The 69,402-nt window shown below is 43.9% G+C and overlaps 2 protein-coding genes across 3 annotated transcripts in view; one reads left to right on the top strand and one right to left on the bottom strand.

The window, feature by feature from the left end:
- The window catches only part of pkd1a (polycystic kidney disease 1a), a 105,681-nt gene extending 103,147 nt beyond the window's left edge, over nt 1-2,534 (bottom strand). Inside the window, exon 1 of the mRNA XM_064323416.1 lies at nt 2,030-2,534. Coding sequence (XP_064179486.1) covers nt 2,030-2,292 — 263 coding nt within the window. The 5' untranslated portion in view covers nt 2,293-2,534. The remainder of the gene's footprint in view (nt 1-2,029) is intronic.
- A 14,755-nt stretch (nt 2,535-17,289) lies between these two features.
- Nucleotides 17,290-33,028, top strand: LOC135248705 (somatostatin receptor type 5). 2 transcript variants are annotated; one of them, XM_064323566.1, is made up of 3 exons: nt 17,290-17,761; nt 26,447-27,603; nt 29,980-33,028. In XM_064323566.1, the coding sequence occupies exons 2-3, from the start codon at nt 26,509-26,511 to the stop codon at nt 30,061-30,063; spliced, it is 1,179 nt and encodes a 392-aa protein (XP_064179636.1). In that variant the 5' UTR covers nt 17,290-17,761; nt 26,447-26,508; the 3' UTR covers nt 30,064-33,028. The 2 variants fall into 2 exon arrangements, with proteins under 2 accessions (XP_064179636.1, XP_064179637.1); XM_064323567.1 differs by lacking the exon at nt 17,290-17,761 and adding an exon at nt 17,789-18,026.
- Nucleotides 33,029-69,402: the final 36,374 nt, after the last annotated feature.

The raw sequence follows: 69,402 nt of genomic DNA, 5'->3' as shown, positions 1-69,402 counted from the left end.
AAACTCGAGTGCACCAATCAAGGTTGCCACAGCTGTCAGAGTAAAGAAAAAACACGAGATAAACTCATTCAATCATTTATCTCCCCAGCTAACCTTTCCGTTCTGCGATGCTGGTTTATCATTTAAAAGTCTACTCTTTAACACAGCTAATGGCTGTAAGCCAAGTGCTTTATCTACCTTTTCCATTACACAAAAGGTACAGGACAGGATAAAATGTGAGGAATTTTCTATATATATCCTTTAAAAAAAAATGACCACAAACTCTGGATTACATTTAATGCACTCCTTGTCTTTGTTATCCTCCACGCATACTTACAGTCGGGGTAACTAGAATATTTTCAGAAAAGTGACGTCAAATATACTGGCTGCCAAGAGTTTACTTAAAATAGCCATTCAAATTTAAGCATTTGCTCTTTTTTGTAAATTATATATGTTGCCTTGGGTTTCTGTATGGTGTATGGTGAGAGTTGGATCGTGCACGCTGAATATATGAAACATTATGTTTTTTAAGCATGTGTATTTTCAGAAGCACGAGCGAGCCTGATCTAGCTGAAAAGCCTTTCATTAACCAGCTCGTGCTATAGAAACGAATAGCCATAATTACGTTCCATTACAAAGAGGCCTGCGCGCTCGCTCTCAAAGGCCAATTTAAACGAAAACGAGCCGTCATTGACCAGAAGCAAGATTTTTATATGTAAGATGCAAAATATTATTAAAGTATAGTTCCCATAACATTTTGGCATGCATAAAATAACATTAAGAGGCTTAAAATGTTCGAAATAATACAAACAAATAAAAAAATCTATAGAAGTTATTGCTGTTGTGGTAGTAGCAGAAGCCGTGGTGTTTTGAATATTATTCCAATGAGTATTCTGTTTCGGTCTACTAAAAAGCTATAACAAGCTAATAACACGCCATAATATGCAAATATCCATAAGTCACATGTTTCTTTAAACCTCTTAAACTTCTTCAGTGATAGACATGTTTTTAATGGCAGGCCATTTCAGAGTGTCAAATCAATAACATCTGAGCAGAATAACGCTAGTCGGACTGCGCAGGACAGAATGTTCTTTTTTTTCTTATACAACCCTATTGAGGGAGGGTAAAGAAAGAGCGCTTTGGTCAGACTGAAAAAAATACATAATCTTCACATGATGCTGCTGCAGCAAGTCAACTGCAAGGCATTGGCGGATATGAATTGTTAAAGACTAAACCTTTACGATACGCACAGAGGTGGTTAATTGATTGGTTAATTTATCTTTAGTGGTATAATGGGCAAGCGCTATAGTCTGAACAACTGTTTTGATACTGCGTGCCCATTCACTCGTGGATTGTTTTAATTTCATGTGTACTCAGCAGGCTACTGAAACTGTTTAATTACACGTTGCGTACCTGGAGCTAATATTTTCCGCTTGTTCTGAGGTAGTTCGTGTATGTAAATGCATGTCAAACATAGACAAATTAATAGGAAATAAACAGTCTTAGTTTTTAAATTATCACCAGTGATGTAGCTTTAAAATAAATAAAAAAATCTCAAAAAATTTCAAAAATACTTATTTTCAAATACTACTACTACTACTAATAATAATTATTATTATTTATTATTATTGTTGTTATTATTATTATTATTAGTAGTAGTAGTAGTAGTAGTATTAGCTATTTGTATGTTTCATGTGAACATTTAATTCACTCATTGCATGTAAGACAACAAAAAAAAAATAATTTGAAAAAACTGGCGTCTTTCTTTTAGACACAATGACACTCGTTATTCTAGGTCTGAACTTGCGAAGTAACGGCGCACGCCTCCCTGCTTAGATCATCTTTGCCATTTTGTTGAAGAGTAACGGTGGAGACTCTATTAAGTCTAGCAACGTACACAAACAGTCCTATCCAGAATTCAAAGCCTCTACAGATTTCCATACTTTCACGGTGTTAACGGCTGCCTGCATGACCAGGATAGCAATGGAAGTAAAAAACGAACAGATGCGTGCCACTTTTTCCCGTTCTCCAATGCATCATGAATACTTACAAAATGTTTGTGTCAGACGGGAGATCCACCGCCGCGGGTCCCCAGTCCAGTCCAATGTTCGAACAATTAACAACACAAGAATCCTGGGGTCCCACAAGCGAACAAGTACAGTTGGTGGGACACGGACTGCAGCCTCTGTCGCTCCCCAAGACGCCCGATGCTTCGAGGAAGCAGAGTAACAGCAGACTGGAGAAAAGTCCAAACTCTGAGAAATAGACGCCATGTTTTCGCTTGGATACAGTCTGTCCATTTCTATAAGGCATAGCTCACTCACATCGCATCGCCCTTGATGTTATAATTTTTCTCGGACTAGGGGGAAAAGCCGCGTCTATTACGGTTTGCATAAAAAAGCAAATATAAGTTCTTTCCCCCCGATTCGCAACAGTTCCCCCGTTTTCTGATGTCGAACGGAACTAGCTCAACTTCTAGGGGAGAAAAAAAGTTCCCAACTCCTGTGCTTAAAGTTTCCGAAGAACTTCCTTTATTCCCCCCCTTTCGCGTGCTGCAATGCCGTTTGCCAACACTAGGGCATAGAGAGCAATTGACTGTTCTATTCTGACATTCACCGAGTTCAGAATCCTGCACTTTTGATGATGTCCAGTTAACGGCGTATTGCAAAGCGCGTGCATAGCCGTAATTTACTTACACCATGATGGAGGACATCAACAATGACTTTCTCTGATACAAAAGTTATCACTGGCAATCGGTATTTTTTTCAGATCATTCAACATGACATTTTTATTATCGAGAGTTTCCATTTAGGAAATAAACCTTTTAAAAAATCGTGGATTAGCCTAAAGAAATGACACATTTATCAATGGTTTTCGGATTAAGTGAGAATAGCATCAATTCAATTGATTAATTAAACCATTTAAGAATAGATTAGGTAGAGCTAGCGTCAATGGCAACTGACTTCACCCTTCACCCTGAGTAGAATTCCCCTCTTCCACATCTTCTCCTATCTATCCTACCCTATATGCATACCCCCTTCCCAATTAAAAAAAAAAAAAAAAAAATGAAACCACTCTACCTGCCATTCAACGTGTTAATTATAGTGACAAGGGATTACCTATATGGCCCAGCCATTGCACTCTCATTAATTGCTGCGTGTAGGTTATATACGATTATAGGCCTTTTCTTTGGGCACTGATCGTAAATCGCTCTGGATGAGAACGTTAGCAAAAAAAAAAAAAAAAACTTAAATGTAAATGCGTGGTTTTGAAAACCCAAGATTAATAAAAATTGTCTGTTCTTCGGTATAACCATTTAGAAATGACAAATTATCATATCCGTTACACAACGAGGTTATGTAGCCTAAACATTTCCCATGGCGGAAACATTTCCCAATCAGGAATGCTGAGGGTAGCCTAACTACTGTCCCTCGAATGTGCTGTACACTGACCCATAACTACACGGCCATTACAGCTCGCCTTGCCTTTGTCTGTCAGATCTAACAAGTCTATAAATGTGATGATCACGAATCTTCACTTGTAGTGATTTAAAACAGAATTTGCAGTGAAGTTGCAAAATTATCGTACCGGTCCCACTGCAACACATGACGAACGTATTTCATTCGCTGGTGTGAATCCAATTGCACTTTATAAATTCCCGAAACAATGACAAATCTGCCCACGAAAATTGCAAAACAGCAGTAGAAGTTTTCCAAGGAAATGAAAACATGACTTTGCAGACCGATATGGCGTATTAAAAACACATTTTTCAAATTCATATTCAAGGTGACAAGTCCAGGGTGTCGGCGTTAACAACCTACTTGCAGTGTAAGCGTTTCTATCCAATATAGGAAGAAGATAGAACATGACATGTGATTATTCTGTATTTATAATTATATTGAGTAGCATTGGCCTCTAAATCAACTCAATATAGACTACGAATTCAATCAGGTTGACAGATAGAGAGTTTGAGTTTCAGTATGGTGGCACAAAAAACGCCTTTCGCGTGACTGGGTGCTGCAGGAAGTTTTCATATATTTTATAACCATAAGCGAATTCGATTTATATATTTTTATTGCAATAGAGTATGTTGCACCTGCCATTCTATTGCCCACATATACCGTATTTTAAGTTCACGTTCATTGATACCTAAATGAGAGCTTTTGCCTTAAAAGCTAAGCACGGAGAATGTCACAGACCTTGCGGAATTTGCAGTACAGTGCACTCGACGTTAGGGGACGCTCAGTATTGCATGTCGCCGGACGGGTGAAATGACGCGGGAACCGTTTGGTTTTGAAACGGTGTCAGTGACGACATGTACGTTAAATGAAACGGCAGTAGACACTGAGTATTAACACACATGTAGATATTCTGAGGCTCTTCCTACAGGAAAGAGTTGTTTTTTAATTCAGAGTTGATAGAGTTCTAGAGGGGTGGTGTAGCCTACTCTAAAAGCGATTCTGACATCAGAGCTGATTTCACCCTGAATGTTTTACTTTCCATACTATTCCTGTTGCAGGTTCACATAGCCAGCTTTCCGGCTTCACTTTACATCATAAAATTAAATTTTTTATTTATTTAAATTTTTATGAGGCATGTGTAGGGGGAGGGGGATCAGCTCTACCTGTGCCCCCCTTCGGCCCACCCTTCCACAGGTGGAGCCTCCTTCACTTTACACCATGAAATAAAAATTTTAATTTATTTCTATTTTTATGAGGCATGTTCTGGGGATGGGTGATTAGCTCTACCTCTGTCTTGTGTCCCGCAGTCCAAGTCAGGATTCCAGTGTTCTTTTCGGGTTCTGTTTCCTGATCTCCAGCTGGGCCACGCGAGTGGGGTGCCCCCGCGCTGCTTGTGTTGGTCCCCCTCCACCCCGCAGAGTAACGGGCCTGCCAGTCCTGGCACACCAGCAGGAATCCTCTCCTTCCGCAGCTCTCCTTTAGTTTTTCGGGGAGGGCCTGGAGAAACAGCCCGTGCCTGTGGTACCTGGGGCCTGCACAGCCTGACCACAGAGCTCAGCTTTTCCTCAATGAAAAAATAACGCCCCCCCTCCCTTATCTTTTCCATCTACGCAGTACAATTTTCAGTGTTCATTTAACTCTAACCAAGTTAACTCTTTATACAAGTCCAAGAGGGACCAAATATACTCAGTCAGAGCTGATTTAACACTATTTAACTTAAAATTTACTTTGTACACAGTGACATCTTTGCAGTTAATTCTACATGTTAGCTTGTTAATTCTGCATTGTTTATATTGGCCCAAAACAGATGAGATGTACCATTAGAGGAAAATAAAGTAAATCACAGGTGACAAACACAGCCTGTCTGACTCTCTCTCTTTCTCTCTCTCTCTCTCTTTCTTTCTCTTTCTCTCCCTCTCCCCCTTCCATTTTCATTACTAGTGCAGATTTCAAAGGTAGGTGTTGCTGTTTAACAAAATTAAAAACCTGCAGATAGAGAGAGAGAGAGAAACAGAGAGAAAGACAGAGGGAGAGAATGAGAGATAGAGAGCCGGTGAGAGAGAAAGAGGGAGAGAACAAGAGAGAGCGAATGAGAGAGATGAAGGCGATGGTTGGGAAACTGCGCGGCGGCCATCAGCACAGCCCGTACCGGCGCTCTGTTCAGACGCAGGCTCCTCAGTCCCAGGAAGGGGGCGCAGGCTCCACAGGTGCAGTCTGCTTCCCGAATCACACCCCACACACCTCAAGCTGCCCTCAGGCGCTCGCAGCGCCTCTCTGGCGAGAGCGCTGCTCGTGTCACGGCGGTAAACAAAAAAATACAAAATGTGAAATGATGACGTGGGCAGGTGAGGTGCCTCAAACGGCCCTTCTGTGATGCGGAGGTGTACGACTGAAGCACTACACCTGAATGTGGCGGGGAGAGGAGAGAACAGTTTGTGCAGCACTCAGAACAGCAGGAAGGCCTAACCGAATTAGCGAGGCTGTCCCGGACCGCTCCACACAGCCCAAGCCTTCCGCAGACTTCCGGGAGTCTTGCTTTTGTAGCTACACCCCAGTTCCCACGCCCCCGCGAACCCAAGTCAAATGTGCCGGAAATGGTTTGCGAACACACGACGCATCAAAAAGCTACCAGGGGTCGCTTTAAAAAGGGGTCCCTAAGTCTCCCAGAATTTTGGTAGTCTGGCTACCGCTGTTGTTCAGGGTGCCAGATATGCGTCTACAGAGCTCTGCGTGGAAGGCGCACAGCATCAGGCAACCAATCAGGGACGTGGATTCGCACCCTAGCAAACCGTGTATGGCCGAACACTCCGACCCATCGTCTGTGTTGTCCTGAAGCGCATTGCAACGAGCCGCGGCTCGCAAAACCCCTCAAAACTGCTGCGTTCTGCGCGCGTCTGTGAATAAAGGGGTACGCTTGGTGCGTTCTGCGTGCGTCTGTGAATAAAGGGGTACGCTTGGTGGTTTCTGTGGTAAGGCCCTCCTCTGCACAATACTCTGTCCCCGCCTGCAGATTCAGATTCGCTTCAAATAGCGATTCTAGTGTGTCTGTGTGGGCGGGTGTGAGAAATAAAGCTTTGCTCCAGTTCTCAGAGACGTTTAAAAATACTTCCCTGAACCACAATAAAAAAATAAAAATCCCTGAACCACAGATATTTTGGAACAAGGTCCAAAATAGTTGTGGTTTCATATCATTATTACTTATGAATTACTAGTCCATCTATCTATTTTTTCATTAAAAAGACAAAAAGGATTTTGAAGTTTATTATTATTATTATTATTACTAGTAGTAGTAGTAGTAATACAAGTAGCAATAGTAGTAATAGCAGCAGTAGTAGCAGTAATAGCAGCAGCAGTAGTAGTAGTTGCAGTCGTCATAGCAGTCACAGCAGTGGTCTCAGTAGTATTATTAACATAACCTTCATTTTTATCTCTTTACATCTACAAGTGCACGTACGCATTAGATGTCACTGAGAACAACAGCATTTTCTGTGTGAGAGTCGCTGCACGTTCACAGTCACTGCTCTTCCAGCCTATCAGCATAAACAAATATTCTAATAATGCCGAAGCCAATGCATTCCTGGAGTCCAAAACGCATTTACTGGCCATTAGACAGGGTCTTCCAGGCTTCGCCCCGGCGGGGAAACTGTGCACTCCCATCACATATTGGGTGAAAGGCAGGACATGTCACCAATATTATATTATAACACTAAATATTAACATATTTAGTGTTATAAATTATTTCTCTCGTTCGCATTAAAATAAAGCGCAGCAAAATTTAATAGCTTTAACATTTACCTTATATTAGCCCAAATGAAATCAAACGGTGTATTCACTGTCAGAGTTAATTTAAAACACCGAAAGGTGCATTTTTATACCTCTGTATGCAGGACTTCACAGAGCTGGGTGCTAAGCATAGACGTGGAGCTTATGATTAATTCCCAGAGTCAGAGATTTTGGGAACTAAATCTTAGCCCTCCATTCCTCCAAGTGGGCATCACACAACCACTGTGCGACTGAAAACCAACCCTGAATGAATCCTTTTAAAAGACGGTATTTTAAAATGGTTTCTTCCCCCCCAAAATTCTAAATCAGTGTTATAAAACTCTGTTGCTTTCAGCTACCAGTAGTAACTGCCACCTCAGGGTTCAGCTGAGAACATTCTAATCGCGTATGTCGTGATCTCACACCTTGAAGAGTCAGACAAAGGGTACTGAAGGAACAGAGATGTTTCTTTGTGTAGCTTCACGTCGAGGTGATGGCGTGACGGTGGACCGTCTCTCGCTACTCCCGCGAGCTCTTTCATTTCGCTTTCAGCTGAGCCTGTTCGGCTGTCACGAGCGCAGGTGAGAGACTCAAGGTCCTTTCAGCCGCTTGTCTAGTCGTGCTCTTCCTTCCTGACCTCAAAAATAAAAAAAATTACTGTCAAAGCGATTATCTCATTAAATGAAAGGGGGGGTGGGGGGAGAGATGTTATTCTCTAAATAAAGCAACAATGCTCTTATCGATTGAGAGAGACTGTAATCGGGCTGAGGTGAATCACAGCTTATTCATTCTTCTCATGCGGTGGGGTTAAAACTGTGAAAATGTGTTTTTTTATGAATAACATCTATCTGCGTGTGTGTGTTTGTCTGCGTGTGCACGTGTGTATGCGTGAGTGTGCTTGTGTATGTGTGTGCGTGTGTGCATTTGTGTGTGTGTGTGTGTGTATGTGTGTATGTATGCTGGGGACAGGGGTACAGGACAAAATTTTGGACCCTCTGCAAATGCGGTCTCTTATAGCCCCGCTTTACATTACATTACAGGCATTTAGCAGACGCTCTTATCCAGAGCGACTTACACAACTTTTACATAGCATTTTACATTGTATCCATTTATACAGCTGGATATATACTGAAGCAATTCCGGTTAAGTACCTTGCTCAAGCGTACAACGGCAGTGACCTTACCCGGGAATCGAACCTGCGACCTTTCGGTTACAAGTCTAGTTCCTTACCCACTGTGCTACACTCCGTCCGCTTTAAATTGTAGACCAAATCAAACTTATTAGTCCAGGCCTTTAAAGCACCCTACCCCCACCCCCACCTTGGGGCCCTGGGTAGTCAGTTCCTCTGTCCTCTCCACTGCGGCACCTCTGGCTCAAGGGGTGGGGGGGGGGGTGAGGGATGATGTCACCATCCAAGGATTCATGCTGGTCCTTCTGTGCCCCCACTCTTACGTCTGTGTTTTTTTTCAACAATTAATTTTCCAAATGAAAAACCTACCGTCACACGCCTGTGCTCTGTGCTCCTTCAGCATGACTCAAGCTCACTCTTACTGATGGGGGCGGTTATTTTCCATTTGTTCCATCCTTTATTTTATTTTATTTTATTTTATTTTATTTTTTTTGCGGCTCAATGGCAAGGCCCTCTAACAATGACATCAGTGCCGCGCAGTAAAACGTTCAGCGATGTTTCAACTCCGGCAGGGCTCGTACGAACCCGCGATGAATAAAACGTACCCCCATCGGAGAAGCAAAATACACGACGCCGCGTTTCATTTAACGCTTGCCGTTACGCGGCAGAGGCGCGCGGCCGTGCTAATAATCCCGATAGCGCCGCGGAGGCTGAAGCAGCGGCGTCCTGCGCATCATCCTGTGAGGTCACAGAGGGCCCCTCCGCGCGCGGGATTCACATGCAGCGTGCCGCACCGAGCTGAGGACACAGGGAGGGAGCAGACGCAGGCTGAGAAGAGCGTCTGCGGAGAGCAGGCACATCCTCCAGGTCCCTCGCGGCCATGACAACCGTCTCCGGGGCCCCATGCTGCCGATCAGTAAGCCCACAGGGGGGTGTGCGAAGGCAGAAGTGCAGGCACCTGTTATTCCTCAGCTGCCGATGGACAGGAGTGCCAGGAGACAGACTGACTCGGTCATGCCACCCACTCCCAGCACACTTTCAGCTCTGAGCCGTACCGCAGACTACCTTAAATAATTGAGATGGAGCAGATTATATTCAGAGCAACACACACAATTTTTCCTCAAGGGTACAGCAGCATTGCCTCGCCTGGGAATCAAACCTGCAACCTTTAGGGCACGAGCCCAGTTCCCCAACCCCTGGACTTTGTTTTCTGGTTTTTTTTGTTTTGTTTGGTAAGTAAATGAAGAAGCCAGAGAACAACTTTTCCCAGTGAAGACAAAACAATTTCTTCAACAAAATAAATAGCGTTATATTGTTATAATAACCATGTAATCATAACTTTGTTGAACTCTCACCAAGTGCAAAAACGGAGAAGAGCTTTGAGACAACGAAGAATGTTTTCTCTGCGCTCATCCACCCCATTGGAGCCCCACTTGAGCTGAACCATGCCAGGACGCCCGGGGCAAGTCAGATTGGTTTGGGACACCTCTGCCCCTACCTGGCGTGCTCCGCCCCGTGCACTGATCTGGGTGTAAAACAGGCCCCAGGAGAAGCGGGGCAATGCACCTGCATCTTCAGGGGTCACCTGTGCAAGGTGCAATCTTGACTTGTTCTGGACCGGAGCGGTGAGCATCACAGGCGGCGGAAGCAGCCGGAAGGACAACACAACGCAGTCACCGGGCCACGGGACGACCTCGCGACCTCGTGACCCCGCCAGCACGCGTAGCCCGGAGGCACGGCACAGACCGAGGGCCAGTCCAGGGTCGACCAATATGTGCAGTACTGACCGAAAGAAAGCATTGTGTGTGTGTGTGTGTACTGTGTGTATGCGCACGTAAATAAATAAATAATAACTGGGGATGATAGAATAAATAAATATGATAAATATCAATAATATCAATTGAAATGAAGGACTGAGCTGCTTTGAGATGGTATACACAGGTTATGATTCCAAGTATGATTGGAGAGGAAGGTAATATATATATATATTTGTGTGTATGTGTGTGTGTGTGTGTGTGTGTGTGTGTGTGTGTGAGTGTACGCCTACATAAGTGTCTGGATCACAGAGGGAGCTCCATAAAAGGTATCTAGAGAAATTATAGGTACAGTCATAAGATCACGCACCATCGTACAAAGCATCTTATTACGATCAGTAGATTATGGGGAAATACTGTACACTATGCAGTTTCTCTCTTCCTGGAGGAGTAGGGGGAGGCCTCCTGGTGGTGGGGCAGGATATTACAGGCCTGTTCCAAACAAAGGGAAGCGTGTAATGTGGAAGGTTTGCTCAGGATTGTTTTTAAGGGAAGAAACGTTTCGAGAGAATCTGCCTAGCAGCTCTCCTTGTACCACAGTCCACTCCTACGAGCATTTTGGGCATGCATGGGTACTCTCTTTGTGTTCCTTGTTTATATGCAAACCCTTATTCACACAACCATCCACGCAACAGGTTTCAAAGTTAATGGTTTCATCCTTACATCAGTGCGGAATTCTCCCGGGCCTGATCTGCACCGTCTGATCCCTGAGCCACAGGTTCACTGTCCGTGACCCGCCCACACCGCAGCTGTTTAACAGCCTGTCAGTCAACGGGCGGAAGAAGCTCAGCAGGGACGGAATGTGACTCGCAGGTCAGGGGGGGAGTTTGTGAAAGCGGGGTCAAAGCAACTGGCGCCCCCCCCTCACCCCCGATTCTCCTGTTAAACCATGTGAAAAAGCTGATCACGCAAATATATCATTATAAACAAATGCATCCATTACGGTTCCTCAACCCCATGAGTATTTTTGTAAAATTGGCTTTAATCTGATTAATCGCGTGCAATTACAGAACTGCAGCCTCATGCCCACACTGCTGGCTTTCCCATATTCTTTAAATTACTCCCTCTTAAAAACACACAAGCACAAATCAACGCCAACGCCCTGGTGCTTTTCCTACTTCTCTCCCCGTGGATTGCTAAAGAAAAATAATGAAGATATCGGCAGACCACGATGCGCATTCATTAAACAAAATAAATAAAATGAGCATATTTGCGTGTTCGAAAAGCGTGAAGTACACAGCCTCACCTGAACTGATAAATGAGACGGGCGTGCCTGTTTCTCTGCTCTAAGGCTTGCCGTGATATCACAGCAGCATATCAGCAAGCCACATATTATTATTATTATTTTTTTTTTAAATGTTAACCAACGAAAACGCTCAACTTTTTTTTCTCAGCGCAGAGACAGCCGGGAGGACTCCAGGGATTGCGCCGCAGATTTAGGGGATCATAAGGAGGCCAAACGTCAACAGCCAATTTTGTGGGATTTGGAGCAGGACATCAGGGTTAATTCTCTTACTGGCTTGAAAAGGACCACGGGGAACTTTAATGGCCATCGTGAATCAGGGCCCTCGTTAAAGGGCTCATCTGATGGACAGTTCCTACAGCACGGTGCCGCCATCACTGAGAAGCAGTGTTGGGTTTCTATTCTAATCCAGAGGAAAGAGCACCCCCTACTGGCCACTCAATACCTGCTCCAGCATCACATTAAACCTTTTGAAAGGCTCCCACTCCCAAGTTCTCACTCAACCCACACCTGCTTAGCTTCTGTCTGACATGAGAAAGGTAGAGGGAGGTGTGGCAACTGGAGTGAGGTGAGGTTAAGACCAAAGAATCATTGCATCACATTACAGGCACTTAGCAGACGCACTTTTCCAGAGCGACTTACATTGTATCCATTTATACAGCTGGATACATGCTGGAGCAATGCAGGTTAAGTACCTTGCTCAAGTGTACAACAGCAGTGTCCTACCGGGGAATTGAACCCGAGACCTTTAGGTTACAAGACCAACTCCTTAGCCATTACACTACACTGCCGCCCGCACGCCCCTTACAGGGGAAAGACTGAATTGCCAGATCTCAGGAGGACACAGACTGAAGATTTTACAGCGCAAAACACATTTGTAAAAATTCATTTCCAGACGCGCCATCGGGAGGTGACGGGTCCTAACCTACGGGAGAGGTTCTTTGTTCGAACCACAAGCGCCACGTAACGTTCGTATGATTACTCGCTGCTCTTGGAATCTGCCACAGACTCAGCTTCATAGCTGATTAAACTATGTGAAGGTCAGGCTTGGGCAGCACACATTCTGTGTACTACAGGAGGAGACTTTAAATCAGACAGAGAAATGTTGAGGGCAAAATTAGGCCTGGAACTTTTAACGCTCATGGAGTTGGTCATGATTGGGCTGGATGGACATGAATTCTGTCAGAGATCATTTAGCACTGAGAACCCCACTGCATGCAAACGACAGACAGAGTGGTTTCCACAACACATCACAACAGTCACATAAAAGCGCGCGCAGATACACAATTAGAAATGTAAGCGTTTGTGTTGCTCAAGTGTACAACAGCAGTGTCCTACCGGGGAATTGAACCCGAGACCTTTAGGTTACAAGACCAACTCCTTAGCCATTACACTACACTGCCGCCCGCACGCCCCTTACAGGGGAAAGGTTGAATTGCCAGATCTCAGGAGGACACAGACTGAAGGTTTTACAGCGCAAAACACATTCGTAAAATTCATTTCCAGACGCGCCATCGGGAGGTGACGGGTCCTAACCTACAGGAGAGGTTCTTTGTTCGAACCACAAGCATCACGTAACGTTCGTATAGTTACTCGCTGCTCTTGGAATCTGCCACAGACTCAGCTTCGTGGCTGATTCAACTATGCGAACGTCAGGCTTGGGCAGCACACATTCTGTGTACTACAGGAGGAGACTTTAAATCAGACAGAGAAACGTTGAGGGCAAAATTAGGCCTGGAACTTTTAACGCTCATGGAGTTGGTCATGATTGGGCTGGATGGACATGAATTCTGTCAGAGATCATTTAGCACTGAGAACCCCACTGCATGCAAACGACAGACAGAGTGGTTTCCACAACACATCACAACAGTCACATAAAAGCGCGCGCAGATACACAATTAGAAATGTAAGCGTTTGTGAATATTTCAACCGCTGAAAAAGAGATTTTAATCTTTTCAATTGCAATTCCTTGCAGCCAATGTAAACAAGTAAATTAACATATTTAATTAAAGTTGGCTGGCCCAAGGTCGACTAATTGTTCAACAAATGAGCTGAACAGTTGGGCAAGAATTAGATGAAAAACAATGAGGCACTACTGATTAAAAATATCTTTCCCTCTAGAGACCACATGAAGCTGTGAACCAGTTGCCAAGTAAAAGATCAGGGACTGCAGAGGATGCGTTTTTATTTTTTAAATCATCCTTAAGCTTTAAATGTAATGCGTCTGTGTCCGAGCTCGATGGCCAAGGCATTGCAGGGAATGCCAACAAACAACAACAACAAAAAAAAAGATCTCCAAGAAAACATTTCAAAAGTTTCACTAATCAGTCACAAGTCTTCCTCCTGCTTTGAGTTTACACACTAATGACAGCTTTTAATTAAGGCTTAATGAAAATTAATCAAGTGCATGACATCCCCCCCCCCCCCCCCCCCCCCCCCCACAATCTACAGCAGCCAGGCTAGCCCTGTCATTCACAAATAAAATTGTTGTGAGAAATACGCAAAACAAGGTAAAAAAAAAAAAGAATATTCTTTTTTTCTGTTTCATATCGCTGTGTTGCCAAGCAGAAATGATATTTCGGGAAAGGTGGCACACCGAGAGAACCACGTCGAAAATGACAACGAGCGCCCGTTCTGGTTGGCTCCGCAGTTTGACGGCATGGTGACGTCGCTCGCCGCTCTTCCTCGGTCTGATTAGGAACCTGCTCTGTTTCGAGGGGTCACTCGCTCTTCCGAGGGTATCGGGAGAACACGGGGGCGCTGGCGTGCTCTCTCTTCTCTCGCACGCTTTCCACCATCTGCTCAACACAAAGGGCGCCGGGCACAGAACCGTACCCCTCTCTGGCAGCGCTGGTCACCCTGTTCCACCGCAGACTGGCCTTTTCCTTTATTTATTTTATTTATTTATTTATTTAAAAAAATAAATAACCTTTTCGGTTATGTGTTCAAATTCCCTCCCATTGATCCCTGCTAGATGGCAGACAGGTCTCTACGCTTGACATCTAGCAGGCCCAAATTATTGTTGCGCAATATGCCCACTATGCCCATATACCACCAGAGGCAATGGAGAGGGAGCATGACTTACACTGGACAGCTGCAGTTGGGAGAAGATTAGGCGGTAGCTGGGGCTGCTCCTGTGCTGGTTCTTATGTTCCATTGCTGGAAGTTGTAAGGGGGAAAAAAAGTACATGGGTGTCACAAAATCAAGCTCAGGTAGCAGATGCTCTTATGCAGAGTGACTTTATTGCGAAAGACAGCTCAGGTGTTATCACCTGACTTATCGAGCAATAGGTAGCTGGTAAGGCTAAAGGTGGGAGTGTGGCATTTGTGCATGGCATTTGCAGTCTAAAGCAGGGCACCACTCATTACATTACATTACATTACAGGCATTTAGCAGACGCTCTTATCCAGAGCAACTTACACAACTTTTTACATAGCACTTTACATTGTATCCATTTATACAGCTGGATATATACTGAAGCAATGCAGGTTAAGTACCTTGCTCAAGAGTACGACGGCAGTGTCCTTACCCGGGAATCGAACCTGCGACCTTTCGGTTACAAGCCCAGTTCCTTACCCACTGTGCCACACTCCGTCCCAGTTAGAACATTCACATTACTCATCTGCTCCCCCCTCTTTCCTAATCCGCAAAGTCCCTGTTCTCCCTACCACTAATTTGTCTCCACCTCTTTCTCTCTTTATGGGTGCATTCACACAGATACAATAGGTCTTCACTCAAAAAGAGTGAACAGCTTTAACCTTCCAATCACGGTCAGACATCTTGGTGCATTGATCTGAAGGGTACCTCATTGTGAAGGAAACACAAGTCAGATGCTGATAATAAAATAAAATAAAATAAAATAAAATAAAATAAAATAAAATAAAATAAAATAAAATAAAATAAAATAAAATAAAATAAAATAAAATAAAATAAAATAAAATAAAATGTCTTGAGAACTCAGTACACAGTGACCCGCTTTCACAGACCTATAACGTTGCGGCTGCTGTTCTCACAGCAGCGATAAGCTGCAATGAGCACCTGTCCCGCGAGCTGGAAAAAGCGCGCATCGAACTCGCGCCATTAGGAGGCAGATTTCCAGAGAGAAGGCTCGCAACAGTGCAGCGGCCGGTGGTTCCACGCATTAACTAAGTGATCGATGTAAGCCACTGCCGCGATAACTGCCTCCGGGCAGAACGTATTCCTGAGGAAACTCTTAGGAACTCGATTAGATCGGAACTTTCAGTATTCATATGACGACATGGTAATAACTCAAAATATTTTCGAAATATGAAAGGTAAATACGTCACCCCACTGTGTGCTGCATCGTGACTTGGACGCGTTTGTGTGCCGCACCTTCCGACTGTTTATTTTGTTGAATATCAATGTCATGTTTAAATAGGGACAGTGCCCGTTTAATAGCTATTTTAGCAATGGAACGAAGCGGCAGTGTAACATCCCATGGAAGTTCGCTTGCAATTCCAGTGTTTCGCAGATTTAGTTCTCCGCTGAGACGCTGCCGTTGTGCTCTTCACCTTTAACCCGAACTACGTCAATAATTAAAATAATCTGTATAACTGGATGAAATAAGAATGCATAGCATAAAAGTGTATGCATTTCACAAAGCATAAATCACTTTCAACGAGACTATACCGAAATGTAACTAAAGATGTAGCCCATTTCTAAAAGGCACAGTCAAACATGCTCATTGAATATCTGGCGTTCACTAAACACTAAAGGTGAGAGCTAAGCTACAGAATTATATATTTGTTAACATTTGATGAGTTATGAAGTAATGGAAAAATATTCTGCGCAGTTAATCAAATTGAATGTGACATAATTGGATGTCCTTTGAAATGATAAAGTAGCCAAGCGAGGGCTAGGGCCTATTACCCAAATCGTTCACATACTTCATGATGTTCGTGATATTTTCGGAGAGGACATTTGGAGCTCCATAGCAGCAAAACATTTGAGGTGGATATTTGTAGTCCTTTAACCACCAGAGGGCGATAGAGAATATTATTCATGTTCCAGACTTCAGAGGATCCGCGCGGGTGCGCATTTGTGTTACAAAATTGATTTAAAGGATTCGTATTCCTTTTAGGAGATGATTTGTGCCGCTTTTTGGAATAAATAGTCAAATAGTCGTTTGTGGTTATAGCGATTCCAGGGATTAGCAAGAGGCGTGTTCAAGATTTAAAAAAATAATAATTTAAATAGAATACTAGAAAGTGTACCATTTGAATAATCGTTAAAACAGGCCACTCTATTACTCTTAATTTAAACTAAGAAAGAACACCAATAAAGAACCATAAACGAAAAGCCTAAAAGGAAAGACTGAAGACTGAGATTTAGATGTCTTGTTTACCTGAAACAGGTGCGCGTGTGCAGAGCGCGTTCTTGTTAATCTGTAGATCGTAGCCTTGTGCTTAATGGCCGCCGCAAAGTCAAGACTGGGCAGAGTGCGTCTGTTTCCCAAGACTAGCAGATAATTAAATATAATTTGTGACTCAGTTTACAATCGCAGGCTGGTCTGTACAGCCAGTGGCTGCAGTTTGAAAGGTCACTGTCCTCTATTATCGTCATCATATTGTGCATGCCACATTGGGTCGACACTAGAGGTCAAATTTAGGGAGAACTGTCCGAAATAAAACTCCTTCATTGTGACCCTACATAATAGAAGTGTGGAGGCATATTCGTGAGTGAACCACCTGTGCTTACGTGAGAAAATCTATATCTCATTCGTTTCATAAGCAATCACAATCCCATAAGTTTGAATAGGCTTTGTATAAGCGTTTGTCATCTGTATACTTGGTATTCGCGACGACAAAAAATTAAACCCTGCTCGGCAACATCGTGACGTCACATTCAATTCTATGTGTTAAATAGCTACAAGTACAACTGCCATCCCCCAGTCCAAACCGGGTAGCCAATCGCCTTGGAATGCCGAAAGAACGCACAGACGGAAACTTAACAGCGTTAGACTTATTATCAGTGCCTGGTGGTTAAAACAGAAAGAAAAAAAAAGCAAGAAAATCAGATTTGCTGAGTGCGTTGTCACGTTATAAACAATGTCGTGACAATATCAGGAAATCAGCGGCAAGAATTTAACACTCAACTGCGGACGGCGAATTTGTGAATGATTCTTGGAAATTTGTGTCGGGAGTCGGGTCGGTGGGAATGATGCTCTGGGCGGATTGGTTGGCTCACACAGTTCTTTCTCTCCCCGAAACGGCATTTTATCGCACCCCGGAGCTCTGAACACCTGGGCAGGGCGGCACAGAACCTTGAAGGAAAGTTGTGAGGGTGGCGTTGCGGCACTGCACCAGCGACAACATGCGGAGTAACATGGACAGAAATTGACGGCAAAACGAGGTTCGTTTCTCCCTGTTATGCCATAACATTTACGCAACTTATAACACGTTGACAACTATTAAAACCATAAGGCTCAACTGAACTTTTTTTTTGGCAATCTTTCCAATGAAGTATTGCTTAAGTTGTTCGGATCATATTCAGAAAAAAAAGAACTTATCTGCACATCTTCGTCGACTTCCTAGCCCATTTAATTTTATTTGCTGAAGGTTTTTTTTTTTAGTGCGTACTCGAAAGAAATCTCAATTTCTTTTTCCAGGGAAAAAAGGTAAGACAATAACACGTCATTTTAAAGACGATTCTAGATTTGAATTATACATTTCATTCGGGATCAATTGTTACTTTATGCACTCAGTACAGCAGGACAGCTGCTCTTAGTTAAAACATCTTGAATTCCAATGCTTTCTGTAGCTGAGTGTTATTGCTTCCGCGCGTACATAGCATGGCATCTTCGTAAATACAGAAAATTTAAAACAGCAATAATTGTACGTTTACCATTAGCGTGATTTGTACGCGTGATAGTCACGCCACACGTCGTTGAGAATTTAACGATGTATATAGGCTACATGTTAATTTTAAATAAGGAACACGCGTGTCAGGATGTGAAGCGGGTAAATACGACCGTTAGCGCTTCATTTAAAGAAGAGACCCTGAACCCGTTGATGTGGAACCCGAACTGTATCCGAGTTGCGCGTGACCGGGAAGGAACAAGTCCCGCTTCCATGCGCCGTGGTAAACGTCGTAGGGGACAGGTAATTTACTAAATTCAAGTTAAATACATATTACACGATTATCTTTTAATCACTTTAACGAAACATGTATAGCCTATATATGCGGTTAATTAAAGTGGTTAAACGATAATCGTGTAATATGTATTTACTTGTATACTTGTCTGTTGCCTAAATATTCCTGCATATGGCTTTTGATGTTGCAGTTACAGCAAAGAACAAATGTTTGTTCATTTACGACGTAGCCCGCTTTCACAAGATGCATTATATTTGTTTCAGAAGATTTGTCTGGAGGTACGTAAGTAGCTACATAACTGCTTTCTAAAAGGAAACATACTGTATAAACCAAACCTGTATAAAAAACGCACATACATCATCAGACGTGCATCTTGTGTTGTGCACGTTTCATGTTCCGAAAGTCAACGAAACCCTAAAGCGCACGAGAGAGAGAGAGAGACAGACAGAGCGATGCAGTTCTGTCTCGCTGACAATTAAAGTTGCCAGTCACAACTGGTTCGCTGGAGAAACGGAGAAAGCGTGCCACGCACCTTTTTCATTCCACTTAGCCGTCATGTTAAGGGAATTGAGTTAATTTAAATGACTAAAGCATAAGCGCTGCGCTATTCAAGAGAAGTAGAGGCGAGCGTCTGTGTTCTGAGAAGGCAAAAGCGGAGGCTTCTTGATCGCAAGTTGAGCATATTCGAGCAGCCTATATACGAGTATACGAGTTCCCTGTATTTCCACGCTAGATTCGTAGGTACGGTTTTTATAAAGTTGTACACGTTTATTACCTTTGCTTTTTTTCTTTGAACAGAATTGGTTATCAGACATGGCAAACCAGAAGGCTAGTGGCACTGGACCTAAAAATAAATAAATTAATAAATAAAAACTTTGGTAGGCCTATTAGTACTTTGCTTATTTTATTGCCTAAGTTAAACATGTATTTTTTTCTGACAAGAATATATTTAAAAACTGAAACTGAAACAACTGAAACTGCATAGATGTTACACACGATTCAAAGCGTAGATAATACCAAATAACTGCAGTAGACAATATGTTTTTGAATTTCAGATTCGATTGCAAACAAACAAATGAATTAACAATAGACACAGTGAGGAAAGCAACAACATTAGCAACAGACCTAAAGCATTTTCATCAAATATAATTCCTATCTGTAATTTGTATTACATGAATGTATGAATTAAAAAATCCCTGAATTGTCAGTATGTGCCATCTTTGCACATGATATAGTGGTCATCAATCTGGACTACCTGGGCAGAGTACAGATGAGATTATGTATGTGGCCCGAGGCAAGAACCTCCCTGGCACTATCTGAAAAGTGTTACAGTTCCCTAAGGTTTGCTGGCTTTCTCTACTGAACGAAATAATTTTTGCTACGTAGCAAGCTGTCTTACTCAACCGTGTGCTTTCCCCACCTTGCCCTGCCACGTACAGCCTGAACGTGCCGATTGTTACGGACTCTCACCATAACCAAAACGCCGACTCAGGGCCATTCCCCTGTGACTGGCCTTATATCTCTGTTACTGACCCACCGCAGCATCTTCCCTCTACTCTTCTGTCCTAATCCTGCCAAGCCTTCGTGCAGCCATTGACACCACAGACTGTGCCCTACCTCCCATCCACCATGATCTCACCTGCATCTCAGGCACTGCTCATGAGTGGACTGAATCCTGCAGCTCCAGATGACCCTTTGGTGTTTCCTGGGATGGCGGCTTTCCCTGTGCTAATTACCTTCCTACGGGTGTCCCTAGGGGGAGGGCGGTAATGGCCAAAATGTCATATCACGATCTTTTTTTAGGATTTTAAGGTACATCATGAGTCATGATATGAATCATTGTTTTTTTTCATGCTGCTTTTCTAAAACTATTTTGCAAGTTTCTGAACTGCGCAACCAAACTGGTGACTACACAATACTCCATTTGCACCATTTTAGGAAAATATAGACCTAAAAGTACTTTTCAAAAATTAAATAAATACTACACGCGATCACTGTTGGACTTGACAAGTACAAACCAGTTCCATACTACTCAACTGGAACTTTTTTTCAGAAGAAAAATTCTTCACCTGTCTGTGCGTTCACACGTGCAAGCATTTAATCAGAATAAAACCTGACAAAATCTGACACGTGCAGAACCCCAAACTGACTTGGTCTGGCGTTGGAGTACACAATGCAAATTTCTATAAATATCTCCAAATACGCTTTGTATGGTATGTACAGTATTCACATTGATAAAGTTCTTATGATTGTAGTTTTGGACAGTTTATGGGTTTTACGTGGATAACATTCTCCATCCCCCTCCTCTTATCATTCATATGCAATCACTTGGCTCTGTCTCCTCCTCCAATGGTTTCTTATGTCATTTTGATATTCATGATGATCAGATTTTCCTCCTTCCCTCCGCCTGACGCTCAGGTCTCGCTTCACACCTCGGATCAGCTGTAGGATGTGTCGTGCTGCGCGGTGGTGCCGCGGGCCTGAGCTCAGCCTGCTGTCTCAGGAGAACGGGTTCCGGAGGGCTCCTCTGTAGCTCCGCGGGGGAACCCCCCTGTCGAGTGTTCGTTGTCGTACGTAACAGTTCAGTCCGGGCGCTTTCGCACTTTTCACACCTGCCCTGGGAAGGTTCCATATAAAGAAAGGGGTTTTCCCTGGAGAACCTTGCCGAAGAGCCCCTCTCAGAACCCCCTTTTCTTTAGAAGGGTGTCGCTAAAAACGGGGCGCTGTACACTCCCTCCACGTCTTCGCCACTGCTGACCTCTCCTCGGTGTCACAGGAGAGGTCGGTCACAGCCTGGGGTCATGGAGTTATACCTTCATTACCAGCTGCCCTCTTACCTCCGCAGTGGAAACATTGAGCTGGGAGTCTACTTCACTGCACGTCCTAGTCAGGGCTCCCCGGTGCTCTCGCAACTGGGCTGTCGCAAACACCTTCTCAGCCTGCTCGCACTTATTTAACCCTTCCAGCTGAAAAGGAGTGTGACCGCACAGCTTGTCTTCGGTCATCTTCCCAGGTGCGCCCGTGCCCCATCCCTCCTCATCCCACTTCATTGGCCGCCGGTCACGGCCCGCGGCGAGGTAAAAATCGCGGTGGCGCTAACCTGCAGGGCAGCGAACGGAACGGCTCCACCGCGTTCCACCGCGTTCCGCCGGTCAGTATTCAAACCCTGCGCGCTGGCGAGAGCTCTCCGTTCAGAGACAGCACGGTGACTGGCTCTCCCCTCCTTGCGTGACTGGTTCTCCCGCTCATAATGTCTGACTGTGATGGGGCCCCGCCACGGTGGAGCAAAGTTCGGAAAGCAGTCAGGAAGAGGACGGAAGTCCGTTGTATGATGGGTCGGGAACTGGGCTTGTAACCCGAAAGGCTGCGGGTTAGATTCCCCGGTAGGCGGTTGTACCTTCGAGCAGGGTACTTGACCTGAATTATATATCCCACATATATAATTCAGCGCAGATCCAGCTGTGTAAATGCTAAAAGTCATGTAAGTCGCTCTGGATAAGAGTGCCTGCTAAATGCCAGTAATGTAATGCAGTCAGAGGAGTAGAATTGTGCTGTATAACCTTCCAGTGCAGGCTGAAACTCTGGAGATTACATCTTGGTTTCCCTCCTGTCCCCAGCCCATTGTACTCCCTCCTTTTGTACTAATTTAGGCTATGGTAATTTTATATGGTGATAGGGCACGTTGTTCAGAGTTTCACGTTTCTCTTCTGGCATTTTGTGTACGTAGGCTGTGTGATTTGCTTGACTTTCTGGATGAAAGGTTGCTGTACAAATAAAGTTTATTATTATTATTATTATTATTAATTTTATTATTATTATTATTATTATTATTATTATTATTATTATTATTATTATTATTTAGGATTTCTACTTTGGTTCTCGGTTAGCATAGTGCTTTAGTGGTGTTGCTTTAGTGATCCTGATGGTCTTATAATATCATCAGTCAGGTCTGACTGACCCTGTAGTTCATTTCAGTTTCGTTTATTTAAAGGATCCCCATTAGCTGATGCCGTGGCAATCAGCTGCTCTTCCGGGGGTCCACACCTGACATACTGTACATAACACATTACATGATAAACATTAAATTACATTAATACACATTAAATAGCATCAATATACATTAGTATAAAATGCAAGGATTACATTGATATAAACATTTTTTAAAAATTACATTCATATAAAATTCAAAGCCAGTCAACACTGAACATACATTTAGGTTAAAGTACTAATTCAAAATCAATATACAGATGATTCAATCTGGCAAATGTGCTTCTGTTTCTCCTGTACTGCACTTGGCTCTGGATAAATGGCTCTGGATGAATCTGGTCAGTGACTGTAATGTAGCGTGTATCTGCTCTGTGTTTTCCCATTTGTTTTGTACTGCTGCGTCGCTGCACAGTACAGACTGCGTATTCGGAGGTGTTCCTCGAGTTGGCGGCAGTTAGCACTTTGCCCCGCGGGTGGCTGGAGTCCTTTGGGAGTTACGTTATCTGGTGTCTTGTGGACAAAGGAGAAGAGCGAATGCACACTTGCTCTGTGTATTCCAGCTTACATGTGTGAAGATGGGATCCTTGGAAACTGGGTTGTCATGACACTTCACTGATTGACCGACATAATTTATGCGCTGCCATGAACTAGGGCGCATTTATTGAATTCACTGAATAATTCATGTATCGAAAATATCTGGCATTATGGAATTTTTTTTTTAGCTTGTGTTCACCTTTGAAGTACCAGTTAAACAAGTCAACATCATCATGTATTGGATGCTGCCTCTGCCTATTTGTACAGCACCCTGAAGTGCTATGTAGGTGTGCTAGACTGCCCCTCTCTTCCATTTAGTAATACTTCAACCTAAAATAAAGATTCAAACTTACATATTTCATGTTGTCCCTTTGCCCTTCTTTAGACTACACTATCGTCTTTACGTATAGCTTAGAGATACGATAATATCCACGTCAATGTGGGATTTTACAGATGACTACTTAGTTATTGTTCTGTGTAAACCACTAAGATGAATGAAATTGGTCAACTCTCGCCCCTGAAACAAACTAAATAAATTCAATTATGTGGAACGTAGGCTGCTCAAAGTGGCTACAGGAAAAGAGAAAGTCGAGATCCGCACCGCAAGCTGCAATTTCATCGCGAGACAATTTTATAAACGAGAGGCCCTTTGTTTCCAAGGCCTAGATTGGCTGCTGATTGGAGAGAAAACACAAAAACCACTTCTGAGGAAGATGACCCCCCCCCCCTTCAGGAGTGCTCAGATCTCAAAAAGCAATGTCAGATATTCAGTCAGCATCGGAGTTTCCGAAGGTGTCTGTGCTTTCCAGGTATTTGGAGGGGACGTGGGGAGATAAACGATAGGAAGCTATAAATGGTAGCTAAAATAATAAAAAATAATTAAATATAAATAAAAGCCAGTTTGCTAGAAAGCTGGCTGAGCAGAGACAGCCTCTGTTTTCTTGTTGTACAGGTAAATTTATATGGAGCAACGGCATGGTTTTCGCAGTGTAGGAGAGTGGTTAGGGAACCGGGCTTGGTTCAGTTCTCAAGTGAAGGTCTGGCATTGTGCTTCCGAATGAGCTGCCTAATTTGAATTTCCTCAGTCAATATCCAGGAGTACAAATGGATTGTAAAGGCTGCAACCTCCGTTAGTCTCTCTGGATAAGAGTCTTTCTAAAAAGGACTAAAAAAGGAAATGTGTAGGGTTTTTTATTTGTGAATTCTTACAGAAACCGTTTTTGAGACAGACGATAAGATGTGACTGGCTGCCATGGGTGAGAACTGCATGGCAGATTTATTATTGGTATTTTCAGTGTTGGCTTTGGTGTTGTGCGCCTGGCTGTCAGTACAGTAATAGGCCCCCAGGCGGTGTGGATTTGAATCCTGTTCAGGCCTTCAAGCTTAAAATGGCTCAATACTTAGGTGCTTGTTTGCGCACATCTCCCGCACACGGGAAGAACCTGTTCCCGGCTCGGTTCCTGACAGCTCCGGTTCCCGCTAGCTCGCTGGAATCCGCGCGCGCCACGACGACGATTCCGCCGACCCATCGGGCCACCTGCTGTCAGCCTCCTCCGGCTCGGCTCGCGGGTCGCCGGGGGCGACGGGGGCGACGGCAGCTGGTCCGACCCGCACGTTATCGGAGGACACGCCCGCCAAAGCGAGCCCCCGCCCGCGGGAACTGGGAAAGGGAGATGCCGCCGCCCGCGCGAGGCAGAGAAACAATATGGCGGTCACAACTGGAGACCAAAAGTTGTTGCGAGTGGGTCTGTCTAAGGAAAGCCCGGAGTAGTGATCAGATTCCCCCTCGGCCGACGCCTCATCCTCCAGAGCAGGGGGAGCATGAATTTTTTTGCGCTTTTCGGAACTCTTGGAGGTGTTTGCAGAATGAATGAATGTGATTTCAGTACAACTGGGCATTCTAAATTGGGAAAAACTAGGGCAAAAGAAAAAAGAACAGACATGCTTTTATCTTCATACAGTTCAAATAATCCATAGAAATATATATATACAGTACACATCTGTGGGGCCTTTACATGCATGATATGTAAATGTGCCTCAACACACAACAAAAATTCTGAAACTCAAAAATGCATTTTCTCTGCCTACATCTAATGTATTTTATTTTGCTTTAAAATCTGCATACAATTTTTCAATAGACATATTTATGCATATTTCATCATTCAGTATTTGTGGGCAGCCATGTGAAGTAGCTGTTCTACAGCCAGAATGGTTGCTGGATGTTTGTGTAGACCCTAAGTAGCATGCTGTTGATGTGTGCTTCATCAAAGTAGTTTATTTAAGTATTTACTTAAGTAGTAAGTATTATTTAATTAAACAGAATAGACTGAGTCTATTTTAAATTCAACATTAATAGTCTAAATTAAATAGATTAACAATAATGCTGGACAACATCAACAAAAACAACAACTAATATATTCATGACAATAATGACAGTAAAAGCCTCCTAGAAAGCCTTATAGAAGTGCATTATTCTGTATTAGAGTTAAGCTCAGAATGCTAAGTAGTATGCTTCTTAAAAGCTATTCAGTGTTATTAGTTTGACACAGCATACCTCAAAGTGGTATGCTGTCTCAAACCAGAAACTTGTGAAATGCAGTATATTTTTTATATCTGTCTTTACTTGTTACAAAAAAGAGATGAACTTTCATCTCTTAGCAAAGCGCTTTATGGAGGAGGACTGTGTGAGTGTATGTGTCACGGGCATATGCATTTGACAAACTGTCTGAGTGATTTCACCCTGCTATTTTTGCGTCTGTGTATTTATTCTGTGAATTAAACATTATTATTAAAGTTGTGAAGAATACGTTGCCTCCCAACGCGGCCTCCCAGCAAAAGGAAAAGAAGCACTGGTTAAGACATGCATTATACCAGGACGTTCGAGATATCAGGGCTTCCAACTGCCGATTTTCCTGGAGGCCATGGTTCTGTTCGCCTGGCCCCCACCATGATGCCTTCGCCTTGAAGCCCCCGCCATGAAGCCCCCGCCTTGAAGCCAGAGTTCAGACAAACTTGCGGGGAATGACAGCTCATTACCAGTACAGACAGGCTCTCCAACAGGGACTGTTCCTCTGAAAAACCCTACTTTGCACACTATCGTTTGCAGTATATCATACAGTATATCGGCGTGTTGGTAAACGCGATTCCTCAGAGGGGAAAGCTCTCCCTGGAATCTTCAGAGAGGGACGATTTCATTGAGTCATGAATGGTGTGCCCCCTCTACACGTGTGTGTGTGTGTGTGTTTATATTTTTATGTGTGTGCATGAGTGTGTGTGTGTGTCTGAGAAGTCTGCATGCACACTACAACAGTGTCATTTGGAGAGATTAGTTACCAATTCAATTTAGATAACTGGTTGAGCATTAATAAACATTTACTTTTTGCTTTTACTGACAGCTTTGTAAAAATGCTTTTTTTGTTACAGACAACTGTGACTGAGAAGCTGCAGATCCCTTCCATCATTGTCATAGCAGCCCTGATAAGAAGATGGAGCCACTAGGCCGGGTGGAATGGACGCCCTTTCCCAACGACCTCAACCATTCAGCCGCAGCACCCAACAGCTCTGTTAACGTGTCCAGCCAGAGCATGCCTTTCCAGGGGGAGAGCACCATGGTAACGGCCGTCATCTCGCTCACCGTCTTCATCATCGGACTGACGGGCAACACGCTGGCCATCTACGTGGTCCTGCGCTACGCCAAGATGAAGACCGTCACCAACATCTACATCCTCAACCTGGCGGTGGCCGACGAGCTGTACATCCTGGGCCTGCCCTTCCTCACCACGCAGAACGTGCTCTCCTACTGGCCCTTCGGCTCCTTCCTCTGCCGCGTGGTGATGACCGCCGACTCCATCAACCAGTTCACCAGCATCTTCTGCCTGACGGTCATGAGCATCGACCGCTACCTGGCCGTGGTCCACCCCATCAGGAGCACCAAGTGGCGGCGGCCCCGGGTGGCCAAGATGATCAACGCGACCGTGTGGTCGCTGTCCTTCGTGGTGGTGCTGCCGGTCATCATCTTCTCCGACGTGCAGGACCAGTTCAACACCTGCAACATGAACTGGCCGGAGCCCAAGGCCGCCTGGTCCACCGCCTTCATCCTCTACACGGCCATCCTGGGCTTCTTCGGGCCGCTGCTGGTCATCTGCCTGTGCTACCTGCTCATCGTGGTGCGGGTCAAGTCGGCGGGCGTGCGCGCGGGCTTCACCAAGCGGCGCAAGTCGGAGCGCAAGGTGACGCGCATGGTGGTGATCATCGTGGTGGTCTTCGTCCTCTGCTGGCTTCCCTTCTTCATCATCAACATGGTCAACCTGGTCTTCATCCTGCCCGAGAACAGCCTGATGGCCGGCGTCTACTTCTTCGCCGTCATCCTGTCCTACGTCAACAGCTGCGCCAACCCGCTGCTGTACGGCTTCCTCTCCGACAACTTCAAGCAGAGCTTCCGGAAGGTCCTCTGCATCCACAAGGCCAACGGCGTGGAGGACGGGGACCCCAGCGTGCCCCGCACCGAGAAGACAACCACGCACGACACGTTCCTCTCCCCGAGGAATCACGACTACAATGGGCCCGTGCAGAACAGCCAGGTACGTCATTAACAAAATTCACCTATCAGTACCAGACACAGCTGGAAATGGACCGCAGTTTAAATACTAATACTCCCGATATGATGTATATCCTGAAGAATATCATTTTTTTGAGAACCTCTGATGCACAACCAGATTATATAAAATTGTCCTATTGGCTGAAAATATTGCACCACAGCACGATTACCCACAAGACATTTTAATTTAGTAACATTGTTAATAGAAGTTTGTGGTACTCTATCTTAAAACTTTGTCCTTGGTCATGCCCCGTAAAGAATTTTCAACATGCGTATGAAATTTTATATTTTGCCGTAAGTGGTAGGGAAACAGTGTTCAGTGTAAAGAAGAATACAAGGCTGAGAATCTCGCTGGTGCAGACTGTGTGATGGTAGTCATCATCAGTGACCTTGTACTGTGTGCGCATCCAGCTTGCCTGCGTCTGTGTTATGGATGCGAATGTGGAGGCAACTGCGACTGTGGATAAGCGTGACGCATCACAGTGTGTCTGTGGAGTGCAATTTGTGTGGGTGTGTGTGTGTGTGTGTGTGTGGGGGGGGGGAATTTCTGCCACATATTCACACTCCACAGGCTTGTGTGTTCTGTTGATACCCACATTTTAACTAAGAATGTATTTTGAGTGAAAGACATGGCAAATTTGGGTGTCATTAAACCCACTCAGAAGGTTGTGCCCCCACCCCCAAAAAAGTCTTTGTCCCAAACATTATGGAGCTCACTGTATATCTGATCATTTTCACATAAAACCATAATCGCAAACCTAAGACCCCCACAAGTTTAAATGTGACTTTTTTCCTGTTCTACAAACAGGTATACACATAAACAGGTACACATACACACAAACAGGTACACACAGAGAGGTACACATTCAAACACACAAGTACAGACATATACAGGTACACATACATACACACAGATATGTGCATACACAGGTACACATACATACTCACAGGTATATGCATACACAGGTACATATACACACATACTCATGTACACACATACATACATACAGGTATACACATATGCAGGTGCACATGCAGGTTTACAACCTCCCTCGTGACTCCCACGTCACTCCCCTCCTCATCTCCCTCCACTGGCTACCAGTGCAAGCTCGCATCCGGTTTAAGACACTGGTGCTTGCTTTCCAAGCAGTCAAGGGGTCAGCTCCTGGTTATCTGCAGAAGATGATCAGACCCTACAAGCCGGCCAGATCGCTCCGATCGGCTACTACCGGGCGGCTGATTCCTCCCCCAACACGAGCAGCAACAAGGTCTCGACTCTTTGCAGTTCTGGCCCCACGATGGTGGAACGATCTTCCAGTGGAGGTCAGAACAGCAGAGTGTCTGAGCACCTTCAAACGGAAACTCAAGACGCACCTCTTCTCTGTGTACCTCTCTCCTCTTCCCTAAACCCCCTCCCATAACTATAAAAAAAAAAAAAAAAAAATTTTGGTTCAGACTATCTTGTTTCTCCTTAATGTATGCTATCATAGTAAAGGCTTTTTATCTGCATTTTGTTCAATGGACTTAAGTGGACTTGATCCTGAGTTTGGTTACACTGTTGTAAGTCGCTCTGGATAAGAGCGTCAGCTAAATGCCTATAATGTAATGTAATGTAATGTAACATGCACACATACATACACACAGTAAAACTTTTGGTGTTAATTCAACTATAACAGTGCTAATTTGACTCTTAACAGATAAAATTTGGTCCCGCTCTGGAATGTGGGACCAAATGTTATCTATGGAGTGTTGAATTAACACTGGACATTTTACTGTGCATGTACACACATACACAGGTACACATACCCCCCGGTGAACATACACGGGTACACATGTATACATACAGGCATGAATACACTATACATACAGGCATGAATACACACAGAGTAAAAAAATATTAGTGTGAAAATATAAGTGTATGCACATCCACGAGTTGACATTTCATTGTACTTGGCATGTAGCAATAGAGAGGAGTGAGGAAAAAGAGTGGCTGCACACTGGATTTTATGCTCCCAAGGTGATATTTAATCACAGCAGCTACATTTCAACCTTGCTCTCTTTTCGTCAGGCATTCAAAGTGAAAATACAGGTGGGGGTGTGTATATACACAGGTAAGGCAAATAATGGCCAAATAACACCTACTTGGCACCCTCCTGGCAATGACGATTGTGAAAAATGAGACACAAAATATTTCCTAAAATGTAGATGTAAATGTAAATGCTGTCTCTCTGCTGCTGCAGGCTAAGCACGATTGACAGGCAGGCTCAGGAGTGCACTGTATTCTACAGTGCTATAGGTCTCACCAAGGTGCCAGCTGCAGCCTCCTCTGACGCCTATAAAACTGATGTTGTCTTTGCAGGCCATCCAGTTGGAACCTTGCGGTAACTCCAAGGAGGAACTTCAGCCTTCAGTGCCCACTGTGATTGGCCAATCCACACTATAAGCACTGCCCTCTCTTTGTTTCTCTCTCTCTCTCTCTTTCACCGCACACCAAAGGTATGGCCACACACCCCAGCACCACAGTCTCATTCTGCTGACCTCCATCTGCACACTGAGCCCCTACCAGCAGCCACCCTCTCCTCACCACTCAGCTATGACCTCTGACCCCTTCCGCCAACGTCAGACAGGAAGTGCAGACACTGCATTGCCTGCTCCTTGCCCCTTCCTCCACGCTTTGCTTTCGATCCCAGACCAAGCTTCCACACACTGACTGCCCTGAAGAGAAATTAAAAAATGAAGTTGGATGAGTGAGCCTTCTTTACTGGAAGCGATTAAAGTGTCTTTGGAAAAACAAGAAAAAAAGGAAAAAAAAGGTAAAATGAGTGTATATATGTTGACACAGACACAGTCACAAGTACACTGCATTTACTTGTGGGTCAGAGTCACATCCATTAAAGCTTTACTGAGGCTTGTGTAGTTTTGTCCTCCCTGTTGCTTTCAACCAAAACAACACTAATTTGTCAATACAATTAAGTGTCCCAATATGTCGAAGCAAATTCAAGTGCACCACCAAAATCAGTCTGTGAGAAAGGGCCTTTTATATTTAGGCTTATTTACTCAGCTATTCCTAATCAGGAGCTGGAAATTCAACAGGGCGTGTCTATTCTGTGTGGATGTTCACTTCAGTCTTTCTTCTGATTGACAGACCATCTTCATGGTCACATTGCTGATTGGTAAAAGTAAAATTGCCACATTGATTACATTATAAAAATGGTCTCCAAATTACCAATATCCGAATACTCCTGTTGTGGAAAATAGTGTAGTCCCATTGTTCTCAGGATGAATAAACAAATTTATTTATGGGTTCTTTATTTGTAAAATATCTATTGCAAGTTAAATGCTTATGCTACTGCTTTCAGTACAAAAAAACAGTTTGTTAATGATAACTCTGTTTCGGTGTGCATTTGATTTTGAGTCAAAATCATGGTCAAGGGTTGATTGAGCCCATGCTGTTTCTTTTTACAGTTGATCAGGACCTCACCCCCCCCCCCTCCCCCCCAGCCTCCAACCTCCTCACTCTTTCTCCATCAGGCCTTCACAACTGTGGTACAAAGACATGTTTCTGCTGCAGGCACGCTCTGCACGCTGCTTAATTTAATCCAGAATAGAATTATTTTTGTAACTGATATGAGTTTCTTCTTCTGTGCAAGGGTAGCTGACCCCAGAACATGTTTTACAGGCAAACATCTCCATTGGTCATACCAGATACAGTGAGCTGCTGTAAACCCTGTTAATCCTTTAAGGTGTAAGATCACATATATGTGATTGGAATGTTCTTAAATGATGTAACAATCACCACTGGTGATTGAAAGCAATGGAGTTCTAGCACACTGACATAGAATTTAGAAAAAACATTCCAAAAAACCTACTCATCAAAGGGTTGAGGTGTAAAAGCTCAAATATGTGATTAGAATGTACTTGACTTGAACATTCTAATGCTGATATAACAATCACCACTAGTGATTGAAAGCATTTTGAACCAGAATTTTGAAAAAACATAGAACCTATGTACCTACTCTTAATGTAAATGAAAAGAGTGAGGATGAGGGAATTTGTGCGTTCCCTCATCAGCTTCTGACATGGGAGAAAATCACTCTGATTGGTCTTGGGCTTTCGGCAAGTTTTTGCAGAGAGCATGACAAAAACTTTGCTGCAACTTATGCTTATTATATAGGCCCTGCAACAGTATCGAGTTGAAGAATGTTCTCTGGAAATGGCATTTTGTAAGATTAATATGCCGGCTAACGTTAGCCTAGTCCAAGGTCTGTAGCATACCTGTGGGGCCTGGCGAATGCATTGTCCATTGGGTGTGGAAATAGGAAATGGTTCTGGCTTGGCCGGGTATTGCCGGTCTACACCAAAGACAGGTCATTGTTAGCGTGCTGTAGACTGATATTTTGAGTCCTGTAGACTGTCTGCTTTGACCCTGGAGAGCACCAGCGCCGGGGAGTTCGGCCGGGGGCTGGTGGATGGCTCTTTCACCCTCTGCAGCTTTGGCAAAGCCAGTTCCCATGGAGAGATCATGGACGAACGGCCCCAATGCCCTTGAGTTCCTCTGTGTCCCAGATTTCCGTCCTGTACCCACCTGTTTGGGTGATAACTGTTCCGGAACTTTACTTGTTGTGGCATTCCAACATTCCGCAGAGAACTGTTCAAGACTCTACAGTGACAAGATATTGGACTGTACCTGCTTTGTGCTGAAACCTCCATCATGAGACTGCCAAACGTTCCAATACCTGAACTTCTTAACCCCTTATAACTGCTGAAATGTTGCTACATGAACTCCAGGCAAGGCAAGGTCAGTCCTTGGCTGACGATTTTGCACAGTCTTCACTTGCTGAATGTTTTTTTTAAAGAGGCTTTTAGAAATGTAACAGTGCAGATGTGTTTTTCAAGGACTCAATGGCAGGATCCTCCTGAGACCTGGCAGAAAGAAAGTTTATTTTAAGTTTTTTTTTTACATAATACATAAATGTCTTGGATAACGAAAACATGTTGCCGTGAAAATATTTTCCAAAATATTATTTTTTATTGAATGTCTCTTGCATGATGTTTCAAGGGGTAATCGACAAAATGAATTGCCGGGTCTTGGGGGGATATGGTGGCTGCAGTGCTTCGTCTTGTTTGTGTTTTTGTGACGTTAAAATGACAGTACAGCCAAAGGCCGTGTGTACGTCTCACACCCGGATCACAGCGCACAAAGCCAACAGCCATCGGCTCAGCTCAGTGTTTGTCGGATTATATCGTGTTGCGGCCGTGGTTGTCCTGTTTGGTCTCTAAATATTCTGAAAACAAAAAAGGCAGACTTTTAAAGCGATAGTGAAATATTTTTGTGGCCTTGTGGTCAAGATGTTGCGTTGTATGCTTCGATTTGAATAAAGCTGTGAAGTAAAAAATACAAAAACAAAGCTTTCCTTCCTTGTGACCCGACAGCCGCACCCCGCAGGTAAAAGCTAGCGGCCATGTTTCACTGCGGCTCTGAAAGAGAGTGCTGACAAGATTGTGGGGACAGTCTGGAAGAATGAGTCTGTTTCGTGAAACACGTCGCTGTGCTCTGAAGAGGTCAAAGGCAGCATTACCCTGGTTCAGGAAGACTCCTCTTCTGACCCCCTAGAGGTCACAACAGCTGCCCTCTCCAAACTATTTCCTGAACCACAGAAGTCTCAAGTGGTTTTGATCCACTTGGTCTGTCACTCATCAGTGCCCTCATTGTCTGAGTTAATTGATTACATCGATCCAAGTGCAAACTTATCAAGCTATGTGACGGAGGCGTGACCTCAAGATAAATTAACTCCCTCAAGACACACACACACACACACACACACACAGAATACCCTCACTTACTCTATCCTGTAGTGGATACATTTCAGAAGAGCTTTCAGGCTTTATCGTTTAGTGTTGCTAAGATGCTAATATTTCTATGCCAGAGTATAGCCCACAATGCAGTAGCACCTGCTAACATAACCATATTAAATACTGTTCGTTGACTTGGCAAATTCCATTACAGTTGCAGTGCATGGTAGACATACAGCAACCTGAATCTGGCTGGTCACCAAAACGCTATATGTAGGACAAAGTGCACTTAGAAACCATTTTTGGTTTAAAATTCGGGAAGTCTCAGACAATACTGCACTGTGTGTCACCGGCAGTGATGTTGTGTTGGAATGCAGGTTGTGTAACAATTTGTCGACAGGGGACTTCCGTTCACAGTGCCCACTACCTCATAAAGGGATTTTCATTTAATTCTGTATTTCTTCCCCCATCACCGAATGGCTTAGAAGAGTGGTTGTCCTGGAGTGTTGGTTTTTTTTTTTTTTTTTTGTTCAAACCTTTATTGCAATTTGTGAAACGTCAAGAGTTGTTCATTGTTTTTAGCTAGAGACCTTTAACGGTCTAATGAGGGACACACCATCGAAAGACATTCACGTTCAAGAATAATTAATGTTCCACATTAATTTAAGGGCATTCAGCCAGTCATGTCAACTTTTAGACAACTACTGATATAACTTTCTATTACATGCCAGGGTAAATGATTTATTTCAAAAGGGGGTGCATTTTGTATTTATTAAAATTATGTATTTGACTGACCTCCAGCTGAAATCAATAAAGTCTTAACTGCTGAATGTGTACACCTGGCTATTGATGCTAAACCATAAATGAAAATGAAGAGTTCATGGACAAAGCAAATGGTAATGAGCCAAACCAAAATGGTGTTAAGGTCTGTTTACACTTACGATCACCTGAATTAAACAAATGATTGGCTGGAACAAAAAAACAACATATACAGGGATACTCCAGGACCAGTGTTGACAACCATCAGGTTAAAAAGCTCTGCTTATCAGTGATGCAGTTACACTTGACATTTTCCACATCTTCCAAGGACGTGTAAGAAGTTATTTTGAGAGATGAAGGCTATTCCATGCGTGAGGTGCCAAGAAACTTAAGATTTCATACAAAGGTGTGCACTACTGTCTTGAAAGAAAGAAGAGGGCAAACTGAATCTAACCAGGCCAGAAAGATAAATGGAAGGCCCAGATTCACAGTGCATGCCTTTGTATGACATTTTCAGTTTCTTGGCAATGCATGGAATAGCCTTCACCTCTCAAAAGAGACTGATGAGTGTCTAGAGAAAGCTGTTTGTTTTTGGCCTTTTTAAAAGCAAAATTAAACTTAAAAAAAAGAAAGGTCAGTGTACTAGATACTGTAGCAACTGAAATAAATATACATTTTTAGATTAATTAAACAGCACAATTGTTTTCAGCTGCACTTAATATAATGGGAGTGCTTTCTCTAGCTCCAAATTAGTACATTAAGGCACTCAGTGTAAAACATTGTAATAACACTGCCAAATTACTGTTGCCATCTATAAAGAATCATTCATGTCGCTAAAAATGCTATTTTCAATATCTCTGACCACCTCGCCTCTTTTCGCTTGTGGCGTTTTGGGGGTGCGTCCTCAGCGGAGATGTGGGTGGGGTTGAGGAGAGAAGAGAAGATCCGCAAAAAAACTGCACAGTATACCCTTAATGCTACCTTGGCGAATAAAAGTATCGATTTCTTTCAAAAACATAAAAAAAATTTTCAACGATTCCAAACTTTTGAACGGTAGCGTACACATACGCCACCCACCGTAAGGAACCACAAGAGCTACTGGTGGACAGAGCCAACGCTTCACAATACCCAACGAGTAATTAAACATTTGCAACATTGCGTTGGTTCATGCATCAGTACCACAGTTAGCATCCATACATACATCCATTAATTCACCTATTCCCGCTTATTCTGAGTCAGGGCCGTGGAGGCTATCCCAGCATGCAGTGGACTTCTACACCCTGTAGAAGTCAGCAGTCCATCACAGGCTCCACACACCATCCACTCTCGCATTCACACATGTAAGCAATTGTGTGGCGTGTGGCGACAGCGCTATTAACTGCACGCGCGTACCGCCCCCGTGGTTAGCATCTTCATTCAAAATCCTTCATTTGGAGGAGAAACGTCCTGTGAAACAAACATCCCCCCTGGAGCGCCGTAGCGGTACGTCCCCGGAATGGGGTTTTTTTCTGCCAAGGGCGGTGGGAGATCTGCGAATCTGGAAGGACAATCTCCCCGCACACCTCATGGAGATTATCCACAGATGAGTGGGCCCCCCGCTGATGTCTGTTAGGACAAGGTTTTTTTTTTCTCCTCTACCTTCATTGTCGTCCGAGAGCCGGCCCTCCAAACCCACTTGTTGCCAAGGGAACTGGCCAATGGCAAGGCCGGGCCTGCCCGCCGTATCTCTGCATGTGCCATGCACTGGGGACATGCAGTACCAGAGACAGATTAATTTGGACCAACCGCGCGACCGGCTTCACAGGCTCCAGTGTGTGATGAGCTAAGACAAGGAGGGAGAGTATTCAGCCTGGACCCCACTGTGTGTCCTTTATCAAGCACAGCCCTCACACTGGGCCTGTGATGTCATCGCGCATCTGAGGTGTCTGATGCAAATGCCTGATCATCGCCTTGAGGCATGTGTATGTGTGTGTGTGTGTGTGTATATGTGTGTGTCCGGGTTGTGGGTAGAGGAGGGTGCCAGATCTCCTAAAGGACATTGGGAATGATATAATGAGCACACAATCTCTTTTAGGGTCATGTGAAAATTAATTTCAGTGGTTAATTAATGTAAAGACATTTATTATTATTATCCATCCATTATCTATACCCGCTTATCATGGGCAGGGGGGTGCTAGAAGCCTATCCCAGCATGCATTGGGCAAGAGGCAGGAATACACCCTGGACAGGTTGCCAATCTTTCACACACACCATTCCCTCACCTATGAGTCTCCAATTAGCCTACCTGCAAGTCTTTGGACTGTGGGAGAAAACCGGAGTACCCACACAAACATCCACACAGAAAGATCCCAAGCCGAGATTCGAACCCACAACCTTCTTTCTTTGAGACGACAGTGCTACCAACTACACCACTGCTGCCAGGGTATCAGATCTATATGGATTCAAGAGATATACAGATATACCCTTATTGGTTGCTTAATTCCTAAAGAAATTCCATATAAGAAGCATTTCGATTTTTAATCATAGGTAGAAGGAAGGTGAGGTGCTTTCTAGTTTTTCACCCCAAAACTCATTTTTTTCCTCTTTATTTTTCTTCTATTTTTGCCACCCCAAACTAATATTTACTATGACAACAAGGGTGACACTCATCCAATAAATGGTGAGAGGCCTGAACCCAGTGATCTTTTCCAAACATGAAAAAAACTGATAACAAGACGAGATGAATCTTCATGTTCTAAAAAAATAAATATTTATTTCTTGCTCCACATTGTTAGAATTCCATCCCATAAGTGTGGGAGTTACTATAGTAACCACAGTTACTAACCACAGCAAGTGAGTGCTCCCAACAGCTGTAGCCAGGTGATTGCTCTGATGAATCAAACTACATAGATTTTAAATTTTGAGTCTGGCCATTCTCATCAGATGAACTTTATAGCCTAACATGAGTATTGACTGAATCATCTCAGCCGTGGCAAACAAAGCTTCCCGTCTGCAATGCATTTGATGGCAGCCTGAATAGCCGTATGGAACACGCAGTTGCAATAGCATGATGATGATGATGCTGACCATAATGATAAATCATGTTGTTAGGAGTATTTATAGAACTAGAAAAGATGGTGGGCTGCAGTTTTACATCCACAAACACAGACGTATTCTTAAAATGTGTTTTTTTATTTGCTATTTTATGCAAGAAACACATACATCTGTTATTCGCGAAGTTTCCAAACGTTGTAAAATTGCTGTTGTTTTCGGATATTAGGTCCTAAGTTTAGGACAGTATACACACAGCACAGTAGCTGTACAGACACTACTAATTGCAGGCAATCAGTTGTCCCAGATAACCGTAGCCATAATTTGGGGATTGACACAGCAGCATTACTGTCCATAGAATCTATGATAGCATGGCCCCTGGCTTTTCAACAGGGGGTCAACAGACCTCTGGGGGGTCATTGAAGGCCAGACTCGATGTGCAATGACTATGTATACATTTCAAAATATAAAACTTTTTTGAAATATAACCCATAGGATGCCTTTGAGTCTGGGTGGGGGTCCCTGGATCAAAACTGAAAACCCGCAGCATAGCCATTGGCTAAGACCATTTAATTACTGAGCCAAATCACAAAGTAGGATGTTGAAATTAATATGAAAGTACAGCAGAAGCGTTACAGGAAGCAGTTCCAGTCTGAACTGCTTTAAAATAATGGGAAACGAATGTGTGGAAATCACATTTACAGCTGCTACACAAATGATCAGGCTAATGTCTCTCATGGGGATGGAATATACAAAAAATATATTGCATTTAAATATATTAGCAATATATTTTGCCTGTTGAAAAGTACTCTAATTTCAGATATTGGAACATGCAGTATTTTTCTGTGATGGGTTGTGGCCGAACAGGCCTCGGCTCAAGCCTGAAACGGCGTCACTTTGCCTTCCACGCGACCGCAGTCGCGCCTGGGCTCGTCTGTCGCGAGCGTCGGTTTGACGGACACCTGTTTGTGCGTCCTGGATCGCGAAGATTAGAGGGAAGGGAGATGGGTCCCCTGCCGGCATTTCTCTAGTGCTCGTGTTGTTCGCGGAAGCCTTAGTGAAAGACAGCCTCAGCGTGTCAGAGATGGAAACATAATTTGTCCTGCAGAACTGGGAACCCGTTGCCAAGGTTTCGCCTTTTTTTTTTTGTTGTCTCATATTACGGGAGCGCTCGGGTTTTCGACATGGCCGCCGCACACTGGGCGAAGAAACAAGAAGCTGGAAAAAAGACTTGATTAAAGGAGATGTCCATTAATGATTCACAATCAGTAATGGTGAGATAATTTGTATGAAAACAAAAATGCCCTGAGGCAAAGTAAATTTGAAAACAGTTCAAAAACAGCATTCGGCGATGAGAACAAACATCTTTTCCAATTATTGGAGCGCTTGCAATTGCACACACAGGTAATAGGTTTGCAAATATTTACTTACGCAAACACATTAGAAGTGATGAATGTAAGAAATTGTCATGTTACATAACACTTCATTTTGCCTGGTAAGTCTAAATTGTTTTGAAATGACTCGTCTCTTTTGCAAGATTCCAAAGGAATTTGGTTGTTTGACAAATAGGCAATGAAAGGCAGACATAAAAGCTGGAGGAGAAAGAGAGAGAGAGAGAGAGTGAGAGAAAGAGAGACAGAGAGAAAGAGATGTGACGATAATGAACTGGTGTGTGTGTGCAGAGTAAGAGAGGTGTGGTGGGAAGAGATATTTGGGGAGAGGGGGGAGAGTGAAATGGACATGTGAGAAGGCTGAGAGAGAGATAGAGAGAGAAAGGGGTATTGGAATAGTGAGAGAGTGATGAGCTGAGAAAAAGAGAGAAGTGTGAGGGGAAAAGAGTAATCATGCACGAAAGGGGAGAGAGACGTATGGATAACAAAGCAAAGTGTGAGGAGAACAAGAGGTTGTGTGAAGGAAGCTTGTGGAGGTGTGGGCAGATAAAGGAAGAGAGAGAAAAAAGAAGAAGGAGGGCATGAGATGAGAGAGGTCCTGGGAGAGGAGCTCCTTCAGGGGAAAAGAGCTCTGTTTCATTGCGGTAAAGAGTGATCTAATCATGAAGGCGTAAGATCACAAATGTGTGAGTAGGATGCTCTTAACTGAACATTCTAGTGCTGGTGTAACAATCACTACTGGTAACTGAAAACAATGGAGTTCTAGAACAATGACTTACAATTACTTTCTGGGGGAGAAGAAACATTCCAAAAAAAAAATCCTACCCATCGAAGGATCAAAATAGCCTTGCATTCATCCCTGTTTAATTACCTCTATTATCTCTGTCTAGACTGCCGATGGCAATCGAGGCTGCTTGAGGACTGGGGGTCAGAGTTCAGGCACAGATTTGGGGGGTGTTCACGTCTGATAACGCCTCAGCTGTGTTTGAAGGTGGCTCATCAGCGGTCAGACTACTCGTCCTTCCCTTACCCGTTTCCCTCTGCCATCCCACCCTGGTAAGAGGGGGTGGAGCGACTTCAGTTCAGGGGATTTACAGCAGCAACAGCCCTAAAGAGCATTTGTATAACACGATTGCTTCCTTGTGCACTGCGCTGAACTTAGTTATTATTACTCTTATCATATTCCTTAATGAGTTATGACAGATTGTGCAAATTATCACGCTGATTCACAAAGTAGGCAAGTGACAATTTTGAGTGCAGAAATGTCAACAAATTTAATGATTTTTTTTCTTAAACGTTTAACGCATCTGTCTAGAGCCCTGATGGGAGTTTCTTTACCAAATCATTAACCTCATTAGACTTCATTAAGTGCCAATTTACAATTTTCATGTTAACAGTACCACTCATTTCATGTGAAGACATCTCTCCCCTGAAAGTGGCTCAATTTGACAAAAATACTTTTGCTGCCTTAGACGAAAGCATCAGGACTCATTAACTCTGCTCAAATGCGCACTGCTAAAAAAAAAGAAATTCAAAAGAGGAGGACGTAGATGACTAGATATCATATCCTGACAGGCGGAGGCTGTCTTTGGTGAGCTCACATTTCATCTGCGGAACAGAAGCAAATCAAACACGGTCTCTCAATAAGGAAGCGAAATGAATCAGACAACAACGGCAGCAGATGCCCAGGAGATAGAACTGCCAATCAAAAAAAAATCATTCAAGAGGGGCTCTGTGGTAATGAACACATTATCTTACATGAAGCCTATCAGGAATGAGATGTCTGATATAATAACAGATAAGACCCTGGAACAAGATGAGTGCGTGGAGTGCGAAAGATGAAGGTCCCACAGGCAATTTTGTAAGCATAAACAGCTATTAGTGCTTGACAGCATTGCAATCATACAATCAGTCAATATTTTACATTCTAAACCTTCAATGCAAATGAAAATGCAATTTTAATTCTGGATAGTAGTTCATTTCAGCCAGCAATAATTATATAAACATTTACTATATGTGGTGGGTAATGACACGCTCGTACGCATTGTGTTACCTGGGGACCAAATTCAGGAGTGAATAACATGTATAGCACTGCATAGATTAACAATGCATTTACCGGACTATCCATTCAGAAGTTCAGCGGCAGCATCCTGAACAGCCAATCACAACAAAAGGGGCGGGGATTGTTGGTGAAACTGGTAACTGGTAACTGGTGGTGAAATATTCTCAATCCGAAATTGGAATATTTTTAGGCCCGTGGCATTGCAGTGACACCCCCAGGTGGGCCCACACTCAGTCAGTCGACTCGCCACCTTCTCACAGCGTAGTCAGCAGGCTGAGCGGCGCAGTCGATGTGCTATATGTCCCGCGGGCTGAAGCCCTCGCACCCTGGCTGATGCTACGCCGAATTGGGCACCGCCCCATGGGGCGGTCAGGATTCCTCGGGCTCCCAAAGCAGTTTGAAAAAAAAAAATCAACCGCCATCAACACCTAGCAGTGTAGCTCACCTTACCTTGCTCCAATTCGATGCCGAGTTCCCTAGCAGGCATCTGACATCACTCGCCACCCTCAAAAAAAAAAAAAACCTAAGGAAGTGCCCCAAGCAGGCACCCGAACACAGCCTCCAGCCAGCCCATTATTATAGCATCAAAATCTATGGAATACTTTGGTCTCAACATCAAAAATAATGAGACTAGAATTTTCAAAAAAATTCTTTAAACCTTCTCAAATTCTTTAAAAAAAATTCTTAAAACCTTAAACGTTGTGTAAATCGCTCAGGATAAGAGCGTCTGCTAAATGCCTGTAATGTAATGTAATGAAAAGCCTGTGGAGGTGCATGAAAGGGAGGACAGTTAAGGACCTGCCACCCAGACTCCCCGCTCAGACACTGGCTGCTTGGAACCAGCGTTTGCCACGGGGCCTCAGAATGGCGCCCAGCGCGTGAATCGCCCGCCGTGAGAACCGGCAGCTAAACTGGCCGCTGAACTGGCAGCTGAACTGGCAGCTAAACTGGCAGCTGAACCGGCAGCTGAACTGGCAGCTAAACTGGCAGTTGAACTGGCAGCTGAACTGGCCGCTGAACTGGCCCCTAAACTGGCAGCTGAACCGGCCGCTGAACTGGCCCCTAAACTGGCAGCTAAACTTGCCCCTAAACTGGCAGCTATACTGGCCGCTGAACTGGCAGCTGAACCGGCCGTTGAACTGGCAGCTAAACTGGCCGCTGAACTGGCAGCTGAACTGGCAGCTGAACTGGCAGCTAAACTGGCCGCTGAACTGGCAGCTGAACTGGCAGCTAAACTGGCGCGGCGGCTGCGTGGCACGGGTCGGTGCACGTGCCCGCACACGCGTTCAGCATCTTAACTTCGCTTTCGTGAGTAGAACGAAAGTGCTTTTTCCCCTGACCCTGAGTGGGTGAGCTGTGACTGAGGACCTGCTGCGTGATCTCTCATCGTCACTGCCCGCCGAAAACGGTGCCTGACGTTAGGCCGGGATGGGGGAGGACGACCAACCCAACGTCCCAGAGATCTCAACCGAGGGCTCACGGGTCCGAGAAACTTAATAACAGAGTCACGCCACGTTTCAGCTGTGAAGACTTAGACACCACCCCACCCACCCAAAAGAATACATGTCTCAGTCTGTTGCTGAAATACATCCCTCCATTATCAATATCTGCTTATTTCTGGTCAGGGTCATTGGGCAAGAATACACCCTGGACGGGTCGTCAGTCTACACACACCATTCAGTCACTATTCACACTCACATGACTTTGGGCAATTTCGAGTCTTAAATTAGCCTACCTGCATGTCTTTGGACTGTGGGAGGAAACATGCACAGAAAGGGCCAGGTCGGGAGTCGAACCCTTTCTTTGAAAAATAAGAAAAAAATGGTTACAGAGTGCTACTTTCACATGTCGTACAAATTCATTTTTCTATGCTATAAAAACATAAATTAGCGCCAGGGTTCAATTTGTACATGGCAAGTGCTGACATTTCGTACAGCATGAATACGCACTTACAAACACTTAACACCTATATAGAGGACTAGTTATTAAATCATGAGAGGTAGGAGTGCTTTGAAGTGCCCATCACTGTGATTATATTTATATCTGCAGAAGAGTATCGTAACAAAAGTGGTTTCTCCATAAAGAAGAAAATGATTTAGGCTACATCAGCAACAAATGCCGAAAGATAAAAATAAGCATGACGGCTAAGTTGTACTGAACAAACTGTTTACTTGCATGAAGCTGTAATTTAGATGTCTGGTATTGTACAAGATCACAACGTGACCGCAGAGAGCGATGTGTACCTCTGGCAAACTTACCGCTTGCAAAAATCAATCTACAATTTCTGACCGAAACTTCATCGCACCGTAAAGTGTCATCCATGGCTCAAGCCAAAATCCTGCAGGGAAGATTGTCACCCTCCTCTGCCCAAATGTGCCTGTCCATCTGTCCCCTGCACAGGCCTGCACAGGTCACCAAAATCCTATGGAAAAAAGCAAATGTCGTAGGCGGCAATGTCAGGAACCACATTTGTTCTCATTCCCTTCCAGGAAGGCACCTCACTCAATCAAGCAAACCTGGCACTTTTACATGAACGGGTTGGCCTGCCGTCTCTAGCTCACCATAGATGACTTCTTTGGTGCTCTTTATTTCCAAGACCATTACAGGGCAACTCCCTAATTATTTAACTACCCTACCCTGGAACACAAATTCCTATAATTTTAATAAATAATTTTTTTTTTACTACTGTATCTCATTCTTCCATAGAATCAGAAAAATGGCTTTTAGTTATTATACCCTATGGTCCTGGAACCAACTCCAGATGGACAATAAGCTGGACAACTTCACTGCCATCACTTATAAATGCTGACCTAAAACAAGCAATTTTGGCGCTTTATAGAGTGGGTTTTTTGGAATGTTTTTTTTTTTTACATTCTAAATCAGTTCCAGAACTCCTCTGCTTTGAATTCCCCGTAGTGATTGTTACATCATCATTAGAATGTTCAGTTAAGAAAATTCTGGTCTTATTATTTGTGATCTTACACCTTTAAGGGTAAAGTACTCCATAGGTTGTGTTGATATAATAATTCCTTATTTACTTCACCATATTCTGAATGGAAAGATGGAAGACAGAGAAAACACTAACAAGTTTGAAAGGACATACCAACCCAACAAGAGCGTCTTAAATAAACTCTAAAATCTTATTAGCAAATTGACTTCCCATTTGCTATATGTTCTTATTAAGTGTATGTTTATTAAGTATATATACCTGATTAATAACATATTTTTAAGAAATAAAATAAAGTGCTACCCATTATAATATGCAGATAGAATATGTAGAATGGATATCGTCAATTACTTCCGACCTATGAAATCATAAAAAACGAGGTGAGGTAAAAGCAAAGGTAACTAAAAAGGTAAGTGAAGATGAAAGCTTCATTAATAAATTAGCACTAAAGTATTAGTATTGATAAAAAGTGCTTCCATTTAATGGAAATTGATATGGATGTTACTGATAAAGTGCAATGTACTGCTAAACCATTTAGGATTCACCGTTTCTTGCCCTCACCTTTTCTCAGCAAGTTGACTTCATTAGTGATTGGCATTTCTGCTGTGTGCAATTTTTTATTTCTCTGACTCTAAAATATCTGCGGATAATTAGAGGAACTGCCAATCAGTGCCTCTACTCCCAGTGAAGTCGGCAGAGAGCTCTAAACAGAATCCTAAGAGGAATTATGAATCATCAATAAAAGTGATTTGCAGTCTAATGAGGCCAGAATATACAACATTTTGCTTTGGTAAAATATCCCTCTGTATAAATTAGCATGTGCTAATTATCTGAATGTGCATTGGATTTCAGTTCAAACCAATTTTTTCCGGCTTAATAATTTTCCGGTTTTGATACCGCAGTGCCGCTTCACCCTTGTATGGGGCCCAGAGTAAAATGTTTTTTTTCCAAGGATACAGTCTGCACCTGTAGGAAATTAATTTGTCAAAAATGCCAGCGTAAATAAATCTTAGAGCGACTCAAATTAGCAGTAGAAGCTGGCATGAAATACAAAAACAAATTGCTTCCCCCGATCTGCCACCCCCCCCAACCCTCCTCCCCACACCCCTCCCCACACACACACTTTCATTCACTCCTGTTAAAATGTTTTGTGTGGCTGTTCAATTTTTTACAATCGATGGGTTCTGGTTTAGATGCAGTGTATGCCAGCTGGGAGAAAAAATATGACACCACACTGGGGTTGAACCAATTCAGCGAAAATAAGGGGCAGAGCTAATTGTTTAAATAGAAGCACTCCTCATGGCTGACCTTAAAAGACCTTGCAAGCAGTGGCATACGATGCCGCCATGATCGCAACGACTCAGCCTCTGCTGTTGAATTCCGATTTCGTATTTTTTACCGGCAGATGAATGGCAATAAGTGCATAATTAAATGAAGCTGGCTCACAGAAATCCAAAGATGGAGCTACTTATATAAACCATTCAAAATGAAGCATCAGGGTCCCTTTATAAGACACCCCCCCCCCCCCACCTCCACCAACCCCGGTGATTTATTTAGCTAGTTGATTAACTTAGCAATCAGTGGCCTGCTGGCAAAACTAGGGTAATAAGTCACTTATGCTTGTTAAACATAAAAGGATATGATTGTTAACCATAAAAGGATTGCCTTTCGCGCTTGGCGTGGAGCCCCACTTCAGTCTGTGTTCCTGAGTGCCTGGCCACGCTCTCTTTTTGTTCCCATCAAAAATGGATGCTTGAGTTGTTCCCCCTGCCGCGAAATCCTACAGAGAGCGCTAGGAGCAATCTGTGCGGTTTGTTTCCATGGAGAATCACGCGCACACGGGCAACGAGGGAGTAGACCTTCGGGCATCTTGTTCAGTGTGACTAGGCTTGCGGAGCAGTCAAATTCAGCATTTGGGTGTGTCGTGAGCTGGTGATGACTCCTTATGCTAATAACCTTCGGTGGCTTTGTTATAACTGAGTCATAATGCTCACGGCAGCAGTTACTCATTCTCTCTTACTCGCCCCAGTGAGTTAATGTGCCCCCGAAGAGATAAACTGACACAAAGGAACGAATCTGTGAGCCTCAGAGTGAAATTAGCTAAGCCGCACATTCTTGGTTGTCAGCAAGGTGAGGATTCATTTTCTGAACCCAGCAGTTTTGACCATTAACACGCTCGGTTGGCCAGGCGTCAGGGTGGGACAACCAGGCAAATTGTCCCGGGTCCGGCCGGGGGGGGGGCGGGGGGAAGGAGAGAGAGTGATCCTCACTCATAAATGTTGGCCATTTATTGGGGGTGGGGCCCGTTGAAATAATTTTGTCCTGGACCCAGGCATCATGCACACCGGACCACTCGTTTAACGTCCAGCTCTCTGAAAACCAAAAACAAGTTCAACAGATAAAACATTTATCACTTATCATATACATTAAATATATTGATTTGATTTAATTTGGTGTGAGTGTGTGAGTGAATGGTGTGTGTGCCCTGCGAAAGATTGGCGGCCTGTTCACGGTGTATTCCTGCCTCTCACCCAATGCATGCAGGGATAGGCTCCAGCACCCCCGGCAACCCTGCTCAGGATAAGCGGGTATAGATAATGGATGAATGGAGGGATGGATGGATTATCAAAGATATCAATTATTAATTAGATTGCCCAATTTGTTGATAGGCCGAGCAAACTGTTGTATCAACCTGTATCAAAATGTACAACTCACAACCAGATGAAAATGAAGACATTTACAACAAATATTCACATCTAATCTAAAAAGGAGGTTCAATTACCTTAAAACAGTTAACAAAGGTTACAGACATTGGCAGTCACACAAGAAATGAATGAAAGAAGATACTAAACCACAGCTTATTTGTCCAAAAGTAATCCAATATTCAAAGACCAAAAGAAAGAAGAAATTCCAAGAGCCAGAGATGAAATGCAGAACGCCAGACCTAGATGCTAACAAAAGAAAGCCACATATTTTATCTGGTGAAAGAGAGGAGGGGGGAAGGGAATGGACACCCCCTCTGACATATACACACACACACACACACACACACACAAACACGCAGACCCACCCACACACATACACACACATTCACACCTCCAATAGCCACCCCCCAGTTCCTGCTTGTGGTTACGCGCTATGCTGGCCGTGTGCTTTGAAGCTTTCTATGGCTGAGTACTGAGTGGTTGTCTCAGTGTAGATTACATTATATTACAGCCATTTAGTGGACACACTTACCTAGAATGCCTTCTTTTGCATATAATGCATTTATACAACTACATTTTCACTGAAGCAATGGAGGTTAGGCACCTTGCTGAACGGCATAAAGACACTAACACATCTGGGAATTAAACCAAAAAGTTACAAGCCCAGTTCCATATCCGTTATTTCCACGCTGCAATAATGAAGAACAGCAACAGCAAGCACGTACATTGTAATATCTGTTTTCAGTATTCATAAGGCATCCACAGTACACATAAATGGCAGTTCCTGCATTACTATCCCATAGCGGCCAGCATATTCATGAATACTGCTAAAGAAAGAAAGAAATCAAGTCATTTTTGTACGGTCTTCTGTTAGCCAATTAACTGACATGGAGCATGGAGCAGGTCAGAGGTCAGATGTCAGCAGAGCACAGCGCGACCTTGCTAATTGCAGAAGTTTGTTTGCATCCCTCTCCGCTGGGGTCTCGGGGAGAGGCGGGGCGGCGGGCACGCGCGTCTGCCGCTGAAATGCCGCCATCGCTGAGATCATTATTCCTGTCGCTGGCTTGGCGCCGAATATGACGTCCGGCGTTTTCAGCCCGCTCACGTTCTCGTGTATCGCCGTTGCCCGGTCGCTCGGGCCGGGCGCACGCAGTGCTGAAGGATTACGGCGTGTGAGAACACCGCTGTGCATCGGCAAAGACGTGCCACTGCAGCAACACCGGGCGACATAGCTCAGGACGTTAAGAGCGGTCGTCTGGCAGTCAGAGGGTTGCCGGGTTCGATCCCCCGCCCTGGGCGTGTCGAAGTGTCCCTGAGCAAGACAACTATCCCCTAATTGCTCCCAGCGAGCTGATTGGTACCTTGCATGGCAGCCTTTCACCGTTGGTGTGTGAGTGTGTGAATGGGTGAATAAGAGACATCAGCTGTAAAGCGCTTTGGATAAAAGCGCTATACAAATGCAGTCCATTTACCATAGAAATGCATCCCATTTACACAGCTTCAAAATGACAGATTCTAAGTGAAAGGACATACAGAGATCAGTTTGAATGATGTATTTGAAGTCAGCGCACTGTACGTTAGTAGTACTTTCTGGTACCAAATAGGGCTGATTACAGATTATGGCAGGAGTCAGTCTGTTCACCTGTTAACAGGTGACAGGCAACCAGATGGATGCCGGCCAGAATTACGGATAGTGTTTTCAGCACCATGGTCAAGGCTGTAGGGTTGTCAGGACCAAGGACAGGGGGTCAGAAGCAACCCATAGCCTACAAAAATCAGCTTCCTGTCCCAAATGAGCAATCAGCTCACTGTAGTCACCTGTCTCAAATGAGCAATCGGCTCACTGTAGTCACCTGTCCCAAATGAGCAATCGGCTCACTGTAGTCACCTGTCCCAAATGAGCAATCGGCTCACTGTAGTCACCTGTCCCAAATGAGCAATCGGCTCGCTACTCTTCTGATCAGCTCAAATTTGTCTGTTGTCATGAGCATGCCACCCCATGCCTCACAGCACAATTTAACTTTTGAATGTAACTTCAGAAACGATCCATCAGAAAATTGCATTGCCCACGTATCGCATTTTAATGTTTGATTTCCATTTGCCAGGACTTTGCCCGGTTTTGTATTCCCATCTCATCCAGAATGCTTGGCAGGCTCTGCAGGAGGAACCTAAAGGGCTGATGACGTCTGAGTGTCTCAGATACCTGCGCTCTCTCTGCCTCTCTCTGTCTCTCTCTGTCTCTTGCTCTCTCTTTCTCTGTCTCTCTCTCTCTCTTTCCCTTTCTCTCGGTCTCTCTCTGTCAGTTTCTCTCTCCCTCTCTTACACACACACAATTGATAGTTCTATCTACATTTGTTTTTAATGGTTGTTCTTTGTACTGTCCAAATGATAAATGGAAGGCATATGATTCAGTTTTTTTGATGACCTCCAATAAAGAGTTTTTAGAACTTATTTTTAGTCGAAAGTCTCTCTCCCACTGTTCAACGTTCAATCAATATTAAAAGGTAAATACTGACCATGAAATCACTGCTCTATTTTTAAAAAATGCTCTAAATGTGACTGGCTGGGTGAATAGACATGTCGGCTCATTGTAATTAAACAGGAACAGGTCCTTAAGAGGGCTGTGGGATTGAGGGTGTCCTTACTTCTGCCCGACTGCAGTCACGGCCCAACTCTGGACCCAGGTCAGGGTGACTGCTGTCACTCACAGTAACTGTGCAGTGTAAAGTCAAATCTGAAAAAAAGTTTGAACCCTTTTGGGACATATAATGTAAGTGCTCCTAGATTTGAATCAGCACTTTCCCTGCTGGGGAAATATAAGGGAAGGGACACCATATGGGAAAGAAAGACCTGATGGGTAATGTAGTATTGCAGTTATGCCACCCCATGTAATTGCATTAAATATACCATATGACCAAAAGTATCTGGACACCTCTTCATCTGGGGCTGTTTTTCTTGGTTTGGACAAGGCCCATTAGTTCCAGTGAAGGCAAAGCTACAGCATGCAATCACATTTTAGACAATTCTGTGCTTCCCCAAGAGTTTGGGGAAGGCCCTTTCCTGTTTCAGCATGACAATGTCTGTGGGCATACAGCGAGGTCCATATAGAAATGGTTTGTTGAAAACGGTGTGGAAGAACTTGACTGGCCTGCACAGAACCCCGACCTCAACCCATCCAACACCTTTGGGATCTATTGGAAAGCCAACTGCGAGCCAGCGAATCGCCTAATTATTGCCCAACCTTACTAATGCTCATCTGGCTGAATGGAAACAGTACAAAGCCTTCCCAGAAGAGTGGAGTCTGTTATCGCAGCAAAGGGTGGACCAGCTCCATCTTAATGCCCATCATTTTGGATGAGATGTCGGATGTCAGGTGTCAACTGATCTGATCAGGTGTAACTGATAAAGCCTCGGTGAATTTGAATCGATGTGACCAGACTTTTTAAATCTTAGATGTTAAATTATATTTTTTTAAAAGACAGAGAGAAGGGATGACCAGCATTACATCGTGATGGGTAACATTTAAAAATTATACTGCTGGCAGCTTTTATTCATCAACTGTAAAACGGCAATGCAGGTGTAGTGTACAATCTATTATGAATTTAGATCTATATTCCTCACTCTGAGAAAACTCTGAGCTTCAATACACTTAATTTTGAATATCCAAACCGAAATCTTTTGCACATTAATAACTGCACCATATTATAAGGTGTTAGTGAGTACATTTCTGAGTCAGTAATGACTAATGTATTTTTTTAATGCAGATGGTGGCCTTGCAAAGTGTAATTAAAACACATTCAGTGTGAGCCAAACATGGAAGACAAATGAATAGTAATGAAGAACAGATGAACTGCTGAGAGAGAGAGAGAGGTAAAGAAGGAAGGAAACTGTGAATAACCACCCACCAAGGACTGTCTCTGAAATAGATATGTGAAATGCTATAAATGTAGTCATTTACATTAATTTGTGTTCTTTTACATGAAAATGCATTCAGTTACTTACATTTATTTTAAAAAATTTTTTTACTATTGCCTTTATTTGTATTATAATTGCAATGCTCATTCTTTAAAATGGATTTGTTATTTAAATGTATCAAAATATGTTAAAAATGTATTTATGTACAACAGTATTTATATTTTCTCTGGAACTACATGCATATCTCTCTTTGGCAGTATTTACTTTATGTTTTATGTGGCAATAAAGCATATTCAATTGAACTAAAAACTGAGAAGGGGGGGAGAGAGAGAGAGAGAGAGAGTTTATCTGTTCAGCTGTCTGTTCTTATCAGTGCCTTCATGCATGGAGCAAATCAGATCAAAAGGATCGATAAACGTGTACCCCTGGATCAGAGGCCCATCAAGCATAAACGCAAAAGTGGTTCTCTTAAACCTGTCCTTGTCCTGCTCCTGTGCCTTGACAGGCCCCCTGGAGTCATGGGAATTTTGCACCAAAGGAGCCTGGGATTTTTATTTTTTTTCCCTCTGATCTTTTAATTCTTCCCACAGCTGGGAACGCGGAACATAAGCAGGGCACGGAGCAGACCCGTCTGCACGTCATCTCTCTGTCCCTCCAATCAGAAGCCCCGGGCCTCCCGCCCCAACCCCCCCCCCCCCCGCACCTTCCGTTTAACAGAAACATTCACCACAAAAACACATCCGTACGATACCCAGGAAAGCGCATACTTAAGTTTAAATACTGCAATAACAATTAAAGGGAAAAAAAAACCCAAGGTAATTGGCTGTCAGGGCCTAAAAAGGAGAGCCTGCTCTTGGCTGGACATGTCAGCTGACTGCCAGCGGCATGAAGCCGAGACAAACCCCGGCTCGGCAACAGCCTCGGCGGTCACAGCCTGTCCCCCCCGGGGGGGAAATGCCGAATATTCCAGGTTCCCGTGGGGAGAATAGCGATGACGTCACCGCGAGACTGCAGCGGTTGAGAAACGCTTCGTCCTACAGGACTTTTAATTTGAAACGTGGAAGGGCGCGCACGCGCGTGCTTTTACACGCTTTCTTTCGGCGTCAGTGTTCAGACAGTTGGCGTGGAGGCATAAGCTCCATTAAGACAGCCTTTTGACCCGCCACTTCAGCTGCACTTCTCTGCTGGAGTATTCGTTTATTACGCTCGCTGGGGGACTCAACCCTCACATAGAGCTGAAGACTCTTCACACATGCCTAAAATTGATCTCTATTGCTGTGCTAAGCGCCTGCCTACGGCACTGAAAAAAAAAAAGCTGCCCTTTTTCAAAATGCTGTGCTGAGCACTGGCTTATAGCATTCTGACTTTTTCCCTGTGCTGACATCCCTTAGCTGGAAGACACCATGGATTTGTAGGTTGAATAAAATCACTTTTTTTCAATTTGCATGACACACACACATGCAGGTGGGCATGCAAATATATTCACAAAAGGGCAGTATGACAAACAAGTCACAAAAAGGAAAACTCAAAGGAAACATTTGAACTGCATGGACCCAAAAAGTCCAGTAAATGTTATATTTCTTTTCCAGTTGAGTACAATTTCTCAGCAGGTGAATATCATCAGCCCAATTGGCTTTAATTAAGACCATTAAATCTCAGACTGAAGCCATTCAATGTGGGCAGGCAAAACCAAGCCCCTGGCAAAATAATCCTCAAATGTTTCCAGTGAGTCAGAGGTAATGGTGATGACAGGCCATTCCAAAATTGTGGTCCTGTGGATGGACCATGTGCCAGGCTTCTTCTGTCAATTTGGTCTGAATTCCCGTTGTTTGTTCCACTGACTTGTGGAATTGAAAAAGCTGGCCCTCGTTTTGGTCCATATTTTCCCCCTGCAACCATCAGAGCAAGTCACACCATAAAAGGCAATCTGTCTTTAAATATCTGACAAGATGGACTTGCCTTTTGAAAGCACTCCATTTGTTAGTGGGATGTGGGGGTGGGGGGGTGACTTTGTCTGAAACAAATGTTTTTTGAGACATATGCTCCTTTTCTTCACTTGGGTAATCTCACCGACTTCTTTGGCAGTAGTTTACCATTAGTCACTCTTTTTACATCAGTCTGACAACCATTATGTTGTTGTCTTAAAGCTTTCAGGACCGCATTTATAATATGACCTCATTTACAAGTGCAGTCTTTTGTAAAGTGAAAAGTTTTGTTACGTGTTTATTTATTTAGTTATTTACTTGTAGGAACCACAGTTGGTGAAATTTGCGAGAGGAGTCTTCAATCTACCTGCTTAGTCCGCATAACCGGTGCAGCGTGTGTTTGTTCCGTCTCCTGTAACATCATCTTCGGGATGACTGGTATTTGTTCAATTACTCCTGATGTTATTATGTAGTCAATCATTCAAAAGCACATTTGCATATGTTTAGAAATAACCATCAGGTCAGGTTGTTCTGTTGATTAAGTACATTGTGTGTGAACCGAAGGAGAGGATGTAAAAATGCAAATCATTCCAAATCATTATTGCAGTCTTTTTTTTTTTGTTTTGTTTTGTGTGATTGAGGGAACATTTCAGTGTAATTTGAACAATTTGTGTCTTGCATCAGTGCAGTGAGAACTGATGTTGCCTCATGGGTGAAAAAAAAGATGCTGGAGGAGGAAACAGATTTATAATGGTGGCTGTAGGCCAGGGAGAGTGAGAGAAGAGGGGGCCTGTAGCATGCTGCTAGCGCTTGTTTTTCCTGTGGCCATGGGGTTCCTGCTTTCATTGCACCAGGCAGCTTTAAAAAAAAAAAATTTAATTTAAAAAAGTTTTTTTTTCAGTTACATCTTTTTTGTTAGTTGCTGGTGTTGTCCTTCAAACAGGATCCAGCCAGAAGTCAGGCTCTGTCAGGGATGTGATTTATTTTGCTATTTTTTATCTCCTTTTATTTTTAAAAATTTTTGTTGTGCATTTTCACATGGTATCCATTTTACACAGTGCAGCTGGACATATGCTGAAGCAATTTTTATTAAATATCTTGCTCAAGGGACGTTGCTCCCTATTCCTGGGAACTGAGATTGCAACATTTAAGTTACTGGCTCAGTTTCCTTAGAAATTTGCTACACTACTTGCACATTTAAATACTTTATATTGCACAGTAAAATAGGGAGTTAACAAAAGAGACATGCTTTGAAATTGCACAGCAGCACCCTTGACAGCAAACCGTTACTTTAGAATAGTTGCACATTCACCTTATGCAGATTTTTAATTTAGCAGCAGGCTTTCAAATTTCCTGCACATCATAGCAGTTACGTAGAATCTGTGTGGACTCTATGAATCCAACACGACTTGACCTTCAGAGAAGATAATAATCCATAATTAAAAACATTTGAATGAATTTTGTGCTCAACCTGAAGTTCAGTATCTCCAATCCACCCCCGTCCCCCCCGTCCCCCCCGTCCCCCCCGTCCCCCGCCCCCCGCCAGCATTTACAACTGCAGCCATGGTCATGCACAAAAAAAAAAAAAAATCCTAACGACGATTCTGCAGTGTAGACATCCACGGATCTCCTCCGAAACATGTGACGTTGCCGGCTGCTTCTTTTCACACCGCAGACTGCAGCCAGATGGCGATGAGCGCGGACCCCTAACCGACTGAGCCCTCCGTTCCCTGGGCCGTGCAATCGCTGCAGTTGCGGCATGGCGAGGATCTGACCCAAGGCCGCTCATCCACGCAGCACAGCGTGGAGCCTTAACCGAATGAATCATCCGGCAGCCCTGCTCCTGAATTTTTTTAAATTATATTTTTGATCCCGTATTATTTATTTATTTATTTATTATTTTGTGATCATGGTAAATGGTAAATGGACTGCATTTATATAGCGCTTTTATCCAAAGCGCTTTACAATTGATGCCTCTCATTAACCAGAGCATTTAGGCGTTAGGTGTCTTGCTCAAGGACACTTCGACACACCCAGGGCGGGGCTCGAACCGGCAACCCTCCGATTGCCAGACAACCACTCTTACCTCCTGAGCTATATCGCCCCAAATTTGATCAAATTTCTATGCTGCCGAAAATGCACAAAAGTAATATCAGCGCTGGTAGAGCCATTTTCAATTCAGACATGCAAGAACAAGTATATATATTTAAAAAAAAAGATCAACAGAAACCAACCTTAAGAATCCCCCCACCTCTCCATCTGCATAAAGAAACTCACTAGCAGAGTCCCTAAAGACAAAGTTAATAATAAAAGAAAATAACATGATGAATAATAGAGGACGAAGGGCCAGTGGTTCACTCCCCAGAACAGCTTCAGGTCTTCCACCAGCCTCGCTCAATGAAATAACATCAGGTGCCTCGACACCATGGACCTGGCACAATGCTTCTGCATTATGGGGTCATGCTAATGAAATCTGTAGTTACACATTACTTAACCATGTAATTACACTGTAATTACCCAGATATAGGAGTTTTTTTTTGCATTACAAGCATTTAGCAGATGCTCTCATCTAGAGAAACTTACACAACTTCTACGTAGCATCCATTTATACAGCTGGATAAACACTGAAGCAATGCAGATTAAGTACCTTGCTTAAGGGTACAACAGCAGTGACCAGCCTGGGAATTGAACCTGTGACCTTTAGGTTACAAGACTAGTTCCTTACCCGCTATATTACACTGCCGTCCACTGCCACAGGTGGAGGTGGAGGTGGGGGTGGTGACCTGGACTGAAAAGGCCTGGACTAATAAGTTTGAGGACAGGGCCCAGAGATTTGTGCTGCACCAGGGATCTTGTGCACGATTAATGGGAAGAGAGAAGTTTTGGGCTGTTAGTTTTAAGCGAGGGACACCATTGTGCAGTAGATTTCTTTTCACCTAGCTGAAATCTCCTCATTTCTGCATTACAGTGACTTAGTATGCCTCAGGTCAAGTTTTGACTGTAACAGGTGATACAAAATAATTTTTATGTCATAAAAGTTCAAATAGAAAAACCACAGGATGTTTTTACAGTGATATTATAAACTAAAGGTAGAGCAAATGCGTCAGGTGCAGTCACGCACACAGGAACTGTGCGTTGATGGCTGATCATATTTGAATGATATGCTTGTTTGTCATGCAAAACGAGATTTTAAATGATTTTGAGATATGGGTAAGCTCTGTTTCCAGCCATTTCTTCAAGTACTTCCTTAAAAACAATTTTTGTTGTTATTGATTATTTTTTTTGTAATTGTTTATGAGGGGGTGGGATTTGGGCAGTGGTTGGTAAGTACAATGCTTCAAATCTGACATTTTTTCTCTCTCTCCAAATGTTCCATTTGACACAACTAACAGTCAAAAGCCAAGAAATTGCATCTGACATTCAAATATGACGATTTTAAATTGTACAATACTGATGCATTATTACTAATGACTGCTTGATGTAGAAGAAAGGTTTGTGTGTTCATGTGCGTGTGTGTTTGTATGGGGGGGGGTGCAGTTAAATCACATTGTGAACATTAACAAGGGCAGTTAATGTGTTCGCACTGTCATATTTTTTAAGTTGCTTGGAAACAGCATTCTGAATCCATTGACAGTTGTAGACTGATCTTTATGAAGGTTTAATTTAACAGATTCAACAAACAGCTCACAATTTGTTCCACTAGGACTTTGGCTTCATAATATCGCAGCAGCATTTCTGCTTAACCAGCAATAAAAAGCCACTTGCATTTCATTAAAGTAAATGCTCTGCGCCCTAATGTAACTGTCACATTTTAACATAAGAAATGAAATGGTTAAACAGTGGTTAAACTACTAACACCTTAAACACAATTGATATGTTACAGAGAGATTCTGTATAACATCCCATGCTCAGGGGATGTAGGGAGCATTTTAAAGGTGTCTGTGGGAATGGGGTGGTGTGTAGGCTGGGATCGGCGTGTCCAGACAAACCTTTTATTGTTCAGAACAACGTGTTTATGAGCGTTTCGTAATACTTCCAATTTGTTTGCTGCATTATTACAAGTATGAGAAAGAGGGCACGAGAGAGAGAGGCCTGGGTTTTGCATTACTTTTTTCTTTGCACATATTGGAGAGTCAATTTTGGTGATTGCAGAACTCAACAAACTGTTTTCGCTTGCAAATCAGTGATAGGCATAAATATTGATTGAAAGCATGGTGACAAAGGAAAGATAACGAGAGAGAGAGAGAGGGAGAGAGAGAGAGGGAAAGTACAAGAGAAATAAAGAGAGAGAAAACCTTGTCTCAACAGTTTTTTTTAAAAGAGCACAGTTGATACAGCAAGAAAAAAATAAAAACATGTTTAGATAATGAAAAATACAAAACACGGGAGAAAAAAAAGACCAAAAAAGGAAAGAAAAAGAAAGAAACAAACAAGACGACACAAACCCACAAACACAGTTTAAAGAACTTCCCGAGGAAGTAGTTTTCATGCGCTTGTTATAGGTGTAGCACCAGACTGTCTTTCACATGTTGGTCACAGAGGGACCCATCTAGCGCCTACTTGCGTTTAATCTCTTACATGTTATTCTCGAGTTCCTCAGCATTCAAGTCTTGACACCACTGCAGTCTAAAAGAACAGTGCTGCATAATTTCCATGTTGGTCCTGATGAGACTCGTGGGGACAGAGAGATACTGCACATACACCAGCTGTAGGCCAGCACTGCGAACCAACCACAGACCAGAGTCAAGCAAACTGTAAAACAGAGCAAAAACTCCAGTCTTCAACAGTACAGTACGAAACCGAAATGCAACACAAATTGGAATGTTATCGGGCCTTCAGAAGTGATTCGTTGGCTGAGTTCAGAACAGTAACCACAGTCTAGTCAGATACACACATGAAAAAAACATGATTAACAAAAGGACAACAAATCATGCGGTCACTCGAAAACAGGTGAAGTCAAGACAGAGGTACACTCTCTCTTGTATTGTAGTACATGTGTAATAAAATACATTCATTAAAAAATGCATTCATGCTGCAGTCACACACACACACATGCACACCCACACACATGCAGACACAAACACACACACACACACATACACACACACACAGACACACACATACACACAGACACACATACGCACTCAAACACACACACACACACACACACACACACTCACACACAATACATACATTTCCTTCCCGGTTGTTGTGGCAGGGTCTCCTGGGCCAGAGTGGTGTAGTGAAAAGTGATGATGTTTCTGTCCCGGCCGAATTCCCCCTGGGGCTCTCTGCCCAAAAACCGCTGGCACACCTCCGGGGTTCGGGACCCCCCTGTCACCACTGAGCATGATTACTTCAGCCACCGCGGGCCTCAGTCCACCAGTCACTGAGGGACTCTAAGGCTGTCAGTTTGTGGCCTGACAGAGACTGTAAACCTCTTTTTTTTCCCAGAGAGACCTGGCTTTTTCCACAAAGAGAGGCATTCCACTGGACACATGAAACCAAAACAGTCAAAAGTATGAGCGCTGTTGTGTGGCAACAGACAAAAACAATATTTCAGGTCAATAGCAGAATTTTTCCCTCGCCCGAAGTTATGTTTGACAGTACATTTTTGCATTAATTGTTTTGCATGAGCATAAACTTGCCTGACATAACTACAACTTCATTTTAAGGTTCTGACGTAAAAATATGGACATCAACAATAAACCACAGACTACAGTTTCAGTCATAGTTTTAAAAATGTATTTGACAACTGAAAGGATTGTGAAGCTCATGTCTATTTTTGTCAGAGCTTTTGAAAAGTAAGGCCAAGAGTCTTGAAGCACTAGAAGGGGGCTGGCACTATTGCTTAGCATTTTATTTTGTCCGTCATATTTATATCAAAACTGACGGAGTTGATTATGAGACATAACTGCGAAAGTCATCTTGACCTTTTTGGAAAGGGAAAGAATTTGGCTATGGCCGGCGTCGTGAATGCTAATTCAGCAAATCCCGTGGGAGCCCGAGAAACAGCCTTGAAAATGAGTCGAGCGCGCGTCTACAAACTCCGGGTGCGTGCGGTACGCTTCCTCCGCTAAGGAATCCGAGCCGCACACAGGCTGAGGCTTTCCTCACACACAAATCCTGACGCGTTCAGCTCATTTTAAAGGCTCTTTGTTCCCGTCTGCCTCTCTCTCTCTCTCTCTCTCTCTCTCTCTCTCTCTCTCTCTCTCTCTCTCTCTCTCTCTCTCTCTTTCTCTCTCTCTCTCTCTCTCTCTCTCTCGCCCTCTACGCTCAGTGCCATCGGAGCAGTCTATGCGGAGCCAGTGTGAGCGCTGGAACCAAAGCGTTTCTCCGCAGGTGGCTCCCGCTGTGCTCCTGAGATGTCATAGCTGTCCTCGTCAGAGGTTGATGACATCACGTGTCGGAGACGCGGGGGTCGGGTGGGGTGGGGGTTGGGTGGGGAGGGGGCAAGCGGAGTTCATCCGCCCAGCCTCTTCCACATTTGGCATAACGCAATGATGGACATTAGCGGGATCACCTGGCACAACCCACCCCCCCCCAGGGGTGTGCCCCTCTCTGACGAGCCATCTAGAGTGACAATTAAAGGCCACATGCAGTCATCCAATTCTGGGTTGAGGAGGAGAGGAACACAGAAGAAGCGCTCGTGACAAGCAACCTGCGTCAGTGATTTACCGAAACCTCACCATGGCCCCCTGCCCCCTTCATCGCTCCCTTTGCTGAAAGCTAATGGAGCCAATGTTCCCGTCTTTCCCTGTCCGGCACTCTGCTAATGTGATCCAGCAAGCCTGGTCAGCGCCGGTCAAATCAGCAAATTCAGCACATGCTTGTGGGTTTACGCTCACCGGTTTTTGGTTTTCTGTAAACTCTGAGAGACAGAAGTGTGAAAAAAACAAATCCCAGACGGGCAGCTGTTTCTGAAATGCTGGAACCAGCACGTCTGGCACCAACAATCACGCCTCAGTCAAAGTCGCTTAGATCACGCGTCTATCTGGATCTAATGTTTCCTTGAACAAACAGAAAAAAAAAAAAAAAAACTAAACCACGTTTCGCTGTTTGGAGGAGCAGGCTATTTGTGTCAACGAGCAGGTGTACCCAATCAAGTGGCTGCTGAGTGTTTTTCTAGGCATTTAGTATGACTGCTATAAGCACGTCCTCTTTTGTCTGCTTTCCGTTCACACAGATCCTCAGCTCCATAGCATTTCATAATGTCTGGGTACAGGGGCGACATAGCTCAGGAGGTAAGAGCGGTTGGCTGGCAGTCGGAAGGTTGCCGGTTCGAACCCCGCCCTGGGCGTGTCGAAGTGTCCCTGAGCAAGACACCTAACCCCTAACTGCTCTGGTGAATGAGGCATCAATTGTAAAGCGCTTTGGATAAAAGCGCTATATAAATGCAGTCCATTTACCATGTCTGCACAGCAAGAGTATCCAATCTCGCCCCAGCAGCGTTGGCTGTGGGCTACAGGCTTCTATCCTAGCTCAGAACTATGACAGCTGCTCCACTGGTGGCCAAATGACACTCTTCAATCAAAACCCTGATTGGTTGAATCGGGTGTATTAAGTGGGGCAGAGCAAAAAACCTGCTCCTGCCGTCATCCTTTTTGAAGAAGAATGAACGCGCCTGCTGTACAGGCTGTTCCTTGTCCGGGCTTCAAATGCGTTGGGGAATTAGCCGAGGAGTCACTGTGATCTCCTCTAAGCCAATGAAAGTGAGCCAGTAAACCAATTATACACAGACAAGCTAAATTTGGCTCAAGGGAACTTTATGACTGGGCCAGCCAGGGGAGGAGGGGCTCCCCCTCTTTAGACGGGTCCCTCCCGAGATGTCGGGTGGAGCGAGTTTTTTTCTCTCCACCCCTTGAGTGTTCTTTTTTTTGTTTTACCTCACTGCTTGCTGTTTAGGGGGTCCAGGTCTGGCTTTCCTGCTGTAGAACAATCTTTGTGACAGTCTGCTGTAAAAAGCATTATACAAATAAAAGCGACACAATTTGATTAGAAGGGCAGAACGACGGCGTCATACAAGGGAGGACAAACCTGCGACCTCTAGGTTACAAGCCCAGTATAACCATTACACTGCACTGCGACCCCAACTGGACACGCGTGATGCCTTCTGGCAATTTATTTCCAACAGACAAAGGATACCGTTACTCTACCAGGCAGAGTGATTAATGCCTGGAGGGCATGAGAGCTGAACCAGGCTCCTCAAGGCACCAGAGACCCGTTTGCCTGTCTTAACAGGCCTGAGGAAGGCGCTGAGCAGCACCCCGGGCTGACTGCTGGTAAGGCTCAGGTGAGCGCGCCTGCACGTGAGGCCGTTAAACACCTGCCCTCTCCCGCCGCACCTCCCTCACACACCCCTCCCACCCACCGCCGCGGTGTCCTTGAGCCCGACGCGCGCGGGCCAGAGAACCGCCAGAACGGTCTCCGTGGCGACGTGGGCGGAAGCGCCATGTGTCGCTGCGCGGGTGGGCGGGCGAGCGGCGCGGCGAGCGAGAACGGTGTCCGGGCGACGGGCGGTGGGCGGGAGCGGCGGGTGGCGCGCGGCGGGTGGGCGGGCGAGAAGCGGGGCGAGCAGCTGGAGCGCGGGTGGGCGGAGCGGAGCGAGCGAGAGCGAGGTGGGCGGGCGAGCGGGCGGGTGGGCGGGTGGGTGGCGGTGCCGAGGCGTGTGCCTGCATCGGTGCATTATCGTACGTGTAAATAGGAGAGAAGGAAGCAGGGATGATTGTATAACACCAATCGGCTTTGTGACATTTTCTTTTCCCTCTCTCACCTATCAGGACTGGGGGGGGCGATGCGTATTAAATAAATGCAGTCATCGTTTGATCAAATTGAGTGACACACTTACACCCCCCCACCCCTCCCTGCCCTCCCCCGACCCCCAAACAACCACCCGACACCCCCCACTCCTCTGTCTTCTCAGCCATCCGCTCTGCTCCTGTCCTGACGTCTCACTGTTTCCCCCGAGCGGAAGATTCCGGAGATTAAACAGGATAGCTTCAAAAGAAACTAAATCAATGTCGCATATCGCCCCTCCTGACAAGTGCAGCTCTCACCATCAGAGCAAACTACAAATGTGGACCTGGGCCACATATATTTCTGTCTTCACCTGGCGCTTGCCTGTGTGTGTGTGCGTGTGTGCATGTGTTTGCATGTGTGTAATAAATGTCTAATGGTGTTTGCTGTTTGAAAATGACTGATACCAGCCTAGCCTGGCACTAGGGGGAATATAGGCCAATACCACATTATGTTATATTGCAGATAGGGATGACAGCTCATTCTCCAGTAGGAAAGATCTTTTCCGAATGGGTATTTATTTGTATGCTAATTGACGCTGATTTGAGTCTTTAATAAAAATGGTTAATTTATTCATTTACAGGTTGTTTAATTTCCTCATTCAGTTAAAAAGCCTAGATTGATCATCCCATTTTCACCTGATTATATTCATAGAGCAATGCTATAAAAATTAAAAGCTTAAGTTTTAACATAAACTTAAGCTTTTAATTTTAATAAAAAGGTTTTCATCATTTTGCATGAGGGAGCTGCAATACAACCCACTGGGTAACATTAGACTAACACCCAGGCTGCCTGCACAACCCTCAGATTTAAACTCAGTGAGTTATCAACTGCCCTTTTTGTAACAGGAGTTTTCTTTGATTTCAGAACATTCATATTCATACAGTTTTCAGCTGCTTTTCCATTTTATGTCTACAATACATAAGCATCCTGTTTGCGAATGCATAATACGTGACATTAAGTGACAAATTTCATGCGCACGTGACTATGGGCTTCTGTTGCAATTTAGGGAACAATGTTATGAAATATACACCCTTGCTGAGGCAAAAGCACCTGTGTAAATTTGGTGTTTATGAGAACGTCAGAAGTAGCTATATGGGTGTGTGTGTATGTGTGTAGGTGTGTGTGTGTGTGTAGGTGTGTGTGTGTGTGAGTGTGTGTGTGTAGGTGTGTGTGTGTATGTGCATATTCACGTGTCTCTGGGCTTTTACATGTGGATGGTTCGTGTGCGTGTGGGAGAGCACACGCAGGTGTGTGAGCATGAGCCTGTTCCAGTACATGGGTCCTGGGCGTGTTTGCGTGTACACGTGTGCAGCCGGGCGTGTTTCCGTGCGACAGGATGGATCTCGTCACCAGATCCACGGCTAGAAACGAGAGACAGACGTTTCTGTAAGTCAAACAGCAGAGCAGGCCATCTGGAAGAGGCTGTAGATAAACTCTGCATGCCCCCCCCCCCCACCCCCCCCCCCCCCCCCCCCCCCCCCCCCCCCATTGCCCCCGTCCCCATTGCTGGAATCTCAAGGTCTGCAGCCCGACCCAACCCAGGGGGGACCCGATCCTGTCTGAAGCTTTGGGTCGGACTCGGCGCATGTTTTTTGGCTAATTAAATTTTTAGGGCTATGCGTTCCATTCCATTTTTAGGGCTATGCGTTCCATTCCATTTTTATGGCTATGCGTTCCATTCCATTTTTAGGGCTATGCATTCTATTCCATTTTTAGAGTGGTGCATTCTGTTAAATTTTTAGGGCTATGCATTTCATTTTTCACAGTAGCCTGTGTGTTCATACAGGCGTCTGTGAGAAATGTGGGCTGTTCTCATACACCCTACATTTCCTTGGTCTCTTTTTGTTTATGTGCGTGAAGAGGGGCGTGTCTAAGTCCCAGGCACCGGCTTTCAGGCTAGCACAGCCTACTCTTCTGCGTCAAAATGGAGGAAATCAAGCGAAAAATTGCCATGGGAGAACAAATAAAATAAATTAAAAAAAAACAAGGAAAAAAAATGTGTAGGACAGTTTTTGCAAATACTGACAAAGAGCCCACTGTGGTATGTGATGTGTAAACATCGCAACACAAACCTAAAACGCGGCAGCAAATTGACCGGGACGCAATGCCTACAGAGACACTTTGAACGCGGTTGCCATATTGATGGCTTCGTGTCGCTGTGCCAAAGTTGTTTGTGCGTCCGTGCCGTTGGCCTGGCCGTATGGATTTATACTCAATGTGTGCTCTCCGTGCCATTTCCTCGCCTGCTCCATTTGGCGGCTGGCCTGTTTGATGGCTTGTGTGTCAGGGGAAAAAAATGTGTGACGTTTTAGACGGTGGGCCGTTCGCTAACATTGCACTTAGCAAATATTGCGGGGAATTACTGCCCATCCACGGTCGTACACGGTCCGGAAAATCATTCAGCTGCGCTGTGTGTGTGTGTGTGTGTGTGTGTGCACACAGGTGCGTGCATGAGTGCGTTTGTGCTTCGGTGCTCACATGTCCAAATTCACATGTTTGACAGAGGAAACCTTTAAATCAGGCTGGCCATTGAAATAAAAAGGAGCTCGATGTTTTAAAAAAAAATATTTTGACCTGGGGTTTGACTCGGGCTTCAACAAAACTTGACCATTACGGGGTGGCTCGTGTGGCGTAACCCGTAGAGCGCTTTCCATATGCTTATCGCGAGCCGCAACGTCGGCGGTTCGAGTCCGACCGCCGACCTTCGTCGCATGTCTCTCCCTCTCTCTCCTCCGAGTTCTTCCTGTCTCTCTACGCTGATCTGTCTAGTAAAGCTGAAAAAAAAACCCAAAAAAAAGAATGTTACTGTCGGGTTAGGATTGGACCCGGCTAGGCACTTCCTGACTTGAGCCGGGATATCTCAACTGGAACCTTCTGCTGGGACCCATTGTGACATCACAATGTAAGCGAGTGACTGCAGTTTCACTGCACTGCCCGCGTGGCCAATGGGACATCAACCAGAGGCATTGTGGGGAAAAATGGAGAGGGTCTGTGTTTGACTGAAGTGGGAAGCCAGGTGGAGAGGAGCGGGGAGGATAGCAGAGATAATTTGATGTGAGCTCTTCAGAGCCTCATACAGATAAAACACTCTCCTGTGTGTAGGACCCTGAGTGCTTTTACAGGTCAGACCGGAAGCAGGGCTTTTAACAAGTATAGCCTGGAGATTCACAGCAGGTGGTGGGTAAGACTCTATCCTTCCCTTCGATTATTCATGAAAACATTGCCAAAAAAGTGATGATTTGTCTCCAGCAGACAGATCTCTTGATTTATTACCCCAGGGCTGAGTCAGACAGTCTTTCATGCATCAATATATGGCTTCAAATGAAATGTTAGATTTGATGGACTTTGCCCATGGGGTCTTTTATCATTCTCTCTCTCTCTCTCTCTCTCTCTCTGAGAGGGTATTATTTACTTAGTTTTGATTTACATGGTGGAATTGGTGTCAGAATTTTCTGTTTGGTAAAGCTTTCGTCTGACAGAGGCCGCAGTAGGAGCAGGTTTTCAGAAGCCAACACAGGGCTAATGTCTCTATTGTTGTTGCATACCCGTGGTGGGGGGGTGGGGGGGGGGGGGCGTAGTTTGCTAGTTGTGGTTCTGGACGGCCGGTGTGTATGCAGGTTTTTGTTTTAGCCTGCTACCCCAGCGGCTAAAGGAGCTAACTCTCAGAGTACAACCGAAAATGGTTCCCGCATCGATTGGAACGCGGTAAACCTTTGTCAAGGCTAATCTTCGGGGAACGGGCCAATCAGTTCTCTTCATTTCAGCGTGTGACCTTTCAAAGCGCAGTCTCTTTTTTCTCTCTCTCTCTCTCTCTCTCTCTCTCTCTCTCTCTCCGCATTGTACAAACTGCCTGCTCACCCGTGGCAACCGAGCACGTGTGCACGGCGACCCACGCGTGTGTGAGTTAGCTCCCAAGGCGCAAAAGTGATGTGTGTATATATATATGCACATTTAGGGTATGCTGCCCGTCAATGTAACTGTACTTCACTGTGTCTGTTTCAGGTTGCAAAGTGAGTAGGCACACTGTAAGCCAGATGGAAGGCTTGCCGCCATGGTGACACAGGCACAGGGTATCGCGCGACACGCCCGCCAGCACCCCCTGCTGTGTCAAATATTACCCCCTCAGGAGATTCCTTCGCAGAAAGGCAGCTTTGGATGATTGGAGCTGCCTAATAAGAGAAAGGCAGTGCTTCTTTTTCTCTCCCTCAGGAAGAGGAGATGATTGTGACCAAAATATCATCAGCAGTGGACGGAGGAGGGGACTGTTCCCACCTGCGCTGCAAACTGAGACCCTGTGTGGGCTGTTTACAGTCCCGGCGAAGCTGCAAGGTCCCTGAGGTCTTATTTTCTGTCCATTAGTATTGTATTAAAGCTGTGAGTGGGCCTAACTGCTTTCTCCTTAAGACCACAAAGCATGACTTTTTTTATTTATACAGAGCAGGCTGAAATGTGTTGTCTTCACACACACACACACACACACACACTCGTGCACGCACACGCATATGCACACATACATACACGCATGCGCACATGCACGCACACCCACACATGCATGCGTGCACGCACATACACGCAAACACACACACAGACACACACATGTATGCATGCACACAGATGCACACACACACACACACACACAGACATACATGCATGTACACATGCTGTTCTTATTTTAGCTTCTCAGACAAGCTGTTCACACATGTATCTAAATGCCTGTGGGATCTGTGACTACATTATAGTCACTGCTTTCTTACTTTGTTTTCCTTTTCTCACCATGCTCTCTCTCTCTCTCTCTCTAACTCTCTCTCTCTCCAGTAAAATGTGCTTTCCTCATCCTTCAGTAAGAAGGCGCTCATTATGATGAAACAACTCTCATTTTTATAGTGCTAGACTCTGCGGCAAGACTATGCATTGTTTTCAAAATGAATTACGCGATCTTCAGATGCCCTCTAAAAGCTAGCGGCCGCCAGCATAAAGAGGCGATGATTGGTGCAATTTGGCAACAAAATGCTTTTGTAACCTTTATTTATACATAGCGCATGAGTGCCGTACGAGGTGCCGCACAGTTTTAAAAGCATAATTTAAAACAACAGGAGAAGCGAAGGAAGGCAAGATATTCAGACAATTTAAAACCATAATAGAGGAAAGGGAAAAGAAAAACAAGGCACGATATACAAAGAGATTCATTCAAACACAGTTTAAAACAGAATAAAATTACTGTGTAAAAGTAATGACATTACGCAGGTAAGAGGAAGACTAAAGAGGCACATTTTCGGTCTCCATTAAAATACCGTATGTCTATCGTTTCGGCTGCTCCCAGTTCATTTTTTATGATTTTATTTTGAGCTTCCATAAATGTTTGCATAACAATTGTGATCAACATTTACATACCTTACAGTTAGTCTATAGCACTGGTAGATGATATAACAAAAAATATTACATTTTGGGCACCCCCAACCCATGATTAGACTTGCACTGACATTCCATACACTTACATACATACACCCACACATATGAATGAATGCATATCATGAAACCTCAAACTAGCATATACATTAATATATAACTAATATACAACAAAGAGACATAGCAAGGCATTGACAGCATGCAAACGAACATCTACACACAAGCATACAACAAAACAAGACGCAGACAAACGGATCGACAGATGAAACTTATGTCAGCTGTCTACAGCTGCTTGCACTCTGGCTCAGAAATGAACCTATAAAATTAAATAATATATCATTAATATGTTACATTTTTTGTCATATATGAGTAACATTAAATTATCACTTAGCAGAATCTAACTGCAGACATATTCCACCCTAAATCTCATTAAATTGTCTTCTTTAATTGATTTCATCAGACATTGTTCTTTCAATTTTCAAATTTGTATTTCATTAACAACTTCCAGTTTTCGAAGGTGGGCGCTGTCAAGTCTTTCCAATTTTTTCAATAATTTTTTTTAAGGACAAGAAATTAAAAAAGGATGACACAACCAACCATGTATTTTACATTTGCCAGATCTTATACACAAATATAAGTATTATATATACAGAAAGGTGTTAAAATGATGTTGCTTTTGGTCACAAGAGATAAAACATCTCATTCAATCCATCCACACTTTTTGTTGACCTTCTTACAACTACAGAAGGCATGTATAAGGGAGTCCCTTTGTATTCCACACTGCAAATGTAAATCAGAAGCACGGATATCAAATTTAAGTCTGCAATCTTTTGTATAGTATAATCTTGGCATTCATTTGTATTGGTTTGAATGTAGGTTTTCACTTGCAGTACTTTTATGTGTAGGGGACAAGCCCATTTTCCATTGTATATGCATTTTGGGGGAGCTCAAGTCACTGTTCCATTCATTATACATGAATATATATTTAAACTATTATTCACTTTTGATTTAAGTGGAATCCTGTACATTCTTCAAATTAAAGTTCTTTTTTTTGTCTTATTCAAATAGGTTTTAAGGAATATTACTTAATGATTGGGTTAATTTCAGTTTAGTCAATATTTATTTTATACCCGGATATCCTTCAACATTCTTTGATGAGATGAGCCATAAGATGAGGAATTGATGCATCAATATTCGTTAGATATAACATCATGTCATCTGCAAAAAAATTCCTTATTATATCCTTATTTCTTCTGTTTCTATTATTTTCAGAGCCAAGGCCAAGGTGACAAAGAACAACTGTGGTCGGTGCCCCCCTGTTGAAGGAAATGAAAGAGTTGAATTTAAGTATATTTGAGCGGTTGGACATTACGCTTTAATCATATTGATAGTCTCCATCGGAAAATTACATACTTCCAGGGTTTTGAAAAGAAAAGGCCGCTCCAGGCGATCGAAAGGCTTTTCAGCGTCCAACGCCATTAGGGTTATATCGATTTTCCTCTCTCTTTTTTAGCATACTGAATAAGCGATTAACACATTCCTGCACTGGTTTTTGAAATAGCTATTTTGTATAAAAACCAATTTGATTACCAATGAATTGTATCAGGAAGTTCCTTTGCTATCCGATTATTAAATCATTTGTGTTAATATTTTATGCGTGCTCTCGGTTCCAATGGAAGACCGTTCCAAAACCTCGGGCCGTAGGAACTGAAGGCAGGTCCCCATCCGGGGCCTGGACAGAGCCAGGAGCATCAGATCAGAGGATGTAAGCGCTCTGCTAGGAACACATCTCAGAGACTTATAACAGGAGTAATGTGTTCTCTAAATGTTTGGACAAAACAGCTGTCGAGTCCTCCAGGCCAAAGAGGAAAATGACCATCCAAGCTGTTATCAGCGTCAGGTCCAAAAGCCAGCGTCTGTCATAGTATGGGGGTGTGTCAGTGCCCATGGCATTGGTAACTTGCACATCTGTTAGAGCACCATTAATGTAGAAAGATATGTACAAATTTTGGAGCAACATATGCTGCCATCCAGGCACCGTCTTCTCCCGGGATGTCCCTGTATTTTCCAGCAGGACAACGCAAAACCACATTCTGCCCGGATTACAAGTGCATGGCTGTGTAATCTGAGGGTGCGGGTGCTCGATTGGCCTGCCTACAGTCCTGACCTGTCTCCGATTGAGAATGTGTGGCGCATTATGAAGCGCAATCGAACTGAGGCCACCGTACACTGCGAGCTGAAGACCTGCATAATGGAAGAATGGGGACACATTCGCCTTGCTAATCTTTAACCAGTGGTGTCTTCAGTGCCCAAATGCTTAATAAGTGTTATTAAAAGAAATGGTGGATGTGTTAACACGTGGTAAACACTGCTGTCCAACTTTTGGAGAGGTGTTCTGATCAATTGAGGTGTCATCAGATTTGAAATGAGTGTATATTTTCAAAAAACAATTAAATTGACAAAGTAAAACATCAAATAGTGTTCTGTTGTAGCGTTTTCAATATAGTAAAGGGTGACTGGAATTTACATTTTCACTCCTTTTTGTTTAATTGGCATTTTCCATACCGTCCCAATGTTTTTGGAATTGGGGTTGTATTTTCCTAAATCTGCATGTTTTTCCACATTTTTCTGGATTGATACTTTTTTTTTAAATTTCACTTTTTCTACTGTGAAAATGTGAAAATACTCTCCATTTTGAATTTTGGCAAGATGGTCCCTCTCTTGCTCTATTTCTCTTTTTCCCTCATTTTCTCTCTCTCTCTCTCTCTCTCTCTCTCAGCTCTCTCCCTCACTTCAGTTCGCTTTATATGCAAAGTGTCTAACCCGATTATTCTGGCACGGAACAACCAAAACATCAAAACAACTTTAAAAGAAAAAAGGCTATTATTCCCGCCGGCAAAAAAATAAAAGCAACGCTTCTTCAGAAGGAGACACAAAGCAGGTTTCTGAGTGGTTAAATGAGGGTACGTGAACCCTTTGAAGGTTTTTTTTTGGAGGAGATGCTTTTTTTGTCGCACACTTTTCTCTCAGGCTCAGAGATGAAATGACAG

The sequence above is a fragment of the Anguilla rostrata genome, chromosome 2 (genome assembly GCF_018555375.3).
Source record: "Anguilla rostrata isolate EN2019 chromosome 2, ASM1855537v3, whole genome shotgun sequence".
Taxonomy (NCBI): domain Eukaryota; kingdom Metazoa; phylum Chordata; class Actinopteri; order Anguilliformes; family Anguillidae; genus Anguilla; species Anguilla rostrata.
This window is presented reverse-complemented; position numbering and strand designations above follow the sequence as displayed.

What these genes read in the sequence shown, in the direction of transcription:
- LOC135248705 (XM_064323566.1), top strand. Translation starts at nt 26,509, where the DNA reads ATGGAGCCACTAGGCCGGGTGGAATGGACGCCCTTTCCCAACGACCTC. An exon ending in GGCCCGTGCAGAACAGCCAG is followed by an intron (nt 27,604 to 29,979) that starts GTACGTCATTAA and finishes TTGTCTTTGCAG; the next exon opens with GCCATCCAGTTGGAACCTTG.